At 33.1% G+C, this 72,089-nt stretch overlaps 4 protein-coding genes, 1 long non-coding RNA gene and 2 pseudogenes across 10 annotated transcripts in view; 3 read left to right on the top strand and 4 right to left on the bottom strand.

The window, feature by feature from the left end:
- The window catches only part of LOC111205228, an 868-nt gene extending 470 nt beyond the window's left edge, over positions 1–398 (bottom strand). Inside the window, exons 1-2 of the mRNA XM_022700751.2 lie at positions 175–398; positions 1–58 (exon numbers count right to left, since the gene is read on the bottom strand). The exon at positions 1–58 is cut by the window's left edge and continues 470 nt beyond it. Of these exons, the coding sequence (XP_022556472.1) occupies positions 1–58; positions 175–267 (151 nt within the window). The 5' untranslated portion in view covers positions 268–398. The remainder of the gene's footprint in view (positions 59–174) is intronic.
- A 4,811-nt stretch (positions 399–5,209) lies between these two features.
- Positions 5,210–7,407, bottom strand: LOC125582117. The gene is made up of 2 exons (XR_007319978.1): positions 5,586–7,407; positions 5,210–5,501 (listed from the first exon to the last, which is right to left on the bottom strand). It is a non-coding gene; the product is annotated as an uncharacterized LOC125582117 (long non-coding RNA).
- Positions 7,408–8,523: 1,116 nt separating this feature from the next.
- Positions 8,524–9,003, bottom strand: LOC106398484 (uncharacterized protein At4g04775-like). Its single transcript, XM_013839031.1, has 2 exons — positions 8,937–9,003; positions 8,524–8,783 (listed from the first exon to the last, which is right to left on the bottom strand). The coding sequence occupies exons 1-2, from the start codon at positions 9,001–9,003 to the stop codon at positions 8,524–8,526; spliced, it is 327 nt and encodes a 108-aa protein (XP_013694485.1).
- Positions 9,004–24,319: 15,316 nt separating this feature from the next.
- On the top strand, positions 24,320–38,536 carry LOC106379118 (methylthioalkylmalate synthase 1, chloroplastic-like). The gene is made up of 10 exons (XM_048748614.1): positions 24,320–30,487; positions 33,124–33,383; positions 36,419–36,632; positions 36,771–36,851; positions 36,910–37,002; positions 37,105–37,191; positions 37,271–37,371; positions 37,455–37,488; positions 37,649–37,723; positions 37,843–38,536. Exons 1-10 carry the CDS (start codon positions 30,041–30,043, stop codon positions 37,942–37,944), a joined length of 1,494 nt encoding a protein of 497 aa, XP_048604571.1. The 5' UTR covers positions 24,320–30,040; the 3' UTR covers positions 37,945–38,536.
- A 4,829-nt stretch (positions 38,537–43,365) lies between these two features.
- Positions 43,366–46,309, bottom strand: LOC106380450 (protein Spindly-like). 6 transcript variants are annotated; one of them, XM_013820206.3, is made up of 9 exons: positions 46,121–46,309; positions 45,805–45,865; positions 45,394–45,535; positions 44,916–45,328; positions 44,636–44,809; positions 44,441–44,557; positions 44,143–44,322; positions 44,023–44,069; positions 43,366–43,891 (listed from the first exon to the last, which is right to left on the bottom strand). In XM_013820206.3, the coding sequence occupies exons 2-9, from the start codon at positions 45,850–45,852 to the stop codon at positions 43,600–43,602; spliced, it is 1,413 nt and encodes a 470-aa protein (XP_013675660.2). In that variant the 5' UTR covers positions 45,853–45,865; positions 46,121–46,309; the 3' UTR covers positions 43,366–43,599. The 6 variants fall into 6 exon arrangements, with proteins under 6 accessions (XP_013675660.2, XP_013675661.2, XP_048603923.1 ...); XM_013820207.3 differs by having other exon boundaries at positions 44,916–45,325; positions 46,121–46,308; XM_048747966.1 differs by lacking the exon at positions 46,121–46,309 and adding an exon at positions 46,030–46,096 and having other exon boundaries at positions 44,916–45,325.
- A 20,922-nt stretch (positions 46,310–67,231) lies between these two features.
- Positions 67,232–68,920, top strand: LOC125581937 (annotated as a pseudogene).
- A 1,814-nt stretch (positions 68,921–70,734) lies between these two features.
- Positions 70,735–71,751, top strand: LOC125582345 (annotated as a pseudogene).
- Positions 71,752–72,089: the final 338 nt, after the last annotated feature.

The following is a 72,089-nucleotide window of genomic DNA, read 5'->3' as shown; positions in this document are numbered from 1 at the left end:
CTTTAGTTTTCCTCTTCATGGAGATGGTTCCGTGTTTCACAAGATAAGACTGGCTCTTCTACATCAATACATTAACAATTAACACAATCAGACAAGAACCAACAAGGTTCAGAACGAAATATGCGAATCAAAGATGGTAACTTTACACGAACCCACACGAAATGAATAAGTTACCTTGATGATGATATCGGCGTTATTGAGCTCATAAGGAAGACCAAGGCCAGCTATTGAGTAGCCATAAGAAGTCATGAAGCAAAGCTTTATCATTTTTTTGTTTCTTGTCTGACTGTTTGAAGAGAGCTCTGTTCCTGTCTTCTCTTTACTTGTTGAATAGAAATAAGCAAAGCTTATCGAATTTAATGAATCTTGTCTATTTTTTTTGGCTGTAACGAATTTCAAGATTCTTTTTTTGTTTCGCGACCTACATTTATTCAATTAACTCTAATGATGGGTTTTGTAACCTAATTGTGGGCAAAGGTTAAATCTTTGAGAGAGCTGTGGCCAATAATAAACACAATTAAGTATAAGTCTTCTTCAGAGTTTAATTAATGTATGAAAGCAACAGTAACCAAAGGACCCAAATTTCTTCCACCAAACATCTACAACAACGAAAGCTTCTATCTTTTTCTTACAATAGGAACAAGAGACAAAAACAAAAAAAAACAAAAAAAAAGTGGGCTACATAGCCTACATTAACCTCGGAGGACCACTTTGATGCGTGCATTGTTGACTTAAGCTTTAAAGATAGCTTGAGTAATAAGTTATCATAATCCTATCGAATTATTGGTGGTAAGAGGATTAAGATTACTTTGTATATTTAGGAGTATAGTCTCCCATACGTTATGCACCTTGAGGGCTACTCTGACTCTCATAGTACATAACGTTTAGTTAGTAGTATTGAACATCATGAAGCCAGGAACATATGATGAAGATAAGAATGATCCGGCTAGTGCTCTCCTTTTTCAATCCATACAGAGTTACTAATATTATAAGTTAGAAACCTCAAAAGCAGTTTTGGAAGCAATAAAAGCAAGACATGTAGAAGCTAATAGAGTAAAAGACGCCATGCAACAAATCTTTATGACCAATATTGATAGAATGAAGATGAAAGAAACTGACATGATTGATGATTTTGTTAGTGAACTTTTGGAGTTATCCACGAAATCAGAAACTTTGGGAAAGAATATTGAAGAATCAAAGTTCGTTAAGAAATTTTTTAATAGTCTACTACGAAAGAAATATATACATACATATATTATTGCTGCTCTTGAACAAATTCTTGACTTTAATACAACACGTTTTGAGGATATTGTAGGAAGATTGAAATCTTATGAGGAAATGATTTGTGATGAGGATAAACAAGGTATCAAGGAAAACTTATGAGGCTAACATGGTTTCATCACCGTATAAAGAAAGTTACAATTCGGGAAGAGGTAGAAACCAAGGTGGACGTTTTCTTAACAGAGGAAGGGGGCATGGAAGCTACGGCAGCCAACAAAACTCGAGTTACAGACAAGGAAAGGATAAATCCAAAATGGTGTGCTATCGATGTGACAAAATAGGGCATTATACGTTCAACTGTCCCAGTAGGTTACTTAAGCTCCAAGAAACGCATGAGAAATGAGAATGATGATGCAAATACACAAGAAGCTGATAATGATGCATGAGGTGGTGTACCTCAATGAAGAGAACATAACACCAAGCAAGTTTGAAACGCACTCAGATATAGACAATATGTGGTATTTAGACAATGGAGGTAGTAACCACATGACTGAAAATCGTGCATACTTTTCTAAAATTGATGAGAGGGTCACGAGAAAGATAAGGTTTGGCGACGATTCTTGTATGTATATAAAAGGAAAAGGCTCAATCCTTTTTATATGTAAAGATGTCCAACGAAATATCTCAGGAATCAATTGCTCCAGTACTCCTGTCCGGAAAAAAAAATTCTCAGATACTCCTGCCCGAAGCTGCCCGGATTAGAAAATAGATAAATCTTTAATTAAATCCAAAAAATTATTAAAAGACCACGGAACCAACAGAATTTTGCGTATTTACAACCCAACCAGGACCATTTCCCGGACCATCCAGACCCGATCCATAAAATTCGGATTTCTTTTTTCTTAACTTTCGACAACTTTGTACGAGTTGGTGTAATTGTAAATCTTGGTGTAACTGTACAGCGTATAAGACTGGGACTAATATAAACTGTATCAATTACAAAGTTATTCTAAATTCAACTAAGTCGCACTTTTTGATTTGCAAAGTTCAACTAGTTTTGATTGTATCTTTTACATTTGCATTATGTTCTTTTATGGAGACAGTGTTGTTAATAATAAATAAAGATTAATTTATAGAGAAAAACTAAAGACATTATATTATATGAAATGTATTTTACATAAACGTCGTAAAAGTAAATAAAAAGTACATGCCATAACTCATAAACACACAGCTAATCTTCAACTGGCCAGTAGCCAGCGGTCAAGTGAATATCATTGCAGAAGTCCCAAGCTGCACATTGCCAGAAACAACGATTGCATGTCCACCGTGTTCTAGATCCATCTAAGGACACTACAAACACCGGTTCTATTACTACGGAGCACCAACAATCATGTGAGATGTTGGGATTTATTCTTTCCAGTAGAGACATAAACACCTCAGGTTTTTCGTAACCCTAATGGCCTGAGGATACCGAAGTCGTGATCATGTAATTCATCCGATCAACAAATTCACGACTAAAGCTAGGATAGTTGTGAACAAATCCTCTAGGATCAACACTAAACGCTAAGTTCAGCATTCCATCTACATACTTGGCCCACAACAATCCTCTCTCACCAGCAAGACGGATTTTTTACCTTCCTTCATCAAGTAAATGGAGGACGAAGAACTCATACATACCTCGCATGTAGATGGCCTCTAGATTACCGGCTTGGTAGCACCTAAGCCTGAATGTCCTTAAAGCATTAGCCTCATCAATCAAGTCATTCAAGTTAAAGAGATCTTCATATCGGTAGAAGTATTCTTCTCTGCCAATTTGATTGAACTGGGAGAAAGCAATTCTTACACTACCGAAGTCCCGAAGATGGCTTGTTGCTACCTTGGAGAGAATTTTATGAAACATGGAAGGAGGGAGAGAAGCCAAGTTACTTTTCGAAATGGAGAGATTTTTGTTTAATCAAGTAAATGGAGAGATTTTCGTTTTACTTATTTGGAGAAGGTGAAAAACCCTTTTATAATGGGGATGATCCTCTAACCGACATACACGTAGTATGGAAGTTCAACTAACATGTAGAGAAAAGTATAAACTGAGTATTTATTACCCCACTTAAGGGTGATTTGATAGACGCCCCGAGAAGACACGAGTTCAGAAGACATCACTTCTCAGTGCGCATGGGTTGGATTTGAAACTTTGAAAAACTCTAATCGATAAAGATATATAACTGTGTATAAGTAAGTGAAAGTAACTGATTTAGATTATCTAAATTCATGAAACTAAGCACAATTTTAAAATTTTGATTGTCTCAATATATGAAACTATGTAAAACGTTAAGAAAATGAGATATTTTGTAACTTTATTTCATGTTATTTAATAAATGAAAATAGTAATATTTTGTAACTTTATTTAATGTATTTAATTCTCGACTTATTACCCCAACTATTCTACAAGTTGTAACTCTTCCACTTAAGGGGAGACAGCGCGACGAGACACGAGTTCAGAAGACACGACTTCTCTCTCTTGCAGTCGCATCTCTTGGAATTGGAACTGGAACTTTGAATAGCTTTAACTTATTAAGATTTATGACTATGTATAAGTAAGTGAAACTGAGTTATTTAGATTGTCTAAATTTATGAAACTAAGAAAAATGTAACAATTTAGATTGTATAAATATTTGAAACTATGTAAAACTTAACGAAATTTAGATAGTGTCTTGTTATATTTTGATAGAAATGATCGGTATCCAAAACTTATTATACTTAGTGGATATATTTAATGACGGGAACAAGCAGTATAGGAGATAATAAATGTAAATGTTAGTACTTAGTTTGGAAAAAAAACCTGTAGTTAATGATTCAAGCATCGGCGTGTCCATTTAAGGGTGATTTGATATACTCCCCGAGAAAGCAAGACTTCTCTCACACGCCTTCTGACTGCAACAGTCGCATGTTTGGAATTTGGAAATTTGTATAACTTTAATTTATTAAGATTTATAACTATGTATAAGTAAGTGAAAATGAGTTATTTAGATTGTCTAAATTTAAGAAACTAAGAAAAACGTAACAATTTAGATTGTATAAATATTTGAAACTATGTAAAACCTAACGAAATTTAGATAGTATCTTGTTATATTTTGATAGAAATGATCAGTATCCAAAACTTATTATACTTAGTGGATATATTTAATGAAAGAAACTAGCAGTATAGGAGATAATAAATGTAAAAGTTAGTATTTAGTTTGGGAAAAACATGTAATTAATGATAATGATGGACTCCGCGAAATAACTGCATGTCTCGAATGAAAAAGTCTCTTATAATAATAATTACACTTGCATTTCAACGCCACAACACTACACCGTCTACAATCAGGGATTCCTACAATCATCATTACCATTGCATTTAAACTCCACCACAGTAAGTTAAATCGTCTTCTTCAGTCCGGATATAACATTTCTCTGCAAAATTCACCAAAATGAAAAGCAAAGAAAGGATTCATCATCTCCTCTCTCAACAAACAAGATGACACACTACAATAAACTTTCTGAAGTTTCTTATAACCCCCAAGATCATGTCTTGGCGTTTCAGAGGCAAAATACACAGGATCTACCATTTCTATTCATATGTTACCAGCAGTGGGCCTTTCTATAAATATGTCCTAGCAGATGAAGAGGTACGTGTTAAATCATCATCTCTCGAGTTTCTAATAGCACTACAAAAAATATGTACATTGTTAGCGCTGGAAATATGCTATATTAGATGTTTGATAGCGAATTCATAAATGCTATGTATACGGCATCAATCATAGATACCCTTACTATAATAGCATTTTTTGAACGCTACAAAATATGCAGATACAATAGCAATACTTAAACGCTGTTATTAACTTTAGCTATAGCACTATTTTCGTTCTATGATAGGTTTTTTCTACAGTAAACCAATAATAATTTTAAATAAAAATAAAATAATTGAAATAAAACAGACATTTTTTTAAAATTAAAAATAAAATAAATTTTATTTATAAATTAAAATGGGTTTACATATAAATTTCGGTTTACAAAACAAACCAAAATTAAACACTAAAGTCAAACCAGCACAATTTCCCCAACTTGGTTTACACTAAACCAAATCTGAAAAAACCTAAACCTAAAAAAATAAGAGTCCAGCCGCAATAGCTTCCTCTTCTTCTTCCACCGTCAAAGTCTTCAACCACTGTCCCGTCAAGGTCTTCTTCCACCACCGTGAAGGTCTTCAATCATTGTCCCATCAACGAAGAATGGAGGTTAATCTACAAAAATTGGAACAAAACAAGTCAGATTCACCAAAACAAATCAGATTAAAAAGATAGAAAGAGAGAGATATATATATATACATATATATATATATAGGACCGTGGTGGTGGTGAAGAGTGCGACGGAATCGAAGGGAGTAGTGGTGGTGACGAGCGCGTCGGTGGTGGTGCTGGTGAGACGGGAACGAGCTAGAGACCGGTGACCATGAGGGCGAGTTCGAGACCGACCGTCGCATCTTCTTCTTTCTCTGCATCTCCGAGCTCTATCTCCTCTCTCTGTTCCACCACTTCGCTTGGTCTCTGTCGCACAATCAGAAGGCGGACAGCTTGATTGATGAATCTGTGTTGTGTGTGAGAGAAATGAACGATTGAAGAAGAAAGCAAAAGTCGCGTAAGATCGAGAGAAACAAATAGACCAAGAATCAATCTGGTCATTGATTAAAATATAATCGATGGTTAAAATTAGTGATCCACACCATCGTTATCTCGCCAATAGAAAACAAGGATCAAAAGAAGTTAGATTTCCCTTATTATTTTTTGTCGTAGAAGGCTTAACGACACGGGTTTTTAAATTTGCAGTTTAAATCATATGAATTAAATTAATGATTTTAAATGATTATGATTCAAGTTTTTAAATCTTAATGAATGCTTATATATTTTGTAGGTATGATTTAATTTATATAATTAAAAGCTATTATGAATTTAGTTAGATTCATTTAAAGATTAGTGTTTAAGATATAAGTTTGGAGTATGAGATATAGGGTTTAGAATTAAGATTTTGGATTAAAATTTGAAAAGTATTAGATTGAAATATTATGTTTTAGATCTGTGTTTTAATTTTAAGAATTTAGATTTGAAGTTTATTTTTAGTGGATGTAAAGTTTATGTTTGAAATTAGAGTTTAGAGTATAGAGTTTGATTGAAAATTTAAATTATTTTGTTTTGGAAGCTATAGACTAAGATTGAGAATATTAAATTTTGAGTTTAAATTTAAGATTTGAGATTATAGTATGAAAACATTCGAGTTTAAAGTTTATGTTAAGAATTTAGGCCTCTAAGGTTTAAAAGTAGGTTTAGGGTTTCAACTTACCCACTTCATTCCAGGTATGATTTCGGGTTTGATTATAGATTTATTTAGGAAATGATAGTTTGAGATTAAGAAGATTAAATTTTGAGTTTAATTTTTAAGATTTGAAGTTATAATATGATAAGATTAGAGTTTTAAGGGTTGTCTTTAGATTTTAGGGTTTAGAATCATGTTTAGGTTTAGGGTCCAATTAGTTTTTCTTAACGTTAGAAAAATGCTATTATATGTCTTCGATCGCATTACTAAAACCGCTTAAATATTATCTTTGGCGCTTAAGTCAATTTCCCGGTAACTATTGGCGGAATCAATGGTTTATCCTCCCGCTCACTTAATTTTTAAAATAGCATTAATTAAGTGCTATTTTAGGTTTCAGTCTATCATAGCGTTTTTCTAAGGCTATTATATAATTCGGAAATTTTTAACTAATCTACAATAGCAGTTTAGTAAAACGTGTTATAACAATCTGCTATCAATGAAGACTTTTTTTGTAGTGTAGCATGTAACCGTGAAAAATAAAAACTTGATCCTTGTGCTTTATTTATGTAGGGAACCAAGATGGAGATGACCATTTATGGGAATTCTGTTAGGTTTTGAGGCGTAGAGAAGCAAGAGGGAAAATTGGTGGAAATCTTTCGAGTAGAAGTAAACCGTTCCTATCCAGGTTTCCAGGCAACTAACTCTCGGTTCAATCTATCTGCTACAAGCAATACGCAAGTCCACATCATCGATCCTCTGAACAATCGGCTTTTCATGGACTTCAAGAACATCCATGCAATCCCTCACATGGACCACAGGGACCGAAACTATCCCATAGTTATGAATGCTACTAGAATTAAAATATATTCACATGTCTTGGATTCGGAACTTTGTATAGCTTTAATGAATTAAAAATATAACTATGTATAAGTAAGTGAAACTAAGTGATTTAGATTGTCTAAATTTATGAAACTAAGAAAAACGTAACACTTATCTGGTAGATACAATGGGAGTGGTCTTCAACACGGAAGCTCATTTTGATGACCCTGCAAGTCCAAGGATGGTGTTGTACATAAGGGACAACATGTAAGTAGAAAGTAACATATGATCAAAGCAAAATTTATCTATACTGCAAAATTTATCTATACTGTAATATATCTGAATAGTGACAGTCAGATAAAATGTGTTGCAACTGGCGCTCATGCTTATGCCTTCCGGGATGGTCTTGAAAACATGAAGGGTCGTGGACAAGTGATTGTGGTCCTTAAGATGTGGAGGGTCTGCAAATTTTTGAGTAAGTGTAGTTTATGAGTATGTGATCTCTGCAAAATTTTTGAGTAAGTGATAGTTGGGTAAAACGTTTACTAAACTCATTTACACAGGTTATTTTGGTCCTCCTAATCTATGGCTTGAGACCGAGGGTGGATTGTCTGACTTCAGGTTCAATCCGCGTTTGCCGGAGGTTGAGGAGTTCAGGCAGTCGCTACTAAGCAGTGACCCTTATTTTCAGCGATATGAGGCTGTAGGTCTTTTGTAAATCTTGTTTTTCTCAATGTTCTCCATCTTTGTACGTGTCTTAAACTTGGTGAAACTTTGTTTAAATGCTGGTGAAACTATGTCAAATGTTGGTGAAACATCGTGGTTTTACCTTTTTCAATTTTCCAACTTCGAAAAAATAGATGAACTACAAATTCGTGCCCGTATAAACAGGTAAAAATTTGTGTTTTCACTTAATCAATTGTCCAACTTTGTAAAACTTAGACAAAGTTGAAATTCGTTTTCGTATAAATAGGTCAGACTTTGTGTTACTTTCACTTTCTCAATTGTCTAACATCGTAAAAATTATAGAAACTTTTTTGATAGATCAAACTACATAGTTATCCAACTTCGCATAACTTAGGAGAAACTTACAAAAAACTTAGAAAAAACAGAAAGTAGCTGGAAGACTCTTAGGAATTACTTCTTGTACATCATAATTCCTAGAACTAAAACGACAGCAAGAATAACACAACCTCCTGATATCTTTATCTTGGGCTCCATTATTTTGGGACCTTCACTGAGTTCACTTTCACTCCTTATTGTTGCTTTGAGAAATTGAACTTCTTCTTCTAGCTTTCGAACTTGGTTGTCCAACTGTTGTATCTCATTGGTGAAAGCTTCGTCAACCCATTTGAAGACGTGATTGTCATTCTCAAGATACAACGGATTAAACGTACCTTTAAAACAAGAACGAGTAAGCCTTCAATAACAAAAGCTAAACGTATGTACCCTTAGTGATGCCGCATAGATACACCGATAATACCGGCGATATGGGTTTTGATTGGTTTTGGAGATGAGCTCGGTGATGCCCACCCCGCACCAACACTTACTAGGTATTCCCGGAGTTCGTACTCGTCTACGACCACTGGTCGTGGAAGATGAAGCGGACATCTCCATTATTTCTCTCTCGGGGTTGGGGGGAGTTCGAATGGGAGAGAGATAAATTAGGGAAGAGAGAGAAAGAAGAAGATAGCCAATGGGGAAAACCAAAAAAAAAGTCTTTAACACTTCGATTAAACGATTTTGAGGTTTTATCAAACTAGGAAGAGGGAAATTCGAAATTCGAAAAGCGGGGTGGAAAATTTTATCCAAGGATTTTTGTGGTCGAAGTTTCACCAGGTTTTTAATTTTACAGAAAACATCAAAGTTGTACTTTTTAATTATTTCCATTTATATTAGTTATACTCTACTTGAATGACTGATTTTATAGTTATACCAATTATATTATGTTTCCTTGGTTCATTTCTCATACGATCATGTACAAATAAACTTGATTTCCTACCAGTAGCAAATTTTAAAATGTAACGAGGTGAGTATTAACGAAAAAGCTATGAAAACTCAGTGTATTTCCTAAGTGATTGCTAACAAGCATTGAAATTAAATTTTTATAATTCTGATTAAATCATAATTTTAATAATAAATCACCATCTTATCTTATTACTTTCATGACTTATTAACAAGTTTAGAATTTACAATCATATTACTCAGTTTACCTATCGTAGTTATACCAGTAAAGGAAAAAAGTTTCACTTGGTTGTACAACACACAAATACAAATTTCACCTCACAGTGTTTCCATACGATAAAAACATCAAAACTGACAGCGAAAGGCTTACAACCTACTTCACATCAAAACTGAAAGCGAAAGGCTTACAACCTACTTCACATCAAAACTGAAATTAAAAGGTTTACAACCTACTCATGTTCTGTTTCTTCTGGGGGTGTTCATCGTGTTCCAAACTAGTGCCTACATTCTCTTCTTCTCCGTATCCACTCTCACGCTCGCTATAATTCCTACTACATGAGCTTTCTCCAACTCTTGATAATTGCTCGGTTATTTGAACTATTTACAATTCTTGGATGTCTTCCACATGCAAAATACTTCTTCTTTGCTCTCTATCCACTGATGTTAGATAAATAAACACATCTTCATCATCCAAAATATATGATTGCCTCTTAGGTTCCACTACCAATGGAATGTAACCCAAATTGAGCTTCTTCGTTAACGGATCTATTCCAATCTTCCTGCATATCCTCTCCTTCAACAATGAATAAGTGATTTCCTCCAATTATGATGTCTTAAAGGATATAGCATACAAACGAGCATCGGTTGGAATCCATTCATAATCATCTCCAGCCTTCGAATAATGTCCATCATAATCAAAGTGTATGTTCGTCGAAAAAAGACACATTGTCTGCAATATAAAAAAATTAAACCATTAAAGTTATACATGGTTATACAGTTATACCATTAAAGTTATACTTCGTTATACCATGTTACAGAGTTTTTTTAGTAATCAGACCGTATAATCTAACCAAGTTTCAGAGTTCTAGATGTTTCTCTGAAAACCAAATAGTAATCAGCTTTCTTTGATTCAATCATCTTTTCCTTCCTGACATTCAATCATACAGTTGGTGATTATCCAATTGAGTAATAGACAGACCATCCACACTTTCCGATCCTTATACACAAATGAATAAGAAAATTTCCATTACTACGAATCGAGTCTTCAATTCCAAATTGTAATCAGCTTTGATTCCCGACATGCAATTATATAGTTGTTGATTATTGAATTCCCTAATAAACAGACCATCCAAACTTTCCGATCCTCGACTAGTTCATACACAAATATGAAATCTTATATCCAAATCGGAATCCCTGTGAATTGAGTTAATCGTCTATGAGTGGTGGATGACGGTTCTAAAACGATTTGAGACATACCCTGCAAAACGGAATCAATAGCTCAATGATTCAGCATCCAAGCGACGAAACCGAGTTGGCAATTCGATGATAGAGAGGAACTCGGAAGAACACCACGGCGAGGACGAGAGAGGATCGAGAGCGGGTTCGAGGGCAGTGGAGCCTCGAGAGAGGAGAGAGAGAAGAAGAATTCGTTTGGAACGAGAACTAACTTATATTCTAACGTTTTATGAAGGAACGAGAACTAACTTGAAGAAAACAATGAATAATAACATGACACTGGAGCCTGTCGAAAACTAATGACTAGAATATTATTGTTTCTAAAATAATGATTCTAAAACGTTAATATACAATTTAACATGTTACTTGAAAATATTTTTGTTTCCGATTACTCTAATTTACTAGCTGATCTCTTATTTTGTTGCCAGTACACTTTCTACAAACGCATTAGCAACAAGAACAATTTTTTTACCAAAAAAAAAAAGAAAAAAAAAACAAGAACAACTTAATTCTACTCAAAATTGAAAACAGAACAATGCATAAAAGAAGCAGAAAGAAGAGCCAAGATGAAGAGCGTCTCGTAAATGGCCCCGATTTGGAAAAAGAAATTAATTGATTCAGTCTATTTATATGACTATCTGATTTAATACAATATAAGGAAACTAATATCATCAATAAAGGAATCATAATCAATTAGATTCTTTCAATTATTATCAAAAAGGAAAAATAATGAAGAAGCCAGGTTTCGAACCTCTGCACATGTGATATAAAAGAGTAGATTTCATGCCACTACACCTAAGAGAATTATCTAGTTTTTGTGCCCATAAATATATATATATAATGTGTGGCGACTAAAGTCCAAGCTTTACGGGCTTTAGCCTAGGGCCGGACCTGCTCCATCTAATAGTATTTTTCTCTTGTTTTTCGTTTTACCGCTTCTCGGTGTTACCAAACTTTCTCTCCTCAATCTCTTTTAGTGTTTTGTGTGTAAACTCATATCCTCAATATATTACATCGTGTGTTCTGTAATGCCAAACCAATTAGAAATTAATAATGTTCTTACGTTAATTTATATGAAAGAGCGATATTGGTGTAGTGACTAAATCATTAAAAACGAACTCAACAATTTTAGTGACCAAGTTCCAGAAAGGTTTAAAGCTGAACTATTTGGCTAAAAACATAGATATGCAGCTATGCATTTGCTCTCAGGTTCATGCGAACTTAAGGACAAATCTAAATAAAATCCTGAATATATCTTGATTGTAAGTCATGTTTGTACAAAATAAATGAAACATACGGCCACATCTACCTAAACATTAATATTGAGATCTAGGCCTATTGAGATTTATGGAGTTTATTAATATAAAATAGGCTGTTATGATTTTCAATCCCACTTCGGTGTTATGAATACTGAGATGAGTGATAAAAGCAGACAAAAATTGATAACATTAACAAAAGGTATTCGGTGGGATCCGTCTCCCAAACTTATTTCGCATAAATTTCACTATCAAAATAGGTTTCTAAAAAACAAATATAAAAATCACAAAAAAAAAACAAAGCAAAAACACTTCTTAATTGCTAATCTGTTGATCTCTCTCTGTTCTTCTTCTTTTTGATGATTTAGTCTTGGTATAAAGCATGTATATATACAAAACAACCTCATGTATTCCTAACAACCTCATAAATACAAAAGATCTCGTCTGCTATTTTCTTTAATTGTGTGTTTGTCCGTCTGTAGTATTTTTGGAGATAGGAAAGTCTTACCTACATACTTGATACTTCCTTGCTTATGGACTTGATATGGCCCAAAAGAAAATATAAATGGCGGGCCTATATAAACTTTCTACACTTTAGGCTCAATCTCTTACTCATCTTCTCATCTTCTTCGTCTGGGACCAACGAGGACACAACTTCTTTTCCTTTTCCATTCAAGAAACTATTTTTAAATCAACAATGATGGAGTGAGATGGTGACATTTTCCACCAGTATTCTGATGACTCCCATGGCGTACACAGCTGCTAATCTCCAGTCTGAACTTCTGCTCAGGAATCTTCGTTTCGATTGTCAGTGAAATCCTACCAACGACCCGTTCTTGTCACTGAAAGAAACGAATAGGAGCAACATCACATCTTTTGATTTGTATACACTATACACTGTCAAACGAGAGATAGTCTTCCAATAACTATCGGAAAGTAAAAATGAAAAATGATCTAAGAGAAAATGGAAAATGTAAGCAATTGGAACAGATTGATACAGGCTCTACAAGAAAACTAGGCGAAATCCGATGGAAATCCCGATGGAGAGAAGAATCGTGGGAATATCCTGAGGGTTTTCCGACAGAAATCCGACAAACAACTAATTAAGACAGTCGTCGGAAATTCGTCGGTATTTTCCTACCGAATTTTGACGAAACAAGAAACCGTCGACGGAATATCGACGGAAAATGGTTCGATATGTTGAAAGTTTTCGAAAAATTGTCAGAAATTATCAAAAATTTTCCGAGGAACATTTTTGACCGTTGCAAATATTTTGAATTATTGGATATTCGACGAATTTCCGACAAGTAATACAAAATATTCCGATGAAATTCCGATGACATTTTTTGACCGTTTTAGAGCCATTTAATTTTTTTAGATTTCTAACAGATGTCTGACGACATTTCTGTCGGAAGTGTCGGCAGCTTTTTTTATAAATACGAGCTCGCCTAATTCACCTCATTCACTCTTCATTTTCCCTTCACTCGCTTCACTCTCTCATTCTACAAATCCAAAAAAAAATCATGTATTCTTCAAATTATTTTCGTTTGTGGATGGATAAACCTCATATGGATCCAAACATCAACTTACTTACGGAAGAGTACGCAAAAGACATTACCGAATTCATGACACTTGTTCAACGACAACAAAAGAAAATACTTGTATGTTAAGATGTCCTTGTTCTTCCTGCAAAAATAATAGGGGTTTAAGGGAATGAGATGTTTGGACTCATTTATATCTGAAAGGGTTTACACCTAATTATAAAGTTTGGTATCTTCATGGAGAAACTATTGGTTATGAATATGGTAGAACTAACGAACCTCATACTGTGGATAGGTTAGAAGAACCTTGAACGGATGTAGAATATGGTGTAGGTACTAAGCAGATGGTAATGACCATTATAGAGGGGACGAACCCAATGTAGAAGCTAGGAGATTTTTGATATGTTGGAAGTAGGAAGACAATCTTTGTACAAAGGATGTAGAGATGGTCATTCACCTTTATCATCTGCAACTCGATTGATGGGTATAAAGACAGATTATAATTTGGCTGAAGAATGCGTAGACGCGATTGCTGATTTTGTTAGAGGTGTTATGCAAGATGATAATATTGCAACGGGTTCATACTATGAGGTTCAGAAAATTGTAGCAGGTTTTAATTTACCGTATGAGGTGATAGATGTATGCATCGACAATTGTATGATATATTAGAGAGTGGTTGTCATATTAATTTATTATTCTTATAAAGATACTTATAATGGAATTTGTTTTATTTATATGTATGTAAGGGGTAAGTGCTTTCTTCCGCAATTTATGTACGAGATCAGTCACTGAAGAGGGTGTTAAAAATTTGAAAGATAACATAGCCATGATCCAATGCAATCTTGAGAGGATATTTTCTCCTTTATTTTTTGATGTTATGGAACATCTTGCTATTTATCTCGCAAGAGAATTGGAACTTGGTGGTCATGTGCAGTATAGATGGATGTATCTTTTTGAGGGTTATATGTTTCACTTGAAGAAAAATGTCAAAAATTTGAGCAAGGTGGAAGGATGTATCATCTGCACCCTCTTCTAGCTTGATTTATTTAGGTTTTGGATGTTAGATTTGTGGATTTTAATGTTTTGAATGTTAGATTTTGGAAAGGATGAACATAATTAGGTTTAGTTGTTAGGTTGTGGTTTATATATGTTTTGAAAGTGAATTTGTGGTTGTTATTTTAATTTGTTGTTTTATGAAATTTAAAAAGTTTAAATTACTATGTAAAATGTTTGTTTGGGTGTTTTATAACCACTTAACCACATTTTTAATATTATATTATTTAAAAACGTATAACGATTCTTTATGTTGAATTTCTGTATAACAAATGTAGAAAAACCAACACAAAATACAAGTTCGGATCTAGGATCAGGGCAAAATACATATTGGATTTTTTAGACATCGAGGTCTCTGTTCGAATCCGAATATCCAAAGTACCCAAAATGTTTTTGTGTAGACTATGTATATTCGGGTATTTCAGATATGTTTTCAGTATTCAGATATTTTTTAACAGAAATTTGGGTTCGCGTTTTCGGTTATAGTTCCGGGTTTATGTAAAATTTCAAATTTAAAAAAAATATATTTCGGGTAATAGGATAAAACCTTGCATATTTTTGTTCCTCGGGTAATATTTTGGATAAAATTTTGAGTCTCTTTGGGTATTTTAATATTTTTGTGTATTATTTGTTTCGGTTTTTCAGGTTTTGGGGTAGTTTAAGTATTTTTGTTCCTAAATATCCGAACCGATCCGAATCCATTATGTACCAAATTTACATGTATTTTACATGTATTTGAATTATGGACTCGAACCGACCCAGATCCAAAAAGAACCGACTTGAACTCTAACAAAATTTTCTCAAATATCTAGTTGGGTCCAAATATCGAGGACCTGAATAAATATGCACCAAAGGAAACCGATTTGTACCCGATCCGAAGACCTGAATCCCCAAAGTTATTCTCGCTCATTATATGTTATGTGCATTTTATAAGAGTTACATTTGTTGAGGTGGTGACACTTCTGATTGACTTAGAGAGATTTTTTGGCTAATTTAATATTATCGATTTGTGTAGTTTTTTTCTTTCTGTTGAATAGAAAAAAATATTTGTAAGGTTTTTACTAATTTTAAAATTTATTTTAAATAACAAATTTTTATTATAAATAATTTTATAAATATAAATTTAAGATACTATATGTATTTTTTTAAAGTGATGGTTTACTAAAGTGTTTATCAAATTTGATTTTGTAAATCTTCTAGAATTATATAATGTAGAAGACATGGTATTAATGTTGTATGATCATTTTTATAATAAATATCTGAATATTGTAGGTCCATATTGAGCATAAGATATGGTGTATAACATATTTATAATTATATAATAATTATTACAAAATTATTTAACAGTTTAGATATTTGTAAAATCTTAATGTTTTTTTTTTAAATTATATTTATATTTACCGATTTGATGCATTGTAGTTCACATTATAGGAGATGGTCTCATAAACCACTCACTACAAGAAAACATAATCTTAACGAGGGCGGTTTTCCTCGTGACTTCGTTGTAAAAGAGGCTTTACGACGAATTAGCGAGAAAACACGTTTGCTCGTTACTCATCCGTCGTAACAGATATTTCTTCGCCAATTCGTCGTAACTTAGCGAGGACAATATTTCGTCGTAAAGACGAAGCACATCATTTCGTCATAAAGACCACGTAAATATTCCACGTAAGGATGTCGCTATATTTCCTCGTAAATACCTCGAAACGAGTTCCTCGTAAACTACACGTAAATACCTTGAAAGTGTTTCCTCTCAAAATACACGTAACTACCACGAAAGTATTTCCTCGTAAAATACTCGTAAAATACTCGTCTATCTTTCCTCGTTATTTCCTCGTAAATTTTTTCTCGTAAAATACTCGTTTATTATTTCTCGTCATTTCCTCGTAAGGTTTTCACGTAAATAGGTCGTACATTAGCTACGAATTTACTTCGTTTTTATTATTTTACAGAATTTTAAAATATAATTAAAAAATAATTAAAATTATTTAATTTATTAATAAAATTATAATTTAAAATAAAAATAAATCAATACGAAAATATTTTATATATAAATAAGTTTTGAATTTATAATACAACAACCGGAAAAAAAACAAAAACTAAGGGTGGTTCATCGCCTGGTAGAATTCATCACTCCTCCTCGTAACATCTGTCTCGTTATGTACGTCGGATGACTCGCCTCGAATTGGATGTTGTTGTCGCATGTTCCTCAACATGGACTCCCATTCCGGATTTGTGGCCGCTATAACGTCCAGAAAGCCCTCGACTTCACCCATACGAGATTTTGTCGCGGCCAACTCGTTACGTAGCTCATTGACTTCATCATCCCGTCGCTGACCATAAGACGATGTCGCTCTCGGAACATCGTTGACGGAACCAATCCCCAACGTCCGTCCCTTTTTTTTAGGGACAACCTTAAAAACAAAAAATAAATATTGTTAGTAAAAATTTAAAGTTATATTAAATGAATAATAAAAAATAAAATTTTTTGAAAATTTACCTCCTCGTAAATCTTATCTACTTCAAGTGTGGATAAGGTGACGGGTAATCCGTCGGTAGACTGCTGGGTCAGCTGGGTCTGGCGGTCTTCAACCCGAGCAACCACGTCATTGTAGATTTGCTCGGACTTGCCATCTACAAATACGCCCGCCTTGTTCTTGTGGGGCCTCTCGTAAAGTTCCATAAGAGACGGGAGATGTCCCGTCTCTTTGGCCTAAAAAACATTTAAGAAAGTTAGAATAAAAATATATATATTAAAAAATTTATTTAATAAAATATTTAATTTCCATTTCCAAACGGACACCGGCGTGGGGTATTTGGCCCGTAGTGTGAAACATCGGCCCGTTTCCGTGCTCATCGACCGTGTTACGGGAGTTAGAGCAAGACTGGGCGATTCTAATGGAAATATTAAGACACCAATAACGGATGAGGCCATCCCACACATCCGTGGTCAGCTCAGCGGGTTTGCCACGCTCATATCCCTTCACGATCCAGTCACCCTTCCAGTTGGAGACCGTGTCCAACAAGCGAACTTTCGCCTTCGCGTTAAACTTTTTCCTCACCCTCTCAGTGATCCCCAATGCCCAATTATATTTTTGATGTTGGAAAAAATAAATTAACAATTAGTTTTTTAGAAAGTATATATATAAATCATGAAAAAATTAAAGTATATATAATTAATTAATAGAAACTTACAGCGTAAATTTTGAACCACGTCTTTCTGACGTAGTGAGGCGTCTTACTCCAGTTCGGATGTGCCACGGAGAAATAACCTTCGATCGTGTCGGTTACGTACGATGCAAGACAGTTGTCAACCCCCCACCTGGAAAATACAAATTTAAAATATAAATTATTTTTTAATGTTACAAAAAAATTTTAAACGAATTAAAAAAAAATTAATGCAACATACCACAAAGTTTTGTCCGGTCGGTCGGGGTCGATGACTGGTAAACCTTCTCTGCCTGGCAGACGGATAATGTCCTCTACAGTGTACTGCGAGTAAGGAGCACTCGGAGGCACCATCAAATCGGGATGAATATCGGTGGCCATCGGAGGTGCCATCGGAGGAGGCACATGAGCAGGCATCGTCGGATGAGCCATCGGGGAAGGCACATGAGGAGCCGATGGTGCACTAGAAGAAGTAGACCCAGAGACTCTCTGAGTGTACTGAGTCTCGGGGACAGTCTCCTGACCCGAAGAACCGGGAGCTGAAGAAGAGGCCGGGTCTAAACGACTACCCGGCTCACCGAACATCTCTCTGTAATGGGCAGTAAGTCTTCCTTTTCGAACCTGGGAAAAAAATTTAATTTTTAAAATTAACATCAACAGTATATTAATTAACATCAACAGTATATTTCCCAACATTGTCCACCAAATCAACACTAAATAACATAAAATCCGTAAACCTATCTAAATTCTCTATACTAACCACCTAATCTATCCTAAACTAACCAAATTAGAGAGAAATTAGAGAGGCTTACCATTGCTACGAAATGGAGAGGAAGTGGAGAGGAAGTAGAGAGGAAAGAAAAAGTGAGCGCTCGGGGGTATATATAAAATTACATATCGTCGCAAATTCCTCGTAAGGTTACGACGAAATAGCGAGCAGTTACAAAGGCCCGTGTTTTTTTGTACGAAGAAATTGCGAGGAATTACAAAGGCCCGTGTTTTTATATACGAGGTATTAACGACGATTTTGCTTACGTGGAATTAACGAGCCTTGCTTTCCTATAAATATACCCACAACTCTCATTCTCAAACCACACACAAACTCCCAAATCACACCCTATCTCAAATCACATTCCTCAGCAAAATCCTATTCAAATTATAAATATTTGAAAAAAAAAAAAAAGGAGAAGATACTAGAATTCATGTGGGCGAGACTTACGTATTATAATTGCTAGAAGTCTTGCCACATGTTAATCTGGTATTTTTCTCCTAGGTATTTATGACGATTTTTGCTTATGTGGTGTTTACGACGATTTCTGCATACGTGGTGTTTACGACGATTTCTGCTTACGTGGAATTAACGAGTATTTTGTTTAAATCCTTTTACGTGGTGTTTACGACGATTTCTTATTATGTGGAATTAACGAATAATATGTTTAAATCCCTAAAATCCAAAACCCCAAACCCCAAACCCCAAACCCCAAACCCCAAACCCCAAACCCCAAACCCCAAACCCCAAACCCCAAACCCCAAATCCAAAACCCCAAACCCCAAATCCCAAATCTGAAACCCCAAACCCCATATTTCTTATTTTCTAATTCATATATTCCAAACCCCATCTTTATTTTTAAATTTCGTCGTTATTTCCTCATTGGCTTACGTGGTGTTTACGACGATTTCGCATACGTGGTATTTACGACGATTTCATCCTACGTGGTGTTTACGACGATTTGCGCTTACGTGGAATTAACGAGCTCCGCGTTCTTTATTTTTATATTTCGTCGTTATTTCCTCATTGGCTTACGAGTCCTTTACGACGATTTTTACTTACGTGGAATTAACGAGTGTTATGTTTAAATCCCTAGAATCCGAAACCCCAAACCCCATATTCCTTATTTTCTACTTCATATATTCCAAACCCCATCTTTATTTCCATTCCAAACCACAATTCCCACATTTGCTTATTCATAAAACAAACTCCCACATTACCTTATTCATAAAACAAACCCCACATTACCTTATTCATAAAACAAACTCCCATATCTTATTCATAAAACACACTACACAAAATCAAATACATCAATCGGATACATCGACATTCTCGTCATCACTAGAAACATCATCATTTTCATTAAACTCGTCTTCAACAGCTTCGTCTATGGCATCATTGGTAAGATCGTCGTACTCGTGATTATGCAGATCAATGAGAAGGATGTCATCAATGAGAAAGATCGTCCACCGTTGACATCAACTACACCGAATTTGTTAGACCGAACACCTCTGTTGAGGACGGGGTCGAACCATTCACATTTGAAGAGGACGCATTTCAGCTTCAGTATCCCTTGAAATTCGACTTCAATAATCTCCGTCAAGATCCCGTAGAAATATGTTTCCTCTTTCACACATATTCCATAGTTACTGGTCGCCCGCTGTCTACCATACTCATATGTATGAAAAGTATAGCCTCGTGTGAAATACATCTGTGATGTGGTGACCTTTACAAGTTGAGATTGAATTACTTCGTGTAACCACTTAGGATAATCTGCATCGTCGTCGTCATAATCAACCTGCAAAAATAAAGAGAATGTTAATGAAATACAGATCATGTATGAAAAAAGAGTTTGAGTTAATACCTGATTCCGCAACCACTTAATGAAGTGTTGATCTTTCCTTTTGTCTACGTCACTTGTGGATATACCAAGAAATGTTTCTTCGACTTGAGAAAAAAATATGATGTAAAATCACATTTTATAGGAATGAATCTCTCGCAATTATATAATTATTATATTTATATGTGTTTCGAAGTGTCAATATATGTTACCTTTCAAAATAACGCATCAATGGATCCTCGCAATTGAGTAGAATATAGGTGTGTGCACTATGAGCGTCTTGTTCACTCGACCACCAAACCTCTTTAGACTTCCCACCGAGTCGCCCAATCTGGCTAAAGATGTCTGGAACACCAGCAACTGCATATGTTGGCGCAACACCACCATCATCATATCTTCTTGGAGCTCTTCTCCGGGTACGTATTTTTGACGCAAAGTAGTACGATGTGAAGTGAGAAACTTCTTCCGTCAAACTTCCAGAAATTATAGAACCTTCAACTTTGGCGAGGTTCTTTGCTTTTCCCTTCAAATATTTCATGGCTCGCTCATACTGATACATCCATCCGTAATGTACAGGTCCACGAAGCAATGCCTCATATGGGAGGTGGACAGCTAGATGCTCCATGACGTCAAAAAATTCGGGAGGAAATATCTTCTCCAAATTGCACAATAATATGGGAATGTTCTCCTGAAGCTGTTCCACAACTTCTTCTTTAAGAGTGCGTGTGCTCAGATCCCTGAAAAATGCTCCAATGCCTTTTATATTCCAAAAAAAAATAAACACATTGTTAGTCATATATTATTTTGCAAATTAGACCGTTATAAAATTATTGTGATATAATACACTACGTACCTGCAAGTGCTTCATGTACGTTTGTTGGAAGTAGCTCCGCAAATGCAAAGGGCAGTAGTCGTTGCATAAAGACATGAAAATCATGACTCTTCATCCCAAAGAACTTTTGACCCTTTTCAACACATCTAGAGAGATTCGAAACTTACCCATCGGGAAACTTCACTTTTGATGCCACCCAGTTGAACAACACCGACTTTTTTTCTGAAGATAATCTTAATATCGGAACGGGAACTTGTCCATTGCTTTTAATATGTAACTCGCTTCTTGAGAAAATTTCCGGCAAGTCCAACCTCGATTTTATGTTGTCTTTTGTCTTTCCTGGGACATTCAATATTGTATTCATGATGTTCTCAAAGAAATTCTTCTCTATATGCATCACATCGAGGTTGTGGCGCAGAAGAAGATCCTTCCAATATGGCAACTCCCAAAATATACTCTTCTTGTGCCAGTTGTGATGAACACCGTAAGAATCATGCATATTATGAGGGACATGCCAATTACCACCCCAACGAACTGTTTCGTTAGCTCCGTAGTAGTCGATTTGCGCTTCAATTTGTTCTCCAGTTAGATATGGAGGAGGAGTGTCTCTCACAACCCTTTTGTGCCTAAACAAATTCTTGTTTCTTCGGTAAGGAAGGCCAATGGGAAGAAATCGACGGTGACAATCAAACCAACTTGTCTTCCTACCATTCTTCAGTTGAAACGCATCTGTCGTTCCATTACAATATGGACAAGCTAATCTTCCATGTGTAGTCCATCCAGACAACATCCCATAGGCAGGAAAATCACTTATGGTCCACAAAAGCATCGCTCGCATCGTAAAATTCGTCTTCGTTGAACAGTCATACGTCCTCACCCCTGTTGACCACAAATCCTTCAACTCTTTTATCAGTGGTTGTAGGAAAACATCCAGGGACCTTTTTGGATGGTGCGGACCAGGTATTAATATGGTCAAGAATAGCAACTCCCGTTGCATGCACATCTCCGGTGGCAGGTCGTATGGTGTAAGAAAGACTGGCCACAATGAATATTGTCTCCCTGACATTCCGAACGGACTAAATCCATATGTGCATAGTCCGAGATACACATTCCGGCTATTGCTAGCGAAATCCGAATGTAGTTTGTTGAAATGTTTCCAGGCTCTTGCATCTGATGGATGAGTCATCTCACAATCCGTCTGATTATGCTCGGCATGCCATCTCATCTTTCCAGCAGTATGCTCTGATTGATACAATCTTTTCAATCTGTCTGTAATTGGTAGGTACCACATCCTTTGGTACGGTACCCTATTACGTCCCCGTCCTTGCGGCTTGAATCATGGCTTCTTGCAGAATCGACATTCTTCTAGCTTCTCATCATCTCCCCAATAGATCATGCAGTTGTCGATGCAAACATCTATCATCTCCGAAGGCAACCCAAGACTATAAACATCTAACAAGTTCGCCCATTCGTTCATGCAACTTTCAGATAGATTGTGATCAGTTTTAATATTCATCATTCTAGCAGCCAACGACAATTTAGAGAGACCTTCTCTACAGCCACTGTAAAGTGGTTGATTCGCCACGTTTAACATTTCGTAAAACTTTTTTGCATCTATATTAGGTTCTTCATCTTCATCATGAGCTACGAATGCATCAGCTACCATATCATGAACCTATCATAATCTACCATCTCCTCCTGATGGTAACTATGTTCATTATGCAAATGATGATCAACCAGTTCTTTTTCCTGAAAATTGCTATTACTACTACTAGCTTCGTTCTGATCATAATTAAAACCTTCTCCATGTTAAAACCAGATATAATAATTTGGCGTGAAACCTCTATTTATTAAATGCTTCCAAACATTTTCACGGTTTGCCAGTTTCGAATTTTTGCATTTCCGACAAGGACAGAACATCTTATCACTTTCTTGGGCGAGCGGTGTTGAATCTGCTTGATGCATAAATGTCTCCAGCCCCGCAAGGTATTCTTTCGTCACTCTCCCGTTAGCATCTCTATGCATATACATCCACTTCTGCAACTCGTAAATAGTCCCGGAGCCAGCCATTTTTTTTGTTTCACGTTTTTTGTTGTTGGTGTGTTTAAAATGATGTTCAAACATCCATATTTATAGGAAATTTCGAATCTGGTAGTTGTAATTTTCCTATGAATTTACGACGAAAATTAATTAGGTGGGAAAAAAAAAAGTGTAACACCTACAAAGTTGGTGGATTCAAAATTGCCTCGCTAAATACGCGTAAATTATTTCCTCGTAAATAACACGCGAAGTTTACGTCGTATTTACGAGGAAATAGTTTTTGTCGTTACTTTACGAGGAAATAACGATGACACTATTTTTTCACGTAAGTTTCTCGTAAAATCGACGTAAATTTACGAGGATTATTTTTCCTCGTTAAATTTCCTCGTTAGGCTTCTGTTTTCTTGTAGTGAGTTGGTTAAAACGGCTAAATGATGCATTAGTTATAGAAAAAAACATGGTTATGTAAGATATAAAATAACTTGTGGCAGGAGATAGTTATGTAAAATAACTTGGGTATATATAATATTTTTTCACGAAATATATATCTTAAATAACATATTGTTATTATAAATATTAATTTAACATAATATATATTTTTGTTTTAACATATGGTTTACTAAACTGTTTATCAAATTTGATTTTGTAAATATTCTGGAATTATATAATGTAGATTACATGGTATTAATGTTGTATGATATATGCTAACTCATTTTTATAATTAATATCTGAATGTTGTAGGTCCATATTAAGCATAAGATATGGTGTATAACTTATTTATAATTATATAATAATTATTACAAAATTATTTAACTGTTTAGATATTTATAAAATTTTAAGGTTTTAAAAAACTATATTTATATTTATCGATTTGATGCACCGTAGTTCACATTATAGGAGATGGTCTCATAAAATCACTTGGCTAAAATTGCTGAATGATGCATTAGTTAAAGAAAAAAACTTGTTCATGTAAGATATAAAATAAATTGTGGCATGAGATAGTTATGTAAAATAACTTGGGTATATAAAATATTTTTGTCACGTAATATATAAATGGTGCCATATTTGAGGTCCAAGGTTCCTTAATTAGTGGGATTCAGAACGATATGCAATAAGTCGTTCAATTATATGTTAGTATATCAAATTCAATATAAGGTGCTTATGTTATGAATGGACAACCAAGGATAAATATTGTTCGAGAGAGAGTTCTAAGTCAAGACGATCCTTTATCTTTTTTCATCTTTATTCTATGTATAGAAGAGCTGGTTAGCCTTCTTAATCACAAAGAGAACCAAGGGAAGATAACAAGGATCCACGTCACACGCGCGTGTTTCTCAGTATCACATCTTCTCTTTCCTTATGATAGCTTTTTTTTTCTACAAGGCGGAACTCCGTGAATGTGAAGAAGTGATGAAAATAGTTATGGAGTATGGACAAACATCAGGACAATGTATTAACTTTGAGAAATCTCTTTTACTCTTTGGTAAGAGGATTGATGCTAGACAGCAGATTAAAGATACACTTGGAATCCAAAACGAATGAGGAATGAAAACATACCTAAGAATTACAAAATATATTAGTGGGTCCAAATGCAAGCTTTTCGCTTTTTTTAGGGACAAATTACTGCATAGAATGAATGGATAGACATGTAGATAGCTCTCTAAAGGTGGAAAGGAATTTTTGATTAAATCTATCTTGCTATCACTTCCGACATATGTTATATCTATTTTCCTGCTCCTACTGGAGATATGTGAAAACCTAGCGAGTGTCATTGCACAGTTTTGATGGATCTCAAACCCACCAAAGAGAGGAATTTACTGGGCAAAATAGGAAAAGCTTTGCTTACCATGGGAGGAAAGTGAGATTAGTTTCCGTATGATCCATGAATTTAACCTTGCTTTACTAGCAAAACAACTATGGAGGCTAGTACAATACCATTACTAGTTGGTGGCTCGAGTATTGAGTAAAAGATACCACTGTATGAGTTTGCCTTTGTGATTAATTCATGTAAATAATCCATCATATGTGTGGACCAGTATTTCAGCGGCACGAAAGCTATTGCTAGTGGGAATCAGACAGAAGAAACATTATGGATATGAGGTCAAAGTGTGGGAGGATCTTTGGATCCCTACAACACCAGCTAGGCCGGCTCGACCTTTAGCCCTAGTTCTCCATCTGAACATGAGAGTCAGCGACCTTATTAATTAGGAAATGAAAGAATGACATGTTGGGATACTAGAGGATTATGTTGCTCTTGTTGATATACTTTTCATAAGAAGTTTGGCCATAAGCTCAACTCATCGACGTGACACATTCTGCTGGAGCTACACCAAGAATGGCTAGTACATGGTTAAGTCAGGATATTGGGTAGCTCGGACTTATTGAAGGCTGAGGAGTAGAAAGAAGTACTAGAGCCAAGTATTACTAAGCTTCAAACCTTTGTTTGGACGATAAAAGCACCGCATAAGATATGTCATCTTATATGATAGCTGATAACATGTCATGTGGCCGTAACGAGGAATTTGGTGCGGCGTACATGAGATGCGATAATTATTGCCCACGATGTGGTGAGCATGAAGAATCTGTTACCCATGCTATTTTTGAGTTCCCGCCAGCTTTACAAGTTTGGTCCTTATCATCGACACCTACAAGTCCAGATATTTTTTCAAGCCCGAGTATGTATACTAATATGGATTATCTTTTCTGGAGAAAGAACAACATTGTCGAGCCATAACTAGACATGAATCCTTATCTCTGGATAATTTGGTACATTTAGAAGGCTCGAAATCACAAACTTTTTAGGGGGTTTAATAGAGATCCTTTGGAGTTAGTGCGCTATGCAGAGAGTGAGTGTCAAGTCTGGTTCGATGCAAACGAGATGGTGACTCCAACTCCACAAGGACATAGTATTGAGGAACCTCAACTCTTAAGCTTGGGTAATATATGCATGATAGATGGGTCATGGACATCCACATCACAGTTCAGCGGATGTGGATGGCTTTGGATGGATAGCTTTGGGAAGGTTCAACATATGGGGACACAAAATTTATACGGCGAGAGTATGCTTTGGATTATGAGGTAGAAGCATTGCGATGGGTGATGGAGAGCATGGTTCAGTATTCAACATGTCAGAGCTTTGGAACGGACTGCAAAGATTTGATCGCCATGATAGAGGAGCCTCATGCTTGGCCAAAGTTTGCAACAGAATTGAAGAGGATAGTGACTCTGAAGATATGCTTTCCGGACTTCAAAATCACTCATATTCCTCTAGTGCAAAATCAGATTTCGGATTCTTTAGCTAGGACTGCGAGGTCTTTTAATAAAGAAATCTGTTTTGTTGGTTGTTCTATTTCGGTCTAGTTACCAGACCACCTCAAGTTTGAGTAATAAAATAGTCGTTCGTTGCCAAAAAAAAATATTTAAATAGGTCAAACAATCTTACATAAGTAGATTGTTTTTAGAACAAAGTTTAACCCCTAGCATATCTTTTTCGATAGTGACGTATGGTGCATGACCTCATCCTACCGTACGTCATGGAAGGTGAATTACGGATGATAAATCCTTAATGCAATGCAATAGTCTTAATCTAATCTTATTATTTATCAATCTAACGATAAAGAACAATTGCTCGAAAGATATTGTTATAAAATAAGATAAATTCACGTGTGCTTTTTGGATTTCTAGTAATACTCCACTGTTCCTTCTTTCTTATGTATAAAAGTCTTAGTGTCCAGATCTGGTATATATGACCTTTGGGGTGTGTAGCAAAGTAGGTAAGATTATTTCCATAAGCAATTAGTTTTATAAGGCTGATAAATCCTGCTTGTCTACGGCTAGTAGGCCTCTCGTCACACAGCATGTGGGTTTATTCTAAGCAATGTATAGTGTGTTAATTTTTTGGAGGCTCGTTATTTTGTTTAGTGTCTCTGCAATCACCATATGACTTTCCCGCATGCTTAAGTCTCATTCGCGCGATATTACAAATCATTTTCTGATATGTCATCCATCCTTTCAATATTCAAACTCAAACACACTTAAATATTGAGTTATAAAGGTAGTGTGACCGAAAAAGTAAGTGTACTTTGGTGACATAACTAGCCAAATCAATTCTTTTAAACTTTCCCACATATACCACAAAAATGGATGTTACAATTCACCCCCTCTCACAGAACACAACGTCCTCCTTGTGTCCTAAGATCGTTACCCATGTTAGTGTGAGACCACACATGACTCCACACTCGTATGTGTTTGGCTCTGATATCACATGTACCGTCTGCTCACGATTATTGGGCCTTCCACGCCCGCTCTTTCGGTCCGTGGGCATCATTCGGACAGTGCGTTTATTTTTTGGAGGTTCATTAGACTTGTTTATTAGCTCTAAAATTGTTGCATGACCTTTCCACGTGCTTTGGCATCACTCATACGATATCACAAATCATTTTTCGATAGGTCATCCATTTTTCCTCTACTCCAACTCAAACACATTTAATCGTGGACTTCTAAAATGATGTGTGGCCGAAAAAGACGTATACTTTGATGGCATAGCTAATCAAATAAATTCTTTTAAACTTTTCTACGTATACCACAAACTGAGATATTAAGGATGAGTTAATTAGCTATTTAGTACTATTTATCAGCTTGCATTTCTAATTAACATACATGTATGCAAGTAGTTTAAAAATTCCATTGTTGAGAGAATTAATTAACTCAAGCTGAGTACTCAATGTATCTCTTTTTTTTTTTGAACTCACTCAATGTATCTTTCATACGGTAATTTGCATGCACAATGTAGTATAGTCGCATTATCTCATCCACTAGTTGGAAAGTAATTTAACATGCATATGGACAACTAACGGTGTTTTATATGCATATTGAGGAATAAACTAATTTAAGTAGTACCTCTTTTCTTTCTGCATGCAAATAGTACTTTTTATTAGATGATTAAATGGCGTCGATTTTCCAGTTAATAGTACCTTAATCGTGTGGTTTACAGGTCTACAGTCCATGGTCAACGCTACAAAATGGTGAGATTATAAAATAATAATATGAATTAAATTAGTGTTTAAAAATCTTGTGAACATACGATAAAAATAGTTTAGTAAGAGCATTTTCATTTTGGAAGTTTCTTAAAGCATCTCCATTCATAAGATACCTCAGAACATTTCATTAATGTGTAATTAATACTTTAATATGTTTAAATTACATCACTAAAAACTACATCACTGATTTTTTTTTGTTATTAAAGACATCTGGAGCAGTCATGTGAACACAGGTGTGTTAAGAGTATATGTAAAATTCTCAAATAAAGATCATATAATTATTTTTCTCTTTTATATTATTTCATTATTTTACCGGTAGAATATCTTGTGGGTAACTAGCAATTCTATATATCATAATAGTGAAAGAGAAAAAGGTTGGATGGATATGAAAAAAATGAAAAATTCATCCGGAAAACTTGATCTCCCCTATTTATAATATCAATCTAATTTTATATGATTTGCAATTTTTCACCATCTCTGTAATATTATTTGAAAAGTCAGTTTCCTAGATATCGCGATAACGTTAATTTTTAGAATGATTAATTACAATGATATTCTTAATGAAATAAAAATAGAATTAATGTCATTATTATAATTTTTTTCTTTTTTGATATTTTTGCCTTTTTATTTATATTTGTTTCCAAACTACATATATAAAAAGGCAGTAGTTATAAATTTTAAAAACGTGGTCACTATATATAAATTGATTTAATAAAACATAAATTTCATAAAAAATAAGATCCATATTAAAAGAATTCCTTGTACAACATAATATCAAACAATATAATAGATATTTTTGAGATAAATGTTTTTAACTAAAATTAAATATCACTTCTTTTTTTTATTGGTTTTCAAATAACATATATAAAAAGGAAATACATATAAAAATTAAAACCGAGTCATATGATTATAAATTGATTTCATTAGAAAAGGAAGTTTCATTTGCCCAAAAATGGAAATTTCATTAAAAAAAGATTCATGTTAAAAATATATATATAATATATATAATTTCTATAGTTTATTTATTAATTATAAAATAATTTGAATATACATAGGATATTGATTAATTACTACAGTTTATTCATTACTAAACATGTGGCAAAATGCGTTCTAGTGAATATCTAACATGATCTTGTTTGAGAAACTTTTGTTTCTCTTTCCTAATTTTTTTTTTATTAATAAGATATCTAAAGAATTTTTACGAATAGAGTTGTTCTTAACATGGAAATTTTTTACTGGATTCTTTAAAGAAAAAATGCATATAAAACGTTAATTAACAAGTAATGCTAAGAAAAAAATTAATTAATGATATTTTACAGTTAAACAGTCGAATATGTATAATAAACCAATAATTTAATATTCTTGTACAATGTTTTTAAATGTTAAGGGAATGAATATTTAAACATTCGATTTCAAAAACAATTTGTTCTCCTATATGTGAATTTACAGGATTTTAAAAGTGTTATTTCTTAGTTGATATGTATACACTAGTGTATATAGACAACAAAGCTGCTGCTGCCATATTTTTAACTAAAATAATGACAAGTACTATATAGGCCATCAAGTTGGATAAATATTTTTCACCTATAAATAATGTTGAACGTATATATTCTCCCTCTCATCACAAAACAAAATTCCTTACTATCTCTTCTTTAAACCCGAATAAAAATATATCTCTCCCTCCTACTCCATTGTAATGGCTTCGTCACTTCTAACATACTCCATTATGATCCCCACCACAGGTTCCACGGTGGTTGTCCGGTCAGTGTTACCCATTGAATCTTCACTACCCTCTCTCCGCCGCCTAACCTATCCGCACAAGAAGCCAACCTTGTTCATCTCATTTTGCTCCTCTACGTCCCAAAAGGCCGCAACTAGTAGTATTGACCTCCAACCCGTCATGAAACGGTGGCCAGAGTACATACCTAACAAGATCGCCGACAAGAATTATGTGAGAGTATTTGACACGACGCTCCGTGATGGCGAACAATCTCCCGGTGGAGCTCTTACTCCCCTTCAGAAGGTAGAGATTGCTAGGCAACTCGCTAAACTCCGAGTAGACGTCATGGATGTCGGTTTTCCGGCATCGTCTGAGGAAGAGTTAGATGCCGTTAAAAGCATTGCCAAGACCGTTGGTAACGAGGTTAATTAATTATCTCTATATTTCCTTAACTTCAAATTATAATGATAACTAGACCTTGACCCGCGCGCCAGCGCGGATATGAATTTTCAGTTTTTAATTATTTATTTTATTAAATGATGTATTTGTAATATTCGTTCATATTATATTCATTAAGTAAATATTTTTTTTGCATCTTAAACTTTTTTTTTTTTACGAATGTGTGATATCATATAAAAAATATAAAAATACGAGTATAGAGTTAATTAGATAATTTTAAAAACAAAAATTTTTCTTTCGTGTGCGATATCATATAAATAATGATCCGCCCAGTTAACAAAAATCATGATTATTTTATGTGTAATTTTTTTTATTTTGACCATTTCCTTAAAACTATATTAAATTTTACATATTTTAATTATAATATCTTTACCTTTTTATTTGAAATACAACTCAATATTTTTTTAACAATTATAACAAAATATTTAAAAAATATTTTTAGTATTTGTTTGAAAAATATGAAAATTACATTTTAAATTAAAATTATCCTAAAATATGATAAGTTTTGATGTAAACGAAAACTCAAATTATGTCAAAAATAATGATATTCAATGATAATAACAATTTTAATTGATTATTTTTAAAAAAATACATTTACAAAAATATTGTTTGAAAGAAAATTCATTTATCTTTCAAATATAAAATAAAAATATTATAATTAAATAATAAAAATATAAATAAAAGCCATAAATTTGGCAAATGACAGCCGAGTTATATTATGTTAAAATTTTCTTTCTAACAATTTATCAAATGACAAATGAGTTATGAGCAAATAATACAATATAATTTTTAAAAACATAGTCATTCTTAAATATTTTTTGAATAAATAATTATTTTTAAATTTAATCAACTGAAAATAATATCCGTACAATTGTGTGAGTCAAATTTTAGTTTTATTGATGCATGTTATATATTAGTGTTGTATGTTTTAGGTAACATTTTAATGATGGGCGTTTTTAAAAATCTCAATTATTAAAATTATGCACGTAAGGATAACTCATAAGTTTTTTTGGTTGATTAAATGACATTATGTCCAAATTTATTTTAGGATATTTCATTAAGGTAACTGAAAAAGACAAACAATAAAATAGGAAGTTTAAATTAATTTAAGCATATTTCATTAATGTAACTGAAAGGACAAGTAATAAATTAGGCAGTTTTATTCGTTTTAGGATATTTCATAAATGCAACTGAAAAAGACAAGCAAAAAAAAAGAGTTTAATTAATGAAGAAAAAACATTTTCAAATGGGTACTTCTCTTTTAATAATATAGATAATGTGTTCATACCTACGTAGCATGGATGTCTCGTCATATGTTTGCTTCCTGTTTTGGGATTGGAATTAGAATAGGAAACTTCAAGATATTCTTGGAATTTCGGAGTTGATTGGTTGTTATGTAGCTTTATTTTCTTAGTTATAGAAAATAGATTGTGAATTTTTTGACTTTCGTTTTAATCTTTTTTGCAGCGGATATATTTTCAAAACACTAAATAAAAGCTGTAGAAATTTTAATTTTAAGAGCTAATATTTTTTTAACCTTAAGTTTTAGTTTTTATACCTAAAATAAATATTTTTTCTAAATAATAGTATGCTAAACAGATGAAATAAAATTATTTGTGAGATATTTAAACTAATAAAACTATTTTTTATCTTTTCATTTACAAAAAAACTTTGAGATATATTTAGATGTACTGTAGGAATTATATGCCTGACAATGAAAGTGATTAATTTGTTTAGTTCAATAATATTATACCTAAAATACATATATATATATATGTTTGGAACACATATCCATTTTCTAATTTTGTTTAAAAGTCAATTTCACATTTTGTTTTGATTCCGCTTTCACCTACCCGGTTCTTATTTGATGCAACATAGATTCAAACTATGTATATACTTTGGTAGGGACGGTACCGAAGGTTTCCCTCCTGTCTACGCAAATCTGTAGGGTTCTAAGTTTTATTTGCTATTTCTGAAATTAAAATACTCATAGATGCAGAACTACTGAGCAGGTGATTAACCCACATCCACTTGTAGAGCCGGTCTTAAAATTATATGGATTAAAAAACTAAAGAAAGTATAAACCTACTAGTTAATGTATTCTTGAACTTTTTATAGAATAAATCAAAGAGTTCGAACTCTTCAACTCTTTGAAAAGTAGACTGACTCATGCAAATGAGAACAAACTAAAGAAATGAATTACTTACAAAACAATGCCGCAAACGAATTATTTTGAAGACTCATGTTTATTAAGTTTTTATCCAGGGCCGGGTCTAATTTTAAAAAGACTTGTACCATTTCGTTTTGACTTTTATCCACTTAGTCTTTAATATGCATTTGGATTTGTTATTTTTTTTCTCGTGTCTCTTCCTTTTAATTTTATCAATAAATTAAAGGAAAATAGTAGAGTCATATAGTTTAAGGGGGTCATTTTTAATTTATGGCGGAACATGGCTTACTGCTACGTTGAGTCGCCCTGTATACAATATTTATCCTTGATTTGTGACTTCCCATAAATATAAGTGAAGTATTTTTTCCAAAGATTGAAATAAATAATGCCTACATACAGAGTAAACAAACTATAATGTTATTTTGCTTAGGTGGACGCGGAAACAGGTTACGTCCCGGTAATATGCGTCATCGCAAGATGCAAACATGAGGACATCGAGGCCGCTTGGGAGGCGTTAAAGTACGCGAAGAGGCCGAGGATATTCCTATTCATATGCACAAGTGACATTCACATGAAATATAAGTTGAAGAAGACTAAAGAAGAAGTGATCGAGATGGCGAAAAGTAGTATTAGATTCGCTAAAAGAATAGGCTTTAGTGACATCCAATTTGGTTGCGAAGATGGCGGCAGGTCAATATCTAAAAACATTTATAATATATCTACCTATACTATTATTTGACAAGTGATTTTGCCGATTTGTTATGTTTTCTATGATTTTATATATATATTTGATTATTTGTCATGTTTTTATTAGTTTTTCGCATGAGTCATTAATTTATTAATTAAAATAATATAACTATTTCAAATTTTGTAATTAGAATTAGAATTATTCTATCTTTGACGAAGATTTGTTTTCCATAATTTTAGTTAGTTTTGTTTGTTTGTCATCTTTTTATTAGTTTTTGGCTGAATCATTAATTTAATAATTTAAATAATATAGGTATTTTTAACTTTGTAAGGAGTGATTTTTTTTGTCATGATATATGTTCTCTATGATTTTATGTATTTTTGTTTAACTTTCATGTTTTATTATTTTTTTGGATTGAGCCATTAATTTATTATTTTAAATAATATAACTATTTCAAAATTTTAATTAGAATTAGAATTATAATTTTCTGACTTTGACCATATATTGTCATATTTCCATGATTTTATTTGATTTTTTTTTCATGTTTTTGTTAGTTTTTGGCTGCGTGATTAATTTTATAATTTAAATAATATAGTAATTTCAAACTTAGTAATTAAAATTATAACTATAATTATTCTAACATTGAAGAGTTAGGATCACTTTTTTTTTTTGGATTAACCTGGAGTATTCTAAAAGGCTCAAACCAATTTTTCCATAATAATTATGATAGATCATCTATATAAATATTTGATCTTATTTTCTTTTCTTTTCATTTAAAAATATTTTTTTCCTTTCCCATGAAAACATATTTATCCATTGATTTAGTATCCGGATCAGGATCCGTGGCTTCTGAATATCAAGATTCTGGATATCTGTGTAGATCTTTCTATCCGTGACTATCCAGATCTGGATCCGTAAAATAATTAAATAAAAAAATACTAAAATTCAAAATAATAAATATATATATATATATATATATAATTTATGTATGTAATATTTTAAAAGTCAAAATATAATATTATAAGACTAATTTTTATGCATAAATATTATATATCACATGTAATTATTAATAAATTTTTAAAAACAATTATGTTCTAAAAATAACATATATATATATATATTGTATAAATATTTAATTTATGTATATAATATTATAAAAGTTCAAATATAATATTATAAGATTAATTTTACGTATAAATATTATATATCACATGTAATATGATATGTTTTAAAAATATGGATTTGGATCAAAATATCCGAACTTAAAAATCAAGATATTCGGATCCGGCTTTGAGGGATCTAAGATTTTACTATCCAGATCCGGACACTTCGGATATCCTATTTTTGGAGCGAATCCGGATCCCGGATTATAAGTCTCGGCCATAAAGAAAATGTTATACATATTATTATTTTTGGTAAAAGTTGCAAATTAATTTTGAAAAACACCAAATATACATCAATTAATCTGTAAATTATTTTAATTAGTGTATTTAAAATAATTAGACAAACGGCTGCGTTTTAGACCAATTCCTGTTTTGTTCTAAATGTTAAGAAGACCAATTATTATTATTTTGTTTTAAAATTATATTTATTATTGGATATGCGAAATAGTCTATTTTTATTGTAGTTTATAGTTTAATAGTAGTAAAGATAATCTGTAAATGATATTTATTGTAATATATGTCATATTATAATAATATGTACTCTAATACATATAACTATGCTGTATATTTGTATTCATCTTAATATTGCATTATGATAGTTTGCCGACTCTATTATATATATTTTTCATCTTACGCTGATGCGTAATACACAAAAAAACTTACCAAACTTCTCAAAAAAATATAACAAAGTTATGGGTTCAAGAGAAAAAAACAACACCTCTTAAAACTACAAAAAAAAAGAAGAAAATTGTAAATTTTAATAGGCGTATGTAATTATTACTTACGTAGTTAGTTAAAAAGATGAACGTTTTCTAACAATTGCTAATAGGGATATAATATGAGATATAGATCAAGACGGCCAAATTTCAAAGCTTGAAACTTTTTTTTTTTTTTTTGATTAACCTGGGGTATTCCAGGTCCATGGAGAGGCTCAGACTAATCTCCAAGGGGAGGTACATCCCACGGATAAACCATCTCTCTGGGTATTCAAATGGGCCCTAAAGCATAGGCCCATATCCGTGTTAGATGACCAGGATAATTGTGACTTAGTTTCGCGCAGCAGGTGGATCGAACCTGAAACGTGTTGGCGTCTCAGTCCCGTCTCCTTACCACTTGACCACAATCACCCGGTCGTTAAACCTTGAAACTTAAGAATACCATATTAAAAATACTTTAAATTGATTATCACACGTGATGAAAATTTTAAATACAAAAGATCTATGTCAAATTTAAATATTGTTAGATACATACATATTAGTCCCGACAAGGTGCGGACACTTACCTAGTTTCAATATTATTTGTTTGGTTCGTTTGGTTTCACGGTACAAAATCTTTGCTGATATTTCTTTTTTGACATTCAAAATCTTGCTACTAATCTTTAATGTTTTTGCATTTATATCTTATAAGAAGATTTATATAATTTAAAAATGAAATAGTCACTTTTTAAAACCAAAATTTTACATGCAAAAACAAACGCATAGTTAATCTGAACGTCAGGAACAATCTAGGTCATACATAATCTAGCAAAGTTTTTAGCTGTTGACTTATGGTGTTTGCATGTATACTAATCATGTCAAATATAAATTCAAAATACTAGTAATCTTATATGCTTACGTTTGCATTTATATTTAGGCGCATAGTTAATCTGAACGCATAGTTAATCTGAACGTCAGGAACAATCTAGGTCATACATAATCTAGCAAAGTTTTTAGCTGTTGACTTATGGTGTTTGCATGTATACTAATCATGTCAAATATAAATTTCAAAATACTAGTAATCTTATATGCTTACATTTGCATTTATATTTAGGCCATGTTCGTTTTCGTATCTCAAGTACTAATGTGTGTATGTGTGTATGTGTGTGTGAGATTCAGATCGGACAAGGATTTTCTATGCAAGATTATGGGAGACGCAATAAATGAGGGCGTAACGACGGTGACCCTCGCGGACACGGTAGGGAACAACATCCCTCAAGAATTTGGAGAAATGGTGACCTATCTCAAAACAAACACTCCTGGAATTGATGATGTTGTCTTCAGCCTTCATTGTCACAACGACCTTGGTCTTGCTACCGCCAACACAATCTCCGTAATTGACTCTTTTGTGTTAGTCTAATTAAGAAAATCGCCGTACTTAATTAACTCTTTAATTTGTGTTAGTTTAATTTAGACATTCGCTGGACAAAATATATATTCTCAAGATGACAAACATATAAGCTTATATTAGGGTGTGTGTGCGGGAGCAAGACAAGTCGAAGTAACGATCAACGGAATAGGCGAAAGAAGTGGGAATGCTTCGCTTGAAGAGGTACCATACTCACTACCATAATAATCATCATCACCATGAATATTTATTTGGTATGTAGGTTGTACTGGCTTTGAAATGTCGTGGAGCATATGTGATGGATGGTGTTTACACAAGAATAGACACACGCCATATCATGGCTACTAGCAAGATGGTAACTTTTTATATATACACAATATGTATACAAGTAAATACTAATTTCTTTAGACCTTTAATTATAATAGTTCAGTAAAAAATATAAAGTGGTATTGAGCAGGTTCAAGAGTATACTGGCTTGTATGTTCAACCACATAAACCCATAGTAGGTACCAACTGTTTTGTTCATGAGAGCGGCATTCACCAGGTTTCGTATCTTTAACAAAATGACTAATAAAATATACATTTGAGATTGATACCAAGAATATTGTTAAAACATTTTGCAGGACGGAATTTTGAAATATCGGAGTACATATGAAATATTCTCACCAGAAGACATTGGGGCCGAAAAATCTCAAGATTCATGCATTGTTCTTGGAAAGCTTAGGTAACATGTTATTTCTTAGTTTTGCATAAGCAAGATTACATGTTTTTTGTTGAATTTATATAACAATGGAAATATGCATGCAGTGGACGTCATGCTGTGAAAGATCGGCTAAGAAAGGTATCCCTTGTGATTTTTTAGTTTTTGTTCTTAATTGTTGGTTATATATAATGATCACATTCATATATATATGAATTTGATCTTTATTATGTTTGTATTTATGTTAATGAACAGAATCGTTACTATGTTTACACTTATGTGTTCTTTTGTCTTTTCTCAGATAGGATATGAAATCAGTGATGAGAAGTTCAACGATATTTTCTCACGATTCAGGGAGTTAACCAAGCAGAAAAAGGTTTCTACATTCTTATGTCATATCTTCTCATGCACACATTTATGATTATTAATAGAGATAAATACGATTTAATTAGTCTATTCACACGTAGTTGATTTAAGTATGTTAATTTCTTTCAGAGGATTACGGACGCTGATCTTATTGCATTAGTGGCGTACGGTGATAAAATCTCATCAGAGAAATTAACTATTAACGGAAATGGCAGCTCTCTATTTGTATAAAATGACATTACTTTGACAAAAAAATGTAATAAGATGACACATCAAATGGGATTTGACATGCATGTGTTCTTGTAATGAATAGAATAATAATCAGTGTTGTTGGAGAATGTTTTCTTATATGTTGTTTAGTTACTTCAGCATTCTCATGTATTAAACTGAACTACGGAATTGTATCAAAACAAAGTTGTTTGAGACCTCTCTATTCAGCGGTGGAGAAAGAAAGAACAATGTGCTGTCAAAATTATGATTCTAATTTGGCTCCAAATATTTTATATCTATAAATATCGAAACATTTCAATAATACTCTTATTTTTTAATTTGAAATCTGTCAAATTTACTTGAAAATTCGCAAAATAACCGAAAATAAACAAATAAGTAAATGAAACTAATCATTATATATAGGAACTTTAGATTAGATATTTAAATTCCTATACTACTTAAAAGATCTATTCGTTTACAACTTAACTATAAACTAAAACTAGATACGGATCTGCGCCATGCGCAGAAATATTTATACTTTATGTTTTAAAATTACAATTTTATGATTTGGTAATATTTTATAAATATTGATTCGACTCCAGATTATTTTTTTTATTTTTGGTTTGGTTCCGGTTTGATTGTGGATTTTGGTTTTCGGTTCAAGAAATATAGTAATATTTTGATTATTTATGAATTTGGGTTTAGTTGAGGTTTTGTTATTTTGATTTTTTGTTAGTCAAATTTTAATTTTATTTTGTTGTATATAATATTTATATTGACTCTATATAATATTTTATTAAATATATATAAAATTTATTGGTGTTATAATTTGTGTTGTACATGTTCGTCTGTAGTGAATCTTGTTTAATTTTTAATATTTTAATTTGACTTTGATCTTATTTTAATTTATTTTCGTTAAATTTAAAATATAGATCAAGCAAGTTTTCAGGATCCTCATGTCGATATACATCACACACGTCCTCAGAAAAATGACTCCAAAGACAACATCCACTGTGTTGATCACTGATAATAGATGAAGCAAGATAAAATCATATAATACACGTTTAAGAAGATATCAATAATTCTTAAAAAAAAAAAATTTCAACTTACTTTGTATCGGTCAATGTAAGTTCCGGCTTCTTTTTTTCTTTCCCACTTACTTGGACAACTTGAAGATCGCCAATATCAATGGCACGGCCAATAACATCTAAAACCTTAAAACAAAATAATAATTAATGTAAATCAAAGCTGATAAAAATATTAGGAAAATACTAACGTGTATTTACCAACTAATTTTTTTGAATCAAGGCTTCCATTCATGATTGCTTGTATAGGAGTCAACGTCAAGAAATCATCATCGATTTTCAGTTCGGAGTTGGTGACATTGGAATTTCCTGTGATAGACTTCTTGTATTTATGGCTCGTTGGTCGGTACTTTCCGTTAGCTGGAGTTACTGAGAAATTCTCAATAAACCTCCATTGGCCAACCTGGAGATTCTTCACACGAGGAAAGAAGTTCCTCTTGTAGGTATAATGTATCTTAACACTTTACATTAAAAAAATAATCAAAATCGGTTTAGACATTTTACAATAGAACTTTTAGAATAACAAAACCGTGTAAACATTAATACACTTACTGTCTTATCCGGAAGAATGAAATCAAAAGAGTCTCCACCAGAATAAGATGAGTGTGGAGTCCATGAGTGAAGAACTCTGATTTCAACTTTCCAAGTATCTTTGAATGACTTGACATCGTTCAATGTCGGACTGCGTTCGGAGTAACCATAGCCATGAGTCTTTTACTTTATGATTGTGAAGTGAAGAAAGAGTAGGGTATGGAAGCATATTTATAGTGATTAGATAGTAATGTATAGGTATAATGAAGATCTTTAGGCATATTCTGATTTCAGTAGTTTGTTGAATCAGTTATACTTAGTTAAGATATGAAATCAGAATGTAGTTGTGATGGTGATTAATAGCGAGCTCGAAATATAAGGAAAGTTGTTTTTCAGCATTAAAATATTTCATTTAGAAATCAGATTAAGGAAAATTAATAAAAAAATATTAAGTTGTTTGAAGATATTATTATGGAAGATGCATTAGTGTAGATTTGATCAAATCTATTATTCATATAATTTGAATAATAGATATGTAATCTGAATGTAGTTGGGCAGGTGGTAAACATCGAGGTTGGAATATAAGGAAATTTGTTTGATGATTTTATTAGTTTATTATTTAATAAAATAGATTAAGGAAAAGTAACAAAAAAAATATGTTGTTCTTGGTGGATTTTTTGTTTGCAATACACATAAATTTGGTGGAAACAAAAGAGTAATCTTATATACATATATGAATTGTATGATGTGATATGATAAACAAATAAAAACTTATGTAATGTAAAAGGTGAATCTAATCTAATATTCATATGATTCAAGCTTAATGCAGGTGCAGTTAGTGTTCTGAAATATGAGGAAACAAAAGAGTAATCTTATATACATGTATGAATTGTATGCTGTGATACGGTAAACCAAAGAAAACTTATCCCCTATATATTATTTGTGAAACATTACAACTTTTTTTTGTAGCCACATGTCATCACTAGGATGATTCTTAGAATTACTAGAGAAATAGGTTGGTCCATCAAATTATATAATAAACTTTTTTATTAAACTAACCATAAATTCATTATTAACGTCAATTATTATTTCCTTAAATAAAGATTACGGAATTACCTAATGTGGGTAAAGTATATATGACAATTAATGATTTTGAATAAAAAAGATCTGATAAAAAAAATGTATCTTCTATCAAATTTGTTTAATTTAAAACTATTAAAATAACTTTAAAAAAACAAAATAACCATATTATAAAAATTTAGATTTTTCTGTATATTTTATATTTTGAATTTTAAAAAATGACTATAAATTACTAAAATTATTAAAAGTCTCACATTCAAATTTTGCGATCCATGGTTTAAAATTTTTGTTATGACAAAATACAAATGATTACAAAATCATATAAGTAAAAGTCTAATTTAATTAATCATTAAGATTTAAAATATATATGTATATATATATCATTCTAAATTAAACTATAAACCATATTGAATAAATAAATATTTTAGTTTCAAAATTTGCTTTGAATAATTTTTTTGATAAAAGTTTTGAACTAACATTGATAAATTTTTTTAAATTATCAATTACTAAAATTATTAGTCCCACAATGAAAATTTTGTTATCAGTAATTTAAAGTTTTTGCTATTAAAGATACACATGATCAAAAAAAACATATGAGTAGAAAACACCATTAAAAAAAAATAAACATTAATATTAAAAATATACTATGTATGTTAATATCATTTAAATTTAATTACATATCCTATCAATTTTTTTAAAAAAATTGTTTGTATTAATAAAATTGATTTATACGTTCGCACCAATTTTATTATATATGTAATAGTTACTAACTTTTAATTATTTAATATAAATTTATTATTTCATAATATGTAAGAACATATAATACATAAAATAATTTATATATATAACTTTTATCCCGCGCAAGGTGCAGGTCTTAATCTAGTGTAATGTAAAAGGTGAACCTAATCAAATATGTATATGATTCAAGAAGGGCCGTCTTTTAGCACGTGGGAGCGGTTGAACAGGGTCCAAAATTTTAGAGGGTTCATATTTTTTTTTGTTTTAGTAATAGTTATAAATTTAAAATCATATATTTATAAGAAAGTCAGAATAACTATATTTGAATTTAAATTTCGTATTTATAACCAGTAAATATAAATTACAATTCTTTATTTTGTTTATATAACCAGCTAAAATGCAATAAATTAGGAAGTAATTAGTATTTATATCAATTATATATTTTGGAAAGTAAAAAATAGTTGTTGATGTGTGTTTGAATATTCAATTGTAGTATAGAAAGTTAGTATTCTAATTTGATTATGTTTAGCAAACAATTATCAATTAGTGATTATAAATAGGGAGAAGAGGATATATTTTATTCACCATTTTAATTAAAAAAATATAGCAAACATAAGAAACAAACTAGCCTACAACTTCTGTCCACAAGCAAAAAAGAATGTCTTGCCTAATCAAAGAATATATAGCTTTTTGTCTAACTACTATCCAAATTGTGCTCTATTATATTTATAGATTATAATTTCTGATTTGGATATAATAAACGTAAAAAAAAAAATATTAGAAGAATGGTTAGAAAAATGATCAAATTTGATGATTTGATCGATGGATTTGCATTAAAACTAGAAATTGTGTTATTTAGATATAAAATAATTAAGATGATGTATTTATTTTATATTATAATAATAATTTGTAAAAAATCTAAATGATTTCAAATTATTAAAAGGGGTCTTATTTTATGTTTTGAACAGGGTCTGTATAAAGTTCGAGACGGCCCTGGATTCAGGCTTAGATGCATGTGCAGTTAGTGTTCTGAAAGATTTGTATGGCCAAAATATGAATGGATTTAGATATGTTGCAGATGAAGTTAGTGATATGGCAAACACGGTTTTGTCTACAAACATGACGTCCATATAGAATGAGTATTGAAGAGGCATTATAAAAGGAGTAGTGTATTGATTAGTATAAGAGCGGTTTAGTTTTGTATGTTCTAATTCTATTAAGAGATAACCAAATGTATTTTTAATATGACATTGGTTATGTTTAATTAACCGACATTGGTTTTAAGTTTAAGTAGGTAGGTTCTATTTATAAGGTAGTATGATATATTGTAGTAATATTTACGAAAGGGTCCAAAATTTAATAACTTCAAATAGTTGATAAAAGTAGGACCCTAAACAAATTGATTAGATATAGAAAAAAAACACATGAAAATAGTCATATCCACTCAAAAGTTTCAGATATTTTGAATCCATATAAAAACCATATGCGTATCCGAATACTGTTAAGCTGAACACCCCATATGCGTATCCGAATACTGTTAAGCTGAACACTAATTATATTAGAAATATCATAGGATAGTCACAAAAATAGACCGAGGAAAATGACTAAAATGTTTTATTAAAAAGATAAATATACATTTATACCCATACGGTTAACTAATTCAAACCTTAAAGTTTAGAATTAAGTGGTGGAGATTTAGGATTGAGATTTGAAATTTTATAAAATAAAAAATAAATATTAAAAATTAAAAATTTGAAAATAAAAATTTTAAAAATAGTTTCAAAAAGTATTTTCGAATTACAAAAAAAAAAAATTGAAAAAAAAAATTCGAAAAAAAAAATTTCAAAAAAATAAAAAAATTATTAAAAAATTCGAATTTGAAAACATATAATCTAAAACTATAAAAAAAAAAAATAGAGTATTAGTATTATTTATCTATTAAATGAAACATTTTAGTCATTTTCCTCCATATGGTATATTTTTGTGACCAAAACTTGAAAATAGTCTATTTAGGAAAATTATTCCTTATATATTAAAGTAAGTAAATTCTCCAACCGTTTTACAGAAAACTATTGAGTAAACTGTACAACGAGGGAAAGAAGAAACACGAACTCAGTAGATGAATGGACGATGTAAGTTTTGCAAAGTGGAGAATAAACCCTGAACCAAAAATCCCCTCTTTTTTTCGTAAAACCAAATTTTATATCTAAGGAAGAGATGGAATCTTCTATATAGAAGACATTTAGAGTTCTGTCTCTTTGTCAAAAATGTCCCAGCCATCTTCCAGGAGCTCCTTACGTTCGACTTTTCGCTCCTCAACCAAAGCTTTTGGGCTCTTGTTGCTGCTTGAGGCTTCAGGTGTTTCATAAGATAGCTCAAGAGGCTTCTCAAGCAATAAGCTCTTCATGGATGATCCAGAAGAAGCCAGTTTACAACTCGTCTGGCTTGAGGTGACTGATTGGCTCAACGGCACTCTGTTGTCGAATTTCTCTTTCAAGATTCGGATGTCCTGACAGATCACAGAGATTTCTCCTCTGTTCAAGGAAGAACCAAATTAACAAAGACAAGTCTAAATAAATTAGCAGACAAAAAATATATCAACAGAGATCTATGGGTATGAATATTAATTTATACAAGGCAGTTAAAAGTCTCGAGTAGGACTTACTGTAAGGAGTCAACAATCCGACCACGATCCATAAGGAACTCTCGCAGCTGCAGACATGTTGACAAAACATGTTAAGAAACTATGACTTCAAAATCATGCGTTGGAAGTGAGTGATGTTACCTTGGAGTTTTCCTCTGCCTCCTTTTGTAGAAGCTTAGATTCTTGGACAACTTTCTCCATGATCGCTTCTTGTTCAGCAAGTGCCTTCCGTGCATAACCTTCTTTTTCTTGCTTTTCTTGCTCAGCTGCATTTTTAATCTCCAGAGCTGCCGCTAGTCTCATTTCGAGGACTCCACGCATCTAGAAGTCGGAAAGAAACACAACCAGCTAAGTCATACAGTGTGAAAACAGTATAAATCAATAGTGTATAACATTATGATGTTGAGCAAATCATCTAAAGCATGTTGCATGCTCAGACCTCATCAAGAACAGACAATGACTTGTCTCGTTCTTCTGATAAGTTGAGCAAGCGGTTTTCAAGCTCGTTTACTTCACTGGTCAAAATTGACTTCTCCCCATAAACTTCTCCAGCATCCTGTTGACAGAGAAAATGTTTAGTTCCCCCATTAAAATTCTAACACGTATTAGCAAATAATCAGTAAAAGGAAGTCACCATGTCATTTCCCTCCTTAGCATGTGCCAGAATCTTCTTAAGATCCTCGACCTTTTGAAGGGTATCAAAGCCTCCTCTAGCAGCATCTTCCTTCACCTTCTCTGCATCCTTCTCTTGAATTTCAACTTCTCTCATCAGATTCATAATAGATTCCATCACAGTGAACAAGGTTCTCTGCAACATTACAAAAAAAAAAAAAAAAAAAAAAGATACATTAGAGAGAATGTCTTGAAGGAAACACTGATACATATTAACTCCAAAAACAAACTAGTTAGCACACCTTGTTACTTTTGGCATCTTCAATGATCTGTTGAAGGTGATCAATCTTGCATCCCTGGGTAACAATAGAGCTAAAAGCACCATCCAGCTCTGCATCACTGTTTTCAGCAGTCAGGGAAGCCTCTCTTACATCATCTGAACGAGATGGTTTCTGTGTGACTTGACTTGAATCAGCGCTTGTTCTTAGCTCTGCTTGATCACTGCCTTCACAAAGGGGGTCTGAGGAAACCACTCTAGACTCACCCGATGGGCTGATAATTGCTTTACTCTGAATATGAAGATCACCATTTGTCAACTCCGTTTGATGGTCAGTATCAAGAGCCAGATGGGTAGTACGTGAAGAAGAAGAAGAAGAAGAAGAAGAAGCACTCGTCTGCGAATCAGTCAACGCACCATTGGGCATAGCACTATCTACTACAACCATTTCATCAGCATGTTACAAATGTACAAAAGAGAGAGAGAACAAGTAGAAGTACCACCTTTGTTTCCTGGTGGGTGTAGAGAAATATCAGGCAAATAAGGGTCAAACTTGGGAGCAATATCTGAAATAACCACAGCTGCAGCCTCATCAGCATCTTTAGGGTGCTCAATAGCAACAGCTTTTAAGATCCTTGAATCAATCTAATCAGATTTAGAAAAAGAGAGGCCTAAGTTGGTTTCAGAAAACACACACCGAACGAACGATGATCTAAATAATATGGAACGATGATCAATCATCGCTTGGCGTATAAGGAATTATATACACATCTTTGTTACCATTACAACAAGACAGGCAACAAACACTCTGTTTTGGGAATATAATATATATATATATATAAATAACATAATCGCGATCACGAAACGTCAAAAAGGTGAGAAAGGAGATTGAAAAAAATAAAAGAGCTTTTTACCTGTGGAAACAATTCCTTGAGAGATCGATAAACCATTTGGTAACCCATTATCAAAATCAATCTGCGAAATAAAATAAAAAATAAAAGCTACATAATTGGTTCAACAAATACTAAAAAGGAGTAAACTTTCTGCAAAACCCTAATTTCAATCAAAACAGGGGAGAGAAAGAGAGAGAAAGAGAAAGAGATGCGAGTGCAATCAAAAGCAAGCAACCTACTAAATACCAGATAGCGACAATCACGTTCCTGGGAGGAATTGAAACAATTACGCAATATTAATTTATTCGGAAAGGAAACAGAAGATCACACGACGGACCTTCTCTAATAGTCAGTTGAGGAGATTTTGACAGAGAAGGCTTAGCACAATTTTTGCGAACAATCAATGAAATATATTGCACAATAGCACAAGAAGGCTTAGCACAATATTGCGAACAATATTTGTGCTAAGCACAGAGAAGGCTTTGCGAACCATCAATGAAATATGGAAGATGACAAGACAAAAAGGCTTAGCACAATTTTTTTTTTTAATTTTGTTTTGTGAAAAATCATTTTTTCATATATGAAAACTGAATATTTTCAAATATTTTCTTCCCATATTTTCGGAACTAAAATTTATATTCTACTAAATGTAGAATACAGTAATCATGTTTAAACTCGATTTCTAAAGGTTTTAGATTTATAGTAATGCGTAGATTCCGCTTTCTACCGATCTTAGATTTATAGTAATATGTAGATTCTTATTTCTACCGATTAGAGCGATAGGTTAAGCGCGGAATGTGTATTCCAAATATTTTTAGATTACTATTATTTACGTAGATCACGTATTCTAAACCTAGCAGATTCAATGAAAGAAGTGGATTTCATTTTTCACTTTGTAGAACGCGAATTCTACTTTCTGTAGAACAAAATATGGAATTATGATTTAAATATTTTTAGAGCTGGTAAAAAATACCATTAAGTTAATATAAGTATTTCATCAGTATTTAATATTTTTCCAATTTTTTTTTATTATGTAAAACTATTTATTTGATTTATTTTCGAAAATATTAAAAGACATTAGAGGCAAAAATAGTACAAAATAGAAACTAGCATAATGAGACATAATTATCATTTTTTTGGCCTAACTTTTTTTTTCCAATCTATATTATTAAAAGAGAAGTACCCATTTGAAAATGTTCTTACTTCATTAATTAAACTCCCTTTTTTGCTTGTTTTTTTCAGTTGCATTTATGAAATATCCCAAAACGAATAAAACTGCCTAATTTATTACTTGTCTTTTCAGTTACATTAATGAAATATGCTTAAATAAATTTAAACTTCATATTTTATTGTTTGTCTTTTTCAGTTACCTTAATGAAATATCCTTAAATAAATTTGGACATAATATCATTTAATCAACCAAAAAAACTCATGAGTTATCCTTACGTGCATAATTTTAATAATGGAAATTTTTAAAAACGTGCATCATTAAAATGTTACCTAAAACATGCAGCACTAATATATAACATGCATCAATAAAACTAGAATTTGACTCACACAATTGTACGGATATTATTTTCAGTTGATTAAATTTAAAAATAATTATTTATTCAAAACTATTTAAGAATGGCTATGTTTTTAAAAATTATATGGTATTATTTGCTCATAACTCATTTGTCATTTGATAAATTGGTAGAAAGAAAATTTTAGCATAATATAACTCAGTTGTCGTTTGCTAAATTTATGATTTTTATTTATATTTTTTATTATTTAATTATAATATTTTCGTTTTATATTTGAAAGATAAATGAATTTTCTTTCAAACAATATTTTGTAAATTTATTTTTTTTAAAATAATCAGTTAAAATTGTTATTATCATTGAATATCATTATTTTTGACATAATTTGAGTTTTCGTTTACATCAAAACTTATCATATTTTAGGATAATTTTAATTTAAAATGTAATTTTCATATTTTTCAAACAAATTCTAAAAATATTTTTAAAATATTTTGTTATAATTGTTAAAAAATATTGAATTGCATTTCAAATAAAAAGGTAAAGATATTAAAAATATTCTAATTAAAATATGTAAAATTTAATATAGTTTTAAGGAAATGGTCAAAATAAAAAAAAAATACACATAAAATAATCATAATTTTTGTTAACTGGGCGGATCATTATTTATATGATATCGCACACCAAAAAAAATTTATGTTTTTAAAATTATCTAATTAACTCTATACTCATTTTTTTTATATGATATCACACATTCGTAAAAAAATAGATAGTTTAAGATGTAAAAAAAAATATTTACTTAATGAATATAATATGAACGAATATTACAAATACATCATTTAATAAAATAAATAATTAAAAACTGAAAATTCATACCCGCGGGCCAGGGTCTAGTTATATATTAGACCGACGTGGATTATTATTGGCGGAGGCCCTGCTTGATATGGGTTTTGGTTCATCGAAAGTGTTCAATCACCTAAAATAATAAACTTTTCATAGCACTGAACTTCCAATTTAATTTATTTTGTTGTTTTTGAATTATTAGACTTGGAATTTGCAATCTCTAAGAATTTTATTTAGGCAAATGATAAAGACAATGGTGATGATTGGTTCGACTGTGGCCGTAGAATTTTAGCTATAAAAGTTTAGTTGTAGATAAATTGGTTGTAACTGTAAAGTTGTTACTGTAGATTATTTTTGCAAAAACTTTTGCTGTAGTTAAATTTGTTGTAGCTGTAAGCTATAGGCTGCAGATATTTTAAAATAAAATATGTGAAATATGTGATGTAAATATAAAATAATTATTATTTTTATCACTTAAAATAATTTATATTAATATTGTTTAAAATTATCAAAGTTTATTGTTATTTAAAATGTGATATGTAAATAATATTTATATTATTTAAAATATTTCAATAATTTAAAGCACCCAAAATTAGAGTAAAATATTTATAGATGTTTTTTTATTATGATTATCTTATTTATTTGATATTATAGATATTTTTTTATTCTACAGTTTCTACAGCTTATAAATGAAAGATGTAGGTTTTTTTAACTAAAATATAAAAGAAAAATGTTTGCTTTATTTTTTTTGCTGTAGCTTTAAAAATAAAGCTAAAGTATGATTGGTAAAAATTAATAGAAATTTGATGTAAGATTTAACTTTGAAAAGTAAAGATAAAGCATGATTGGTAAAATTTAATGATTTAGAAAAAAATAAAACTAAAGTAGGTTGATAAAGCCCAACCAATCACCTCCAATGTTTCCTTCTCAGAAATCCGAACATACGCCATTAACAACAAATCAGAGCAAAGACCATACTGAAGAGAAAAAAAAAAAGTAACTTTCTCCTTTCATTTCTTTTAAACACAAAAAAATTAGTTAAGCTTAAGAATCTAGGATTAATGTCGAAGCTATTAGCTTTCTTAACAAATTGTCGAGTCTAACGATCTGACTTGGTGAGCTATGACTCAGTCACATGGGGCTACGTGTTCCACAGACTGAGCGTCTGAGCCGGCTAACCATAAAGATTCAGAGCTCTCTCGAGAGGATTTTCAATTACGCTAATTGTAGTCCTTTATGCTTCTTCTCCGCTTACATTTATCTTGACTGTTTCACTTTGTTATTGTCTGCTTTATTTCTCTCTATATATTCCTATGAAATATAAAAACTCAATTTTTAAACTGATAAGGTTTATTATTCACTAAATTGTAACATTGGTACTTAAAGCAGGTTCTACAACAATGCTTATTATGCCAAAGTGGGAGGGACAATTGTTGAATCTGAAATCAACATACTTGATAAGAACACGATTTCGATTTAAGGTTCAGAAGGAGTCTCCGTAATGAGATTGGAACTTGGCGAATGAACATAGAAGAGCTCTTGTATTTTATAGTTAAACTCGATTAAAGGTTACATACATACCTTTTGGGACGCTTATAATTTAGGAAGGGCTTTGACGAAGGTGTTACACCCGTCTCCAACAATAAATTTGTTGATCGAGCGTTTTCCGATATGGATGAATTTGCAAGAGACTAGTTCGGGATTAATTGTGTTCGGTCAATTTTATGTCCAACCTGCCATGATGCTTAGAGTAGATAAGATTTCATTGCGAGGTGCTCTATCGTACTTATGTCATATACAAGCGTTATGAACGGGTTGTCATGGTTAGACTGCCATATACGAGGTGTCGTGGACGGACTGTAGCGAATGAGCTATCGTATATGTGATTCCTATTCCGACATCTTAATACGAAGCCCATTAAAAACAAACTAAAACTTGATTCGTATAACAATTTGGTGATGTCACAAGCCATCTCCGATTTTTTTTCATTTGCTGACGTGGAGCTTTCAGGAGACAGTTGACTGTTATATATGTAGAGTCAATTTATCTTAGCCGTGTATCACACTATTATTTAACTTTACACAATGTTAAAAGGATGAGTATTAAAACTATATAGATCACACCGAACTTGGATTATTGAACTTCATACAATCTATTTAATTTGCAAACAATTTTGTTAACATGATCATTTCTGGATATTATCTAAGTTAGCCTTTATATTTAACCATTGTAAACAACATGAACTACTACTCTACAAAATATTTTCTACTTTCTACAATATCTTTAACTGTAATTTTTCTAACACGGGACTGACAAACACTATTTTCCTACGGGTTTGACAAATAGAGTAAATTCACTTACATAAATTTATCAATTTCGCAAATATTATTGAATCATGCATGGATACCTAGTTACCTATGTGTTTATATATATTCAGCAAAATTTCTTATGCATATTCATAGTTCATATCTTTTTTTGTTTAATTATGTATACGTGCACTACAAGAAAACAGCGATATTCTGACGGACATTCCGACGGAAAATGAAATCCTCGGAATATACCGAGAAATTTCCGAGGAAATTCCGAGGAAACACAAAATTGGGTTTCCTCAGAATTTCCTCGGAATATACCGACGGAATTCCGAGGAAACTACAGTCCGTCGGAATATTCCAGTCCGTCGGAATATTCTGAGGAAATTCCGAGGAAAACTGTGTTCCTCGGAAAAAACCGATGAATTCCGAGGAAATATTATAGCCGTTGGAGAGCCGTTGGGGGATTTTACAAAATTCCGAGGAAATTACGACGAACTAGTTTTGTCCGTCGGAATTCCGTCGGAATTTCCTCGGTATGTCGGCAGGATTTAAACTATAAATACAAGCACTCCTCTTCCTCTTCATTCACTTCATATCTTCATCCTCCCTCTTACTCTATTTACACACGAATTTGATTTATAAAAAATATGTCTTCTTCAAATTATTTTCGTTCTTGGATCGATCGACCTCATTTGGATCCGAACACGAGATTGCTTACGGAAGAATACCAACGAGGTATAACTGAATTCATGGGGTTAGTTCACCGACAACCGGAAGCAAAAACAGGTATGTTAAGATGTCCTTGCTCTAATTGTAAAAATAGAAAGGTTATTAAAGAGTGGGATGTTTGGACTCATCTATATTTGAGTGGGTTTACACGAAGTTACAAAATTTGGTATCATCATGGGGAAACTGATTATGAACATGGTAGTACTAGTGAACCTCAGCCAGCGGTTAGATTAGAAGAACCAATTAGAACGGATGTAGATTATGGTGTAGGTACTGAGCAGATGGTAAATGATCATTTTAGAGGGGAAGATTTACCCAATGCAGAAGCTAGGAGATTTTATGATATGTTGGATGCTGGAAAGCAACCATTGTACGAAGGTTGCAGAGATGGTCATTCAGCTTTATCATCTGCTACAAGATTGATGGGCATTAAAACAGATTATAATTTGGCTGAAGACTGTGTGGATGCGATTGCTGATTTTGTAAAAGGTATTCTACCCGAGGATAATGTAGCTCCTGGTTCATACTACGAGGTTCAGAAACTCGTAGCTGGTCTTGGTTTATCGTATCAGGTAATAGATGTATGCAGCGACAACTGCATGATTTATTGGAGGGTGGATGAACAGCGGGTTACATGCAAATTTTGTGGAAAGCCTCGTTATAAAGATACGAGTGGAAGAGTTCCAGTGCCATATAAAAGGATGTGGTATTTACCTTTGACGGAAAGGTTGCAGAGGTTGTATCTGTCTGAACGCACAGCGCAACCAATGAGATGGCATGCGGAGCACTCAACAGATGGTGAGATCAGACATCCTTCAGATGCAAAAGCGTGGAAGCATTTCCAATCAAAGTATCCCGACTTTGCGTATGAGAGAAGAAATGTCTACCTTGGATTATGTACTGATGGTTTCAGTCCGTTTGGCAAGAGTGGAAGACAGTATTCTCTATGGCCCGTCATTCTTACACCATACAACCTCCCCCCAAACTTGTGCTTGCGACGAGAGTTTTTGTTTCTCTCGATTCTCGTTCCCGGACCAGAGCATCCTAAGAGATCACTTGATGTGTTTCTTCAGCCACTAATATATGAGTTGCAACAACTATGGGCTCAAGGTGCTGAAACATACGATGTTTCGTGTAAAGAAAACTTTCAAATGCGGGCAGTACTAATGTGGACAATAAGTGATTTTCCAGCATATGGTATGTTGTCTGGATGGACAACGCATGGAAGGCTATCATGTCCATATTGTCAAGATAACACTGATGCTTTCCAACTAAAGCACGGAAGGAAAACGTGTTGGTTTGACTGTCACAGGAGATTCCTACCACCTGATCATCCATATCGTAGGAGTAGGAATTTGTTTACGAAGAACAAGAGGGTGTTTGACAGTCCACCTCCGGAAATTTGTGGGAAAGATTTGAAGATACAACTAAGAGATTTTGGTGCAGAAAGGACGCCAGAAGTCGGTGGACATGAGCGTTTTCCGGTAGATGCTGTTGGAGAACTACATAACTGGCACAAAAAAAGTATTTTCTGGGATCTGCCATACTGGGAGGATCATCTGCTAAGGCATAATTTAGATGTCATGCATATTGAGAAGAACTTTTTTGACAATCTCATGAACACGATCCTTAATGTTCAAGGTAAAACAAAGGATAATTTGAAGTCAAGACTGGATTTAGTCGATATATGTGCTCGTTCAGAACTTCATGTTGATGAGAATGGTAGGGCTCCTTTTCCCATATACCGACTTGATGCAGCGGGAAAAGATGCGTTCTTTGATTGGATTTCAAACGATGTGGAATTTCCAGACGGTTACGCATCAAATTTGCGTAACTGTATCGACAGAAAGGAAGGAAAGTTTACTGGCTTGAAAAGCCACGATTGCCATGTAATGATGCAGCGCCTCCTTCCGTTCGCCTTCAAGGAAATATTACCACGAAATGTTCATGAAGCAATTGCAGGGATAAGTGGTTTCTTCCGCGATTTATGCACGAGATCAGTGACTCTTGAAGGTATTGAAAATTTGAAGACTAACATAGCCGTGATTCAGTGCAACCTTGAGAAGATATTTCCTCCCTCATTTTTTGATGTTATGGAGCATCTTGTTATTCACCTGGCAAGAGAATTGGAACTTGGTGGTCCTGTGCAGTATAGATGGATGTATCTGTATGAGCGGTATATGTTCCATTTGAAGAAGATGGTGAAAAATTTAAGTAGGGTGGAAGGTTCTATAGTCGCACAGATGATCAATGAAGAAACTTCAAACTTTGCCGAGTACTACTTTCCAGCAGAAGTTCAGACCAAAAACAGAAGACCTGCTCGGCATGATGATAGAGGCGAACGGGCAACATATCATGTTACGGTTCCAGACATTTTCACAGACGTTGGACGACTTAGCGGAAAACCAAAGGACCGTCGACTTACTGAGCAGGAGCGCAGTCATTTGCAAACATATTTGCTCACCAACTGCGAAGACGTTCTTCAATATGAGAGGTAAATAAATGAGCTTACAAATTTTTATTTTAACAAGTTGAAATTTAAATCTTAATTAATTACATTATTGTCATCATATACAGGATTTTCATGGCAGAAAAGCGGTTCGAGTATAGATACGCCACAGAGGACGAACTAGAAGAAATGAAGCAGAGAGAATTTACTGGATGGATGTTTACTTATGTGAGTGCTTTAAACAAATTAAAATATATTTTATCACATATTTATACTAATTCACATTTATTGATATAATATATATATATGTGCTATTAATAGGTGTCTGCTGGTTTGGCCAGAGGTGAAACATTTGACGATTGGATACGTGAGATGGTCGTTGGACCAAACTTTGTTGTGAAGTCATATCCGAGATTTTGTACTCGAGGATATGCATTCACAACTCAGAAGAGGAGACGTTCGAGTACGACTTATGATGCTGGCGTTTGTTCTGCATCAGGAGATGATGTATACTACGGACACATACATGAGATTTTGGAAATCAAGTATTTGGGCATGGTTGGATTGCGCTGTACTGTTTTCTATTGTGATTGGCACGACAACACCCCAGATCGAGGTGTGAGAACAGATGCATTTGGTGTTACATCAGTAAATTCGAGGCGAAAGCTGCAATATTATGATCCTTTCATTCTTGCTTCCCAGGCCGATCAGGTAATTAAATGTTAATTATTCAGAATGATTCATCATCATGTGTATTAATTTATAATTTTTCTAAATGTTACAGGTTTGTTATATCAAGTACCCCCGGGTAAGGAACAGAGATGATCCATGGGTTACTGTTACAAGACTCAACCCGAGAGGCCGAGTTCAGGGAAGTTCTGAGCTGGAAGACCCACTACAACCAAGCACATCCGGCAACTGTAGTGCAGCAGAAGATTTAGCTGGAGTTGGCCTTGTAGTCGATTTAACCGACTTTGGAGAGGAAGCCGTCGTTCACGTAGAGGATGAACCAGTGATTGGAGAGTTTCACCAAGATCCAGATTCAGATTCATCTGGTGATGATGACTCGGAAACAGACTACCATTGAACTTATTTTTTTTTTTTTAAGAAATACCGAGGAAATTCCGAGGAACACTTGATATAACCTCTTTCCTCGGATAATAGTTATTTGGTTTATCTAGCAAGGCAAAGCTGAATACGAATTAAAAGCTACACAAAACACAACCAAATAAAGAAAGAAACCATGTAAAAGAAATACGAACTCATAATTAAGAAACCTAAAAAAAAACTCAGTTCAAAATTAACAGAAAATAAGACCATAAAACGTTAGAATAGAAAAGAAAATAAAATAGCCAGTGATAGCTCCTACTCCTCGTCTCCTGCTCCAGATGTTCCTGCATCGTTGGGTCTCTTGGACCTCTTTCTTACCCTGTGTGTACCACTCGAACCCGAACCAGAGCTGGATGGAGAGTTGTCCCGATGAACTACATCATCCTTTTGGCAACGACACGGCCTGATACGTGAAATGGCAGCCCAGATCTTGTGTAGCATGTCGTTGTTTGTCTTTATGCTCTGATCTCTCCAATGTTGTTGCTGGCGCGAAGTGGCGTTCGGTGGAAGCTCTTGCAGCTTGTACTGCCTGGAGTCTGATGGGAGTAGCTGATGGGGTTGTGAATCATCTGGAATGGCTTGTGCAGCCTCATCTTGTCCTTCTTCATCAACCACGCCCTTGCCTTTGGTCTGATTTTTTGGCGTGAAGAAGGATGGCTTGTCTACTAGTGCGGTAGCAGGGGGTAGGAACTCAACTGCAGCCTCTGAAAGTAGAGCAGTCAGGCCGATCTGAGGCAGGTGGCAGTAGAGTGTTTTCTTCGCTCGGTCCTGGAATACGTAGACGTAAGGACCATCCCGATCGATCCTCGAGTGGGGACCAGCTATGAACTCCTTACTTACTAGAGAAATGACATCCAAGTAGTTCCAAGCAATGTTGTTCGATCTGTCCAGTGCTACCTGCTGGTTCTCACAGTCTACACCCACATGTCTAAGGATCCGAGTAATCACTGCACCAAATCCACATGCATTGCTCTTGGATTTGGTTACTTTCCCCTTGTATCCTGCTAAGTTTGCGGCCAGCACCGCTCCCATGTTGAAGGCAGTAGCAGGTGGGAATGTAGAGTTTCCAAATGCCGGTAGCAAATGCCTCACACCTTGGTACAGGAGGCACAACTCTCATTGCGTGACTGATGCGGCTGTGGTTGTCCCGTATAGCAATGAGCCAATGAGGCGTGTCGCATATCTCAGTACTGGGCTCCGGATAAGTGACTCCTTTGCCTGAGAAGATCTATAAACCCCTGTGCCAATCGTTTCCCAGAAGTTCAACAGCTCTGAAGTCCAATAAAGACCATATGTCCTCTCCCCCGCACTCAATCCAAATAGTCCGCAGAGGTCTGTGAAAGATACCTCATAGTATACTTTCTGCACTACGAATGCCAGAAAACCTTCCTGATGGCTATCATCGGGACGGGTGACGTATGCGGATGCTATGAACTGGCGTACCAACTCCGGATAAGTGGGTTCCTTGAGGTTGCATAGTTTGCCTAGACCCATGTTCTGGAACAGTCCTTCAATGTCTGCTTTGATTCCCAATATTGTCATCGTCTCAGGACATGCTAGTTGTGTAGCCGGAACGGCTACCTTCTTCATGTTGTTGTAGTGGGTGGTATCAGACTTATCCCACTTCTTTGGCCTTTGCTTCTCCAGCTGTGACGAACCCGCTTCTTGTGTGTTTTTCTTTGCTGATGTTTTCGTGCGCTTCATTCTCTACAAAATAGAATCATTGCTCTCAACATGGTTATAATCAATTAAGAAGGCAAAGCTGAACATGAAAATGAAAAGCAAAATCGAGTTGTGATAAAAAAAACGAAATTGAAAAAAATTCTCTATCCCTAAATCATCTCAAATCATGTTCCAAACTCGTTGATCACAGACAATTGTGTTCTATTCCATGTTTAAACATCTGTTTCATGCATATTTGATCAAGGAATCAACACGGAAATAAGAAATTCACAAAACCCAAAAAATTGCTCAAGAACACGATTTCAGAATGTGGAGATTCGCGGAGTATACCTGTCTTAGGGTGAAGACGAGTGTAGGAATCAGGTAGAGCTCGAAAAATCAAGTGGAATAGAGCCCAAAATTGTTCAAATCGGATGATTATAGAGAGAGAAAGGGGGGGGGAGAATTATAGGGGAAATCGGAGGGGATGAGAGTTCTAAGGTTTAGATCCAAAAAAGGTCGGGTTTTGCCTTATAATTCTGTTTTCCGAACACGCATCGATCGATGCGTTTTGTTTCTATAACGCATCGATCGATCACATTCTTACGGCCCGGGCCATCTTGGTAATCGATCGATGCGTTTTTGTTCTATAACGCATCGATCGATGCGTTTTTAAAAAAACATACAAGATTTTCCGAGGAAATTCCGAGGAACAATTCAGATTGTCGATCGATCGATGGGATACTCTCATCGATCGATCACAATCTTACGGCCCGGTCCATCCTAGTAATCGATCGATGCGTTTTTGTCCTAGGACCCTATCCCACTCTCTTAGGTTCTATTTGTTAGGTTTTTGTGTAGTTTTGATAGATTTTTGTTAGGGTGATTGGTTAGGATTGTGATTTGGTTGTATAATAGGTTTAGAATTGTGATTTGGTTGAATAATTTGTTTTGTTGAATTGATTTAGAATTTTTTTATAATTTTTTTAGTTTTTGTATTTATAAAATCGATTTTTGTATATAAAATCGATTTTTGTATGTGACAAAATGATTTTTCTATATAAATTCGATTTTTTTGGATTTTACAAAAAAAAATTTCTATATAAATTCGATTTTTTGGATTTTACAAAACATTTTAAATATCTATAAAACTTTTTTTGTGATTAAATACTATTATTTGGGATTTAAAAATATTTTTCATATATATATATTATTAAAACTATTTTTTTTGTAATTATTAAACAATTTTTATTTATTAAAACTATTTTTTTTTTATTAGAACTATTTTTATATATTTATTAAAAAAATTTAATATATATAAATTTTTTTCTGTGATTAAATTATTTGGGATTTTTTTTTAATAAAAAAAATAATTTATATATTTCTGTATTTATTAAATATATTTTTTTAATTTACAGGTCTCATGATGATCAGACCCGGCCTCGACAGCGTCGTGGTCGTGGTGGTACGGGGAGCCAATCTCGGGATTCCAGCCATTTTCAGGATTCCCCTTCGCCCCACAGCTCCAACCATACATCTCCCTCTGCTGCACCCGCTCATGCTCCTCTCGCTCCCGCTGCTGCATCCGCTCCTGTTCCTCCGGGTCCTCCGGGAGTGATGAGGGTTGCGGAGTTGGTTCAACAGCCCGGTCGTGACCATCTTCCGTATCTCACTCCGTATCCACATGGACGGGGTCAAACATGGTAATTAAACATTTTTTTTTCTTTAAATTTGGATTCATTATTAACCGTTCGTTCTTTTAATAAGGTTCAACCGATCCGGGAACGGGATCAGCGCATGGATCAACCGTATGATGTACTCGGCCCTCGACAGTGGACATCCGACTTTCACTCACTTCCCAACCGACAAGCAGGTTCTGTGGTTTCGTCAGTTTGCGGTAAGTATTCTAATTTTTTACTTATATTTTTAATCTTTAATATAAATTTTCTACTAATTGTGTTTTTTTTTCAGCAAGAGTTCAACTGGAATTCCGATGAGACGCTCTTTATCTATCACCACTTCGTCCATAAAGTAATGGACAACTATGGGAAGCAGATCCACGAGTGGAAGAAGAAGTGGGAAATCAATAAGGTTCGATTTAATTTATTAAACAATTTTTTAATTTATTAAACTATTTTTTAATTTATTAAACTTTTTCTTTTTTTTTAATTAAAAGGTCCCAAAGTCGATGAACGACACGGTCTGGAAGGAGTTGTGTGCGCATTGGGATAAGGAGGAGACGAAAGAAACTTCTTCCACCAACTCCACCAACCGCAGGAGCGACCGTAAAGGGAAGGGCATCTACAAGCATAACTTGGGTGCTCAATCTATTGCCACTCTCGGAGATCGCATGGTAAGTTCAACCGCTTTTTCTTCAATTATTTGAGTTTCAGAATTTAAATTTATTGTGCATTTCTTCTAATTTCTAATGTTTCTTTAATTTTATGTTTTTTTTCAAGGCGGAAGAAAATGATGGCGAGCCGGTCAATGATCTCGCCCTAATGAGGAGGGCGTATACCAACAAGAAGACCGGCCAGATTGATGACGGTCTTGTGAGGGACGTGGTCGACTTGGTCCAAACTCAGGTGGTAGACGAAGTGTCTCAGCTTCAAACCGAGGATGACGCTTCGACGGCTTCGACCAACTTGTCCCGGTTTCGAATCAACGAAATCGTTGAATCCGTAAGTTCTTTTTTTTTAAAGTTCAATTCATTTATTTCTTGGTTTAAATTTCTAAATTTGGCTTTTTTCTATTCAGTCGGTTCCAAAGAAGAAGGGACGTTTGTTCGGTTTGGGTCGTCGCACCCGGTCGGTTCCTCCTTCTTCTGCACCACCGCCCTTTGTTGATCCAGAAGTACTTACGGCTCAATTGAAGGACAAAGATGATCGAATATCTTTGTTGGAGACCCAGATGGCGGCTCAACAGGCGGGCTATGAGGCACAGAGGAGGCTGAGCCAGCAAATGATGGAGATGATGCAGAGGATGTACCCGAACGAGGTGTTCCCGGACGTGCCAGACCCGTAGTTTTTTTTTTCCCCAATCTCGGAATATTTTATTTTTATTTGTGAAACTTTGAATATTAATTAATATGATTTCAATTTTACTTTTAATTTCATATTTTCGAATTTAAATTTCAGAAATTTTATTTTTTCAAAAAAATTAATATTTTTTACATTCCGAGGAAATTAATTATATTTTTCACTAGATCGATCGATGCGTTTTTGAACAAAAACGCATCGATCAATCCGTTTTTTTTTTAAAATATAGCGAGGGACATTTCCCTCGGAATTTTCCGAGGGACAACTCCCTCGGAAAATTCCGAGGAACGGATCCCTCGGAATATACCGAGGGAACAGTTCCTCGGAATAAACCGAGGAAAAAGTCTGTCGGTATACTCCTATCGATCGATGTATATATGTCCAAACACGCATCGATCGATGAACTTCCGAGGAATTATCCCGACGAAGTTCTACCTCGGTATATTCCGAGGACTTTTCCGACAAACAAGGGATCCTCGGAATTTCCTCGGAAATTTATTTCCTCGGAATTCCGTCGGAAAATTCCGAGGGGTTTCAGAGGAAAAAAGAAATTCCGAGGAATTATTTCCGACGACGTGTTTCGTCGGAATTTCGTCGGAGTAACGATATTCCGACGAAATTCCGACGATTTTTTCCCTCAGAATCCTTGATGTTTTCTTGTAGTGGTGTGGTTGTGGAAAAAATTTCAAAAAGAAAAGGTTAAGAGTCTTGAATAAGCGTTTGAAATATATATCTAAAAGAGACAAGACACGGTTTGATGGGTTTTGTATATGATTTTCTAATGTACTTTGGTTTTATATTTTAGATGTAGGATCCAGTGAAAAAGTTGTACAAAATGACATTTATTGAAAATATAAAAACTAATAATATTAAGGTTTATGTTTGAAGTTTACGGTTTAGGGTTTAATGGATATTATTTAAGGAGTAGTGTTTAAGTTTTAGAGTTTGATGTTTAGGGTTTAGTGTATGATTTAACGGTTAGGATTTAAGATTTATGGTTTAAGGATATGATTTAGCGTTTAATGTTTAGGATTTAGGGTTATGTTTTTTTTTTTGGCATCTTAGGGTTATGTTTTTATTTGTTGGATTTATGATGTATTAATTAACTATTACATGCTCTATCCAGATTAAAAATGTAATATCCGCTAATAAAATTCATGGGAAGTCTTCTCAACAGTCACAACAAGTCTTCTCACTGAAGTTTGTGTAGGTTAGTTTTGTAGTTCACAATTAAAACTTAATTATTTAATTTTTGTTAGAAAAGTCTTTTTTTTCATAACCAAACGTTTGATCATAATTACAGAATAGAAAACTAGAAGAGTTCGAGGGAAATCTTCTTTCAAAAGAGTTCTAGGGAAGTCTTCTAATAAATATTAAATATTTAAGTTTTAACTGTCAGTTGCAAAACTAATCTACACAGATTTTCCCCGACAGTGAGAAAACTTCTACTGACAATAGAGAAGACTTCACATGAATCTTCAGACAGAAAGCTTCCCGGGAAGTCTTCTATTGCAAATCAAATTTCTGGCATAATTCAGTCAATTGCAAAACTAACATGTTTAGTTTTTTGTTAAGAAAGAAAATTTTGAAGACTTCCAGAGAATCCGTCTCTAAGAAACACATAGAAAGTCAGTTGCAAAAATAACATATGTATTGACAATAAGACTTCCCGTATAAGTCTTCTACGATGAGAAGCCTTCCATAGAAGTCTTCTATGAAAGCTTTCTTGGCAAACAGATCTGGAAATAAATTTGATTTCATACCTTGAACCAGTGAGAAAACTTTCTTAGCTTCTCTAAGAAAACAAAACTTCACCACGAAAAGATATGTAGTTTTTGTGCATAAGAAATGAGATAGGAGGAGTGAAAATCAATATTTGTGCATTAAGAGCTTCAAATTGGGTGTTCATGGTGGTTGGTGTATTAATGGTAATAGAAATATTGAAAATAGTTGATGAATATGAAGATGATAGAGTATAACACTTATTTTCGAAAAAAGTACTAGCATTTTCGTGAATAATCCGAACTTCTTGGATGAATAAGTCAAACGAAAATTTCAAAAAAATCATGAGTTAGTTTTGAGTCATATTTGCAAAAAACCCCTATTTTTATTTGCTAAAATGGTTATGAAATTCAGCTTAATTCTTATATATTCACCACATGCAACACTTATAATATATAAATTCTAAATTATCTATTTGCACACACACGCAAATATATATATATATATATATATATATATATATATATTATATGAAAGCCAACACTATAAAGTATCTTAACTGGGTATCAGAATATGATTTAACTTCACACATCGCTAAAATGATCCCCTATATATTAATTTTGGAGCATTACAACAAGTTTTCGTTGACACGTGTCATCACTAGGATGATTATTAGACTAACTATCAAAATAAAAATTAACTATCAAACTGTAATATAAATATACATTAGTAGTGTAGAAATGAATATTCTCAATTTTTTTCTTAAATAAAAGCTCCGAAATTACGTAATATAGTTAACATATATATGAAAATTAATGATTATGACTAATACATATGTGATAATAATTTTTGTATCGTCTCTTGTTTTCGTTTAATTTTATATTTTTAAAAGAAATTAAACAATCACATTAAGCATATAATAAAAAAATGGATTTTTCTTATATGTTATATTTTGAATTTTTTAAAACGACAATAAATTACTAAAATGGTAAAGTCCCATATTGAAAATTTTGTGATCAATGGTTTAACTTTTTTGTTCAAATAAGATACAAATGATCATAAATTGTATAAATATGAAATCTCATTAATAGATATTCATAGTATATATATATATTTATATATTTTAAATTAAATTATATACTATATAAAAATATGAAAATATTTTAATTTCAAAATTTGTAGCGAAAACTATTGAGATCTTAATATTTTAATTCTGATATTTGTATTGAAATTCTCAAATTAAAAGTTTTGTGATTAACGGTTTAGATTTTTGTTACAACAAATATAAAATGTTAATAAAATCATATGAGTATGAAGTGTCAATAGTAAATATTTATATTAAAATATACCAAATATCTATGTCAATATCATTAAAGTTTAATTATATACCATATAAGGTTAATAAAATTATTTATTTACCAAAACATGATTGTAAATAAACAAAATATATTAGTTTTGATTGATGTGCTTACTCTAATGTATATAATTTTATGTATACAAATTATTTTTTAAATATGTGGTTTCTAATATTTTATTTGATCCTCACAATCCCAAAAATACGCTTCTTCAAATAGAAATGATTTTAATATTAGAAGCACTATAAGTATATATATATATATATATATATATAGTATTTCATTCAGATTAAATAATTTAGTCTTGATTTTTATTCTTAAAAACTTTTAATGAAATATCATAACAAGTCTGATGTATCATTTCTGGGTCCAATGGAATTCATAGGTATAGGAAGATGCCCTTTCAAATAGAGATTTTTGCTTTCAAAATGTTTACATTGGGGAAGAGTTCATACTATCATGTTGCTAAAAAGTGGGCTCGGGGGAGGGAAAGTCGTTAGATTGGATAGGCAAAGAGGGAATTCCAGTCAACTCCTTTTGAGTTTGTTCGAAGAATGAGAATATTTGATCATTCGTCTAATACTTGTTTATCCCTAATACTCTATCTAGCTATTATAATTGTAAGAACTGGTGAATATATACTAGACATACATTTATATTTCGAGTCTTCACTTATATTCTATAACAGTTTGATATATTAGATTTGAACACTAACCTGTGAATAGAGTTTTCCGGTGATTTTCTTCGAAATTTTGATTTTTAAATATGTATCTGGAGTGGAACTAATTTTTACAGATGTCCATCTTTTTAAATTGATACTTATGTAATTCACCGAATTCATAGAAGAAGTTAAAAAAAGAAACAAAACTCATATTGGTGAAACAGAAACAAAAACACAATTTTATAGAGATAAAAAATGAAATTTCTTATGGAGAGTCAATAGGTAAATAAATCGAGAGCATAAAACCTAATCCCCTTTTTTCATTTTACAATCGATGTTGCCTATGTGGTTTTAGTGATTTGTGTTAGCAGCAAAACTTAATTTTCTTTTGTACATATGAAGTTTTAAAAATAATTTAAAATTAGTTTTAAGAAACCAACATTTGTATTCTTCATTTTATAATCGATAAAGATTGTAGTGTTGCAAAATGTTAAAACTATTTAATGAACAAACATTAGTATAAAAAACTCACTCCACGCATGTGCGGATTATCATCAAGTTATTATTAAAACTACATAGGTGCCACTGTAATTGGATTAGTGAGCACTTCACACTATCTATTTAATTTGCAGTTTCTTTTGTTAATATGATCATTTCTGGATATTATCCATGTTAACTTTTATATTTAACTGTTACAACTCTACAAAATATTTCATATCCTCTACAATATTTTCAACTGTATTTTTATCTGACACGGGGCTGACAACCACTATTTTCCTACGAGTTTAATAAAAAGCGTAAATTCACTTACATCAGTTTACCGATTTTGCATATGTTTTTGAATCTTGCATGATACCTAAATTACCTATAATTCTGTGTACTTTCAGCTAAATTTTATTGCCTTTTTTTTCTTGTCTGTCTGGAAGCATACTCATGTTCCATATCTTTTTTTTGAAAGATGAATATGTGTGGTTGTTGGAAATTTGTATAATGATTTGTGTAAATCTTATGAAAGGGTCGTTTTATTGATATGTTTACATCATAATATATACTACAAACGACCACCGACTTTAGAGTATATCTTAGAGATAACTCCTCCAACTAATTACATCTTTATCTCTAATACACAAGTACTAGATAAAGACCCGCACCTTGCGCGGGATAAAAATTATATATATAAATTATTTTATGTATTATATGTTCTTACATATTATGAAATAATAAATATATATTAAATAATTCAAAGTCAGTAACTATTACATATATAATAAAATTGGTGCGAACGTATAAATCAATTTTATTAATACAAACAATTTTTTTAAAAAAATTTGATAGGATATGTAATTAAATTTAAATGATATTAACATACATAGTATATTTTTAATATTAATGTCTATTTTTTTTTAATGGTGTTTTCTACTCATATATTTTTTTTGATCATGTGTATCTTTAATAGCAAAAACTTTAAATTACTGATAACAAAATTTCATTGTGGGACTAATAATTTTAGTAATTGATAATTTAAAAAAATTTATCAATGTTAGTTCAAAACTTTTATCAAAAAAATTATTCAAAGTAAATTTTGAAACTAAAATATTTATTTATTCAATATGGTTTATAGTTTAATTTAGAATGATATATATATACATATATATTTTAAATCTTAATGATTAATTAAATTAGACTTTTACTTATATGATTTTTTAATCATTTGTATTTTGTCATAACAAAAATTTTAAACCATGGATCGCAAAATTTGAATGTGAGACTTTTAACAATTTTAGTAATTTATAGTCATTTTTTAAAATTCAAAATATAAAATATACAGAAAAATCTAAATTTTTATAATATGGTTATTTTGTTTTTTTTTTTAAGTTATTTTAATAGTTTTAAATTAAACAAATTTGATAGAAGATACATTTTTTTTATTAGATCTTTTTTATTCAAAATCATTAATTGTCATATATACTTTACCCACATTAGGCAATTCCGTAATCTTTATTTAAGGAAATAATAATTGACATTAATAATGAATTTATGGTTAGTTTAATAAAAAGTTTATTATATAATTAGATGGACCAACCAATTTCTCTTGTAATTCTAAGAATCATCCTAGTGATGACATGTGGCTACAAAAAGAAGTTGTAATGTTTCACAAATAATATATAGGGGATATCTTGTTTGCTTTGCTTTAAAACACAAGTCAGAAGGACTAGAGGAAGCTTTATTTCCAACACTAGAAAGCTCAGACAAAGAACTAAAAACATAAAAAGCAGGATGCCCAAGTCGTCGATGCCACAACAGCCTATCTCCACCACCATCTGCTCTGTTTGCTCGTGCGACTCTCACATCTTTGAAGTAGTACACCCCATCAAGTTCTTCACCGGCTCCAATCAGAATCTTCGAAGAACGGTCCTGCAGAACACAAATTGTATCAGGGAACAAAGCAAAGCAGTTACTAAATTTCAACAGCTTGGAGACCGATATTAAGGTACAATCCAACTTCGGCACAAACAGAACATCTCTAAGTGATATCCGATCAGTAAGTATCATGTCACCCATTTGACAAGATGTTGATGTTCCTCTATCCGCAAAACCAACAACACACGGTGGGGTTGCCTTCACGTTAACGAGTTGACTTAGATCACCCGTCATGTGGTGTGAAGCCCCTGAATCAAGTATTACATCACCAAGAATCTTACCAGACAGTTTCTCTGACTGACCACTTGATCTCCCATCATTTATGATTGCAGTGATCGCCTTCCATTGTTCGGGAGTGAGGTCTGATGCACCGGAACCGTATGAACTCGTAGCAGAGCCACGACCTCCACCTCTTCCATTAGAACCACCACGACCTCCTCTTCCCGAACCTCTACCACGTCTTTCATTCATCCACTCTGGATAGCCAATGAGCTGCCAACAATTGTTATTTTCATGACCCGTCTTTCCACAGTGAGAGCAAATCCGGTCTCTTGCTCTGTTTCCAAAGCTAGACTCGTTGTTATCAGCTCTAGCTGCATATCCATTAGCTTCCCGAGTGTCTCTGTTCGTTGCAAGGTCCTCCATTGCTCCTTCACGACGCGAAACAAAACCAACAGCTTCTTGCGAAGCAACCTCTCGTGACTTCGATGAATTCAACCTTGCTTCCTCCCTTATTACTTTGGCATACACCTTCCCAATGTTTGGTAACTCATTTGCTTCAATAAGTGCAGTCACAACGTTTCCAAACCGTGACTCATCCAAGCCCATTATGAACTGATGAACTCGTTCATCTTCTTATTCCTTCTCATACGTAGCAGCTGCTGAACAACTGCATGCTGGAGGTGGCCTGTAAGTCTGAAGTTCCTCCCACATCATGGCTAACCGACCGTAATAATCAATCATAGCATGTTCTTGTTGTCTACATGAGGCTAGCTGTTCCATCAACTGATGTATACGAACCTTATTGCCAACCTCAAACCTCTTCTTCGGATTCTCCCACAACTTGTGAGCTTCTGTGATAAAAGTCACAGTCGACCGGACCTTCGGCTCTATAGACGATCTGATCCAGCCCACGATCATTGAATTGACGGTCAACCAAGACTCCAAATCTGGACTGTCCTCAGCTGGCTTCGGAAGCGTTCCATCCACGAACCCATTCTTCTTCTTTGCTCTAAGAGCATTCATCATCTCCATCGCCCATTCGTTGTAATTATCTCCTTTCAACTGTACAGATGTAATTAAAGCACATGGGTTGTCTGAAGAAAACAACGTATATGGTGATATCACCACCGTCTCTACTCGTTTCGCCATGATCTGCATCGAATCATCTTTCTCCCCCATCGAAACTTCGAACAATTTTGCAAAAGAAAATTTTTTTGAAGCACAAATTATTCAGATCTATGCTGTGATACCATGTAAATCTTATGAAATTGTTTATTGATATGTTTACATCAAAATATATATTACAAACGACCTCCGACTTTAGAGTATATCTTAGAGATAACTCCTCCAACTAATTACATCCTTATCTCTAATACACAAGTATATCCGAACTTTATAATATCTTAACCTCCTATAATTTGGCAGTGTATTTTTGTTTTATATTTTTTTTTATGGTTGGTAGAATTAATCTTGAGCAATATGTTCTTTCCTTATTGGGATGTCGTGTTATCTTTTAAGCTTGAACCAAGAAAACAGCTAACAAAGAGATTTCTTCTTCTTCTTCTTCCTCTTTCTGTTCAAATCATGGCGAAGAAGAAGAAAGGCGTCAAGTACTTGGTGGTAAATCATCATCTTACTTTCTCTTTTGTATCTATTTATTGTCAGATCATTATTGATGGAGGATGAGTTTGGTGTTTGAAAGGTGGATGCTTTCACGGATTCCGCTTTTAAAGGGAACCCAGCAGCGGTTTGCTTCCTCAACAACGAGATCAGAGACGACGCGTGGCTTCAGTCTCTCGCCGCCGAATTCAACATCTCCCAATCTTCTTTCCTTACTCCCATCACTGGTTTCGAAGCTCGCTTCGGTCTCCGTTGGTTTACCCCTCTAGCCGAGGTTACTTTTCTTTTCTTTTCTTTTCCTTTTTTTTTTGAAGAGAAAACAATTTTGATCCATTTCCATTTAAAATTGTTTTTAACTTGTTAGGTGGATCTATGTGGTCATGCAACTTTGGCATCTGCTCACTGTCTCTTCTCCAATGGTTTGGTTTATTCAGACAATGTCGAGTTTGTCACAAGGTCAGGGGTTCTTACAGCCAAGCGAGTTGATGATGGTGAAGCGAAAGGAGGATCCTTTTGATCGAGTTGAATTTCCCTGTGGTTCCAACTTGTGATATCAATCTCAGTGATGCATCCTCCTCCATGATCACCAAGGCCTTGAACGGAGCTACCATTCTTGATATTAAAGCTACTGCGACCAACAACATCCTCGTAATATATAGTTTCCTGTTATGTGTCTTGTTTGTTTGTTCACATAATTTGACTGACTCTCTTGTTTGCCAAGGTTGTGCTTCCATCTTTGGAATCTGTCACTGAGTTGCAACCAATAATGGATGATATCTTGAACTGCCCTTGCGATGGCATCATTGTGACAGCTGCTGGTTCTCCAGGAACGGCTTATGATTTTCACAGTCGTTACTTTGCTCCTAAACTTGGAGTTGATGAGGTAAAAGAGTAGCTGCATCGTTGGAGTGAACTAAACATTTCTTATGCTTATTATTATATGTCTCTTAATGTTATTTTGCTATCTTATGTCAAATTCATATATTCATGTGTTTCTTCTTCGTATCATTATCATCCATTGGTTTCACCCCTTTGTTTCAGGACCCTGTTTGTGGAAGTGCACATTGTGCATTGGCACATTACTGGAGCCTCAAGATGAACAAGTGTGACTTCTTAGCCCACCAAGTACTCTCTCTCTGCTCTCTCTCTCTCTCTCTCTTTTTTTTCTTTTTCAAGTAGTGTCTTAGAGCACAGAGAATGATTCTCTATTATGGGAAATCTGGTTAGGCTTCGCGTAGGAGTGGAACACTTGAGATTTATTTGGACAAGGAGAAGCAGAGGGTTCTCCTGAGAGGCAAAGCAGTTACTGTAATGGAAGGCCATGTCTTGGTCTAATCTGAGATCTCATGTATTGCTACAAAACAAGCTCCTTCAATTAATTAATAAAGACAGAAAACCACTGATATGAAATGTTTATGTTTTCTGACCATATTTGTGGGGCTAGTGTTGTCATTACAATTATTTGTTTGGGACCCTTTTTTTGTTTTGGTAAGTAAAACATATGTATTACAATTGTCATTACAATCTGTATTATTAAAACTTCTATATTATTAAAACTCAAGTACAAAATTAGAGTAATTAGAGTGTTGGAGATTTAAATAGGATTATTAAAAAAAAATTGAGTGTTTGGAAACATGGATCGCAGTCTTTAAAAAAAAAAAAAATTTGTTTGGAAACAAGGATAATAGTATTAAGAAAAAAAGTAATGAGCTTATGTTATTAAAAAAAAATTGAAAGCCCATCATATTATAAAAAAACTATCTATCAGAACCAGTTTTAAAATATTCGAAAATGGCTCAATCTAATTGTCTAAAACTTTTTTTTTTCTAAACTACATAAAACAAATTTAAACTTTATATACATATTTCAAATCAAAATAATAATTCAAAGTTGATTTATATCAAAAATTGATTCAAAAATATACACATATTCAAAAATTGATTTTTACTAAACTATTTTTCAATAACCATTATAAAAAAATGTTGTCAATATATATAAGAAAAATACAATACAAAACCCAATTTGAAATAGCAACTCAAATTATGGTTTTTATATTTCATATTAAGTTTTAAAAATATAATATATGTAATTATTTATATGATGGTACGTATAAAATACTATTAATTAATTATATGATTACTTATATGATGGTATGTATAAAATACGATTAATTATATGATGACAATATACGATATATAATAATGACTAGGGGTGGGCTTTCGGGTACCCATACGAGTTTGGTTCTGGTCGGTTTGCGTTTCGGACTTTCGGTGTCAAAGATTTCAGCTCTATTAGGATGTTTCTAAATTTTGGTTTGAGTTTGATTCGGATCTTTGCGGGTTTGGTTCGGGTTTGGATAACCCATTTAAATTATTTTTAAAGTTTTAAATCATTATATATTTTAAATTTCTCAAAATCTATAAATAAAATAATATATTACCTATAAATTTAAATAACATATGTCAGAATACCTAAGCTTAACATATCAATTGGCTTGATTTAAAATTTTGGATACGGAATCAATAATTATTTTAAGTATTTTTGGTGATTTGAGTATACTTTAACTATTTCAGATATTTACTTTTGACTATCTATATATATTTTCAAGTATTTAAACCAATTTTTAAATTATCATTCTTGATGTTTTATATACGTTAAATCTAAAAATAATTAATATATAAGTATATAAATCTATTTTTAGATAAATTCGGGTACCCGAATACTTCGGTTCAGATCAGATTTGGTTCTCTAAATAACAAAACTTTGAATAATTCGAATATTTAATCAATTTTTGTTCGGGTTTGGTACTATATTTTCGGATCGGTATCGGTTCTGTTCTTCGGATTCATTTTGTCAAACCCTAATAATTACATGAAAAACAAATATCAACATATTTTTCAAAATAAACATCCGCGCAGGCGCGCGGATCAAATTCTAGTTAGATTTTAAAACTCGTTTAAACATAAGACATAAACCTTATTGCACCTTTTGTTGCATGTTGTTTATTCATTTAGATCTCTCTAAGCACGTTACTGGAGTCTCATTCAGCAACAGACCGTATGAACCTATCTGGAATGCTACTCAACCTTAAAACAGTCCTAATAAGTTTCCATTTTCTTGAGTTTTGAGACAAATCTTGTAGCAATGTTACGTCTTTGTCTTGAAGATGTATGGCTAAAACTCATCTTTCTTAATCAGACACAGCGTGGAACACGTTATTTCTAGAGTTGTGTGTTTGCTGAATATAAATCCAAGTTGAAGAATGCAGATTTCAAACAGAAGAAGAGGCAATGTATAGTCATGATATGAAGAAACCTCTAAATTTCTACATGGTAACTGTATTTTCTTCCTTTTTTTGTTTCGTTTCTGACAATATACTGTTGTGACTTCATTTCCTTCTTCCTTGCCTAAGTATTATGATCGATGAGTGTTGTTGATATACAGGTTGATGCATTCACTGACTCAGCCTTCAAGGGAAACCATCCAAAACCATATATTTAAGATTGAATCCAACTTAACTTTCTAACCACATTTGAATGTGTTAACACTAAAATGTTTTATGAATTAGATATCCTGGTCTTAAATAAACAAAAGCTCGCTCCAATGCTGTCTAGTTGTTAGGATCTTCATGATCATGACCTTGTGACTCAAGCTCAACATTAGCATCTGCTCACACTGTCTTCTCAAACGGACTGGTTGGTTTTCTGAGACGGTTGAGTTTTCTACTCACTCAGGGATTCTAACTGATGATTGTGAAGCCAAATTAAGGATCTTTCTTCATCGAACTGAAATTCCCTGTGATTACAACTTGCGAGTACAGCTCAAATGATTTCTCCACGTTCTCTAAAGCCTTGAACGGAGCTACCATTGTTGATGTTAGAGGAACTGCAACAGATACACACTTGTCTCTAAACCACTACAACAGATAGAATCATGGTTATTACGCATTTCACACAAATAAATAAATTCCTTACATTATGTTCCCTCTCATTGAGTTACAACCAAAAACTGATGATATCATGAAAATGCCCTGTAAAAGTGATGATTGTTACCGCTGCTGCTCCTCAAGGATCTCCTTAATGATTTCTGCAGTAGACTCTTTGCTCCTAAAATAGGGGTCACTGAGGTTAAGAAACTAACATGCATTTACATGGCAGCAGCTTTGATCACTCTCACCTTCTTACTTACATCTCTAAGCCTTTTCTATTCAGGACTCTGCATGTGGAAGTGCACATTGTTCATTAGCACATTACTGGAGCCTCAAGATAAACAAATGTGATTTTCTTACTGAAGGTTCATTACGATAAGGAGAAAACAGAGGGTCTGCAGGAGTATTTAATAATGATAAACGACACTGATGGTGGGGGAATTTCTCGAATAGCCATTTTAAAAATTTTATGTCACAAAATAGACTTCAACTAAGAAAATGACCAAGATAACTCTTTTTGTTTGAAAATTTTAATATTTAGTTTTATTTTTTAAAATTTGAAATATTATCCCCAAAACCCACCTCTTAACACTAAATCATAAGTCTAGATTAGTTAACCGTAGGGTAAAAATACCCTTAATAAATTTATTTTGGTCATTTTCTTTATTGAGCGCTATTTTGTGACAAAAACTTAAAAAATGACTTAGGAAATTTTTT

Source organism: Brassica napus, chromosome C2, assembly GCF_020379485.1.
Source record: "Brassica napus cultivar Da-Ae chromosome C2, Da-Ae, whole genome shotgun sequence".
Classification (NCBI taxonomy): domain Eukaryota; kingdom Viridiplantae; phylum Streptophyta; class Magnoliopsida; order Brassicales; family Brassicaceae; genus Brassica; species Brassica napus.
This window is presented reverse-complemented; position numbering and strand designations above follow the sequence as displayed.

What these genes read in the sequence shown, in the direction of transcription:
- LOC106398484 (XM_013839031.1), bottom strand. Translation starts at nt 9,003, where the DNA reads ATGGAGATGTCCGCTTCATCTTCCACGACCAGTGGTCGTAGACGAGTA. An exon ending in ACGAACTCCGGGAATACCTA is followed by an intron (nt 8,784 to 8,936) that starts GTAAGTGTTGGT and finishes CTTGTTTTAAAG; the next exon opens with GTACGTTTAATCCGTTGTAT.
- LOC106379118 (XM_048748614.1), top strand. Translation starts at nt 30,041, where the DNA reads ATGGCTTCGTCACTTCTAACATACTCCATTATGATCCCCACCACAGGT. An exon ending in GGAATGCTTCGCTTGAAGAG is followed by an intron (nt 36,852 to 36,909) that starts GTACCATACTCA and finishes TTTGGTATGTAG; the next exon opens with GTTGTACTGGCTTTGAAATG. An exon ending in ATTGTTCTTGGAAAGCTTAG is followed by an intron (nt 37,372 to 37,454) that starts GTAACATGTTAT and finishes ATATGCATGCAG; the next exon opens with TGGACGTCATGCTGTGAAAG.
- LOC106380450 (XM_013820206.3), bottom strand. Translation starts at nt 45,852, where the DNA reads ATGGGTTACCAAATGGTTTATCGATCTCTCAAGGAATTGTTTCCACAG. An exon ending in AGGCAGAGGAAAACTCCAAG is followed by an intron (nt 44,070 to 44,142) that starts GTAACATCACTC and finishes ACATGTCTGCAG; the next exon opens with CTGCGAGAGTTCCTTATGGA. An exon ending in CGGATTGTTGACTCCTTACA is followed by an intron (nt 43,892 to 44,022) that starts GTAAGTCCTACT and finishes TTCCTTGAACAG; the next exon opens with AGGAGAAATCTCTGTGATCT.